The 71,239-nt window shown below is 42.9% G+C and overlaps 3 protein-coding genes and 1 long non-coding RNA gene across 4 annotated transcripts; 2 read left to right on the top strand and 2 right to left on the bottom strand.

The window, feature by feature from the left end:
• Window positions 1-15,535: 15,535 nt before the first annotated feature.
• On the top strand, window positions 15,536-34,686 carry LOC146972832 (synaptotagmin-11-like). The gene is made up of 4 exons (XM_085803187.1): window positions 15,536-15,685; window positions 28,269-29,254; window positions 32,890-33,010; window positions 34,273-34,686. Exons 1-4 carry the CDS (start codon window positions 15,652-15,654, stop codon window positions 34,581-34,583), a joined length of 1,452 nt encoding a protein of 483 aa, XP_085659313.1. The 5' UTR covers window positions 15,536-15,651; the 3' UTR covers window positions 34,584-34,686.
• A 1,813-nt stretch (window positions 34,687-36,499) lies between these two features.
• Window positions 36,500-38,246, top strand: LOC146972831 (uncharacterized). Its single transcript, XR_015037909.1, has 2 exons — window positions 36,500-36,559; window positions 36,765-38,246. It is a non-coding gene; the product is annotated as an uncharacterized LOC146972831 (long non-coding RNA).
• Window positions 38,247-39,957: 1,711 nt separating this feature from the next.
• On the bottom strand, window positions 39,958-43,057 carry LOC146972830 (putative C-type lectin domain family 20 member A). The gene is made up of 5 exons (XM_085803270.1): window positions 43,021-43,057; window positions 42,583-42,939; window positions 40,876-41,217; window positions 40,702-40,799; window positions 39,958-40,065 (listed from the first exon to the last, which is right to left on the bottom strand). The coding sequence occupies exons 1-5, from the start codon at window positions 43,055-43,057 to the stop codon at window positions 39,958-39,960; spliced, it is 942 nt and encodes a 313-aa protein (XP_085659396.1).
• A 15,758-nt stretch (window positions 43,058-58,815) lies between these two features.
• On the bottom strand, window positions 58,816-62,129 carry LOC146972829 (uncharacterized). The gene is made up of 3 exons (XM_085803269.1): window positions 61,598-62,129; window positions 59,444-59,649; window positions 58,816-58,822 (listed from the first exon to the last, which is right to left on the bottom strand). The coding sequence occupies exons 1-3, from the start codon at window positions 62,111-62,113 to the stop codon at window positions 58,816-58,818; spliced, it is 729 nt and encodes a 242-aa protein (XP_085659395.1). The 5' UTR covers window positions 62,114-62,129.
• Window positions 62,130-71,239: the final 9,110 nt, after the last annotated feature.

The raw sequence follows: 71,239 nt of genomic DNA, 5'->3' as shown, positions 1-71,239 counted from the left end.
TGTTTGTAGCGGAAGCTCCCAGTGTCTCGGTTCAGTGCTTTGCCTGTGACCGGTGGAACAATTTCTCATGTCGGGGCTTCAATACCAGAGGGACATTACAGACGAGCAGCATGGAGGTATCTGGATGTTTTTTGGTGTGTCTTTTTGTTACGAAGACAGTTGGTATCCATTGACAACCGTCATATGGACATGCACTGCTACGCCGAGACCCCCTGTAACTCAGAGAAGCCACGGAGGACTCTGAAACTTCTCCCAGCCCTTAGTCCACATGAGGGGGAGTAGTAGATAATGAGTATTGAAATTTGAATTTTGGGTGAACTATCCCTTTAATTATTTATTTATTGATCATGAGACACATCTGGACCGAGGAGCCTCCAGCTGCTGCACATTCACCACAGTGTTGATGTTGTTGTGTTGTTTGTTGTACGAGGGTCTCGGTTGCATCTGAGTAAAGGCAGAATTCACTGCATCATCACAACTGTTTATGTTGCCTTATCACCATGGTAACATGCAGCATCACAGATTATTATTTAACTCTCGCTGTTTATTGGGAAACAACTGAACTGAACTGTAATTCTGACCTTCCACTGTTAAAAAGTCTATGTTCTTAAAGGGATAGTTCAACATTTTAGTCAAAGTGGCCCATTGCTATAATAATCCCTATAGTCACAGCAGTAGGTTTGTTACCTTTAATTGTCGGTGCAAGCTGTTTTTAGAACGGCGGAGCAGAGCCGTGAGCTGCTCAGATTTTGGATTTCTTGGTTTCCCTCCATCAAACTCATCAAATACACAATCCAACAACTCCACAACGCTCTGGTGGACAAGTTGTGAGCTGCACATTCACCACGCTATGAGATAATAACACAACGTTACCACACAGAGTTGTTGGAACGAACCTACTGCTATAACTATATAGGGATTATGACAATGGGACAATTTGCCAAAATGTTGAACTATCCCTTTAACTTACACATTGAGTTGATTGGCTCCCGGCTCTCAGCTTTCTTCTCTATAGCTCCTTCTATATTTCTGAAGTCTGTCTACAGCTCCTGGTGATCTTCAGTGAACATTATTGTTGGTTTTTTGACAATAGGAAGTTGTCGTTAACTTGTTAAAAGTTTGAGCGTGTGGCTTCGCACCTTCGTCACAACTGTCTGTCACCAGACGTCAGGTGGTGTCTTGCCTTATCTGCTGATGTGACAGAGCTAACGATAACTTCCCATTGTGTTCAAAAACAAACCAAAAAAAGAAAGAAGTTAAATCAGTAGATGTAACATAATGAACTGTCTCAACATCTGCTCAGTTTGCTTCTTCCTCTTCAGCAGTGAATCTGTGATCGACACCATTGGATTGGACTTTATTGTCCCAAAGGGAAATTTGTTTTGAGCTCTGAACAAATGCACATAGACAAAACAATACATACGAGACATTCATACAAAGTACCTTCCCCACATTAAAAGGATAGTTCAACATTTTGGCAAATTGGCCCATTGCCATAATCCCTATAGGACGAATCTCCTTGTTGTTTACAACTACTTCCTGGTAGAAAACCAGCATGAGAACAATAGTGACGGACGAGAGTTTCACTATATTTATCTAATTTTTCATGTCACTATATCACCGTTTAGACTAATCTGATGTTTGTAAAGTCTATAAAACCAATGATTGGACAAACATTACTATTTACGTGTGCACATATTTGTAATTAGTCATGGTTATCATAGATTAGCCGGGCTAACGGTTAGCTACCTGTTTAACTTTAATAACTCAGTGACTCAATAAACACTCCATGAAAAAATATTTTCTCCAGCGGATATCTGAGTTCCAACATGACTGAGCTAACTGGAGTAGTTTCATGTTACTAGCTACCGTTAGCTGTCCCTGTCAGCTGAGCCAATGATGCTTTCTAGACACTGTGATTCCCCCAAACTGAATAAATACAACACATAGCAACACAAAACACACATACAGAAATAATGTTTCTTCAATCATTTCAGATTTGTCTAAACAGTGATAGGGCGTGAAAAATATGATATATAGCTAAACTCTGGTTCGTTACTATTGATCTCATTCACATTACAGCTGGTTTTCTACCAGGAAGTAGAATGTAAACAACAAGGAGATTTGGTCTATAGTCATAGCAGTAGGTTCGTTTCCTTTAATTGTCGGTGCAAGTGTCACAGGTTTACTTCTTTTTCTCTGGCACACAGATGAACAGACAGAGACAGGTAAGTTCCAGATAAAGGAAGTTTATTTTTAACAGGGAAAATTGTTCAAACTTCCTAAAAATAATGGACGCTGGTGGCAAGGGGGATAGGGAGTATAAAGTCTTTAAAAGAGTCTTTAAACGTTTACTTCACCTCAATGATTGGGCTCAGGCAGTGGAAGGGAGAGGGGAAGGGGGGGGGGGGGGGGGGGGGTGAGAGGACGTGTAGTGAGGAAGGCGGTGTGGTCCTGGTCCCGACACACAGCGTGGCTGCAGTATTTCTCTGGTTCCGTGGGAGGCAGCGTGTCGTCCTTTACCTCCAACGAGTCGTTGCTATTTGTCTCTCGTTCACAGTCCTTCCATCAGCTTGATCGACGAAGCTCTCTGCCGTCGATCAGCGTCTGTTTCCTCAGCTCCACTAGCCAGCCAGCTCGCCCGCAGTCCTGCCCTCAATGCTTTTCAGCCTGCTGCCTGATTGACTGCATGGCACAGTAATTGGCAACTCGCTGCAGGTGTGATGGGGAGGTCCTTCTGAGCAGTGAAGAGAAACTCAGAACAAAGTGAAATCACACAAAAAAAAAGTGCAAAACAACACACTAGTGAATAATACACACACAAAAAGAGTCTCTTCTTAGCTTTGTGACACTCCCCCCAACTTTACCCGTTGTCGTCCCGACAACTGGCTTCTACTCACGAAATCTGGCAGGCCTAGCCCCCAGATTTGTCCGTGTGGACCTGCGCGGTGGACTGTCTATGTGTGGGCCCAGTTGTTCTGCTGGAATTTGGGCTTCTTGCATCTGTGCTGCTCTAGGCTCCTGCACTGCTGGTCCTGGTGGCTGTAACTGTTCAGCTGGCTGACCCCCTGCAGCCTGGTCTTGTATTGGCATCCACTGAGGCCTAAAAGGAAGCATCCGGGGGGGCCTACTCACCACTGATCTGTCCTGTAGCTGTCCTGTTTCAGGGGGTGGTTCTTCTATGGGGTATGAACAGTGCCTCAGGTTATTGCGATGAATGGTTTTCTCTGGCCCGTCGCGGCCTTCTGGCCGGATCCTATATACAAGGTCATCAGGAGAGAGGGCTGCAATCACCACAAAAGGCTCCCGTACCCATCGGGGCGCCAATTTCCCTTGGGCTCTCCAACGGAAGTTCCTGATGAGGACCCTCTCTCCAGGTAAGAGTGGTAGAGCTTGCTGTCTTTGATTGTGTCGCTGCTGGTCCCTCTTTTGTCTCTTTTGGGCATGTTTTGCAACAGTTTCATATGCCCAGAGCAGGGTTTTGTGGTGGGTTTGTGTCCACCCTCTCGGTGTGGCTCCTTCTGTGGCCGTGCTGGCGCCCATCATCACATCCACCGGGAGACGGGCATGCCTGCCAAACATCACAAAAAAAGGAGACAGGCCAGTAGATTCATGCACAAAGTTATTATAAGCATGTACTAATTCTGGCAGTTTCTGGGGCCATTGTGTCTGTCCCTCCCCCTCTAAGGAACTCAGCATTGTGAGTAGTGTCTGATTGAATCTTTCCACAGAACCATTTCCTTGAGGATGGTAAGGGGTTGTTCGGCTCTTCCGGGCTCCGTACATCTTACACAGTTCTGCCATTACTGAGGACTCAAATGCAGCTCCACGGTCTGAGTGTATCCTCTCTGGGCACCCAAATGGCTGGATGACGTGCTGCCAAAGCATTTTAGCTGTTGTTATAGCAGTTTGGTCCCTGGTTGGCATTGCCCATGCAAACCTTGAGAAAACATCTGTGGCCACTAGGATGTTTGGATATACGTCACCGTCTCTCCCCAGGGACAAATAGTCTATTGCTAGTATTTCCATAGGATAAGAAGTGACAACAGACTTCAACGGGGCCCTCACCTCTGGCTGTGATCTCTGTGACCGGCAGTACTCACATTCAGTTGACCATCTGTGAACGTCTTCCCCCTGCCCGGGCCAGTAGAACCTCCGCCTCAAGAGGGACATGGTTTTGGCTCCTGCCATGTGGCCGGCTGCCTCGTGGTATTCCTTCCACACCAACCTCCTCCATCCTGGGGGTACGACAATCTGTGTACACAGTTCACTTGTTCCACCTTCCTCCATGAACCTCATGAGCAGACCATCATTTATCCTTAGCTGGGACCAGCATTTAGTATAAGGTGTTAATAGTTTTCTGTTTGGCCTTTCAATGTGTTCCAATGGTTTACCTTGTTGTACCAGGGTTATAACATATCTTAAAGTGGGGTCTTCCTGCTGGCGTCCCGTCCATTGCTGGAGTTCACCTGATGTGCCATCCTCTGTATCCACAGCCATGACGTGGCATTTTGGTTCCTGGGGCCTCCGTGACAGGGCGTCTGCATTGTTGTTCTCCTTCCCTGGGCGATATTTCACAACAAAATCATAGTTAGCCAATTGTGCCACCCATCTTTGCTCAGCAGCCCCCAGATTAGCAGTGTTCAAATGGACCAAGGGATTATTATCGGTGAACACGGTGAGCTGTGCCCCCCACAAATAGTCCTTGAATTTCTCGGTTATAGCCCACTTCAGTGCAAGTAGTTCCAATTTGAATGAACTGTAGTTTTTATCATTCCGCTCATTTGGGCTCAGAGTTCGACTTGCGTAGGCTATAACTCTCTCCTTTTCTCCTTGTACCTGGGAGAGTACTGCACCCAACCCCTCAAAGCTAGCATCAGTATATAATTTAAAGGGTAGCTTGTAATCTGCATAGGCAAGAATAGGAGCACTCACCATCATCTTCTTCAGGTCTTCGAAGGCTTTTTGGCAGCTGGGTGTCCATTCAACTGGTTGGCTCTTGGACCCCAGCTGTTTGGTACCATGTGTGAGTGCATGCAAAGGGGCAGCAATCTTGGCAAAAGAAGGAATAAACCTTCTATAATAACCCACAAATCCAAGGAAGGAGCGCACCTGTTTTACAGTGGAGGGCGGTGGCCAATCCTGTACTGCTTTAATCCTGTCAGGGTTTGGAGACACTCCTTGTTGGCCAACCACATGTCCCAGGTAATTCACCTCAGTCTGGAACAAGGTGCATTTCTTAGGCTGCAACTTCAGTCCATGTTCGTGGAGTTTCTGAAACACTCTATCCAAATGGGTTAAGTGCATATCAAAGGATCCAGAGTAAACAATTATATCATCAAGATATATGAGCAGAGAGTCATTTACCTGTGATCCGAGGCAGCGTTGCATCAGCCTCTGAAAGGTCGCAGGGGCATTACAGAGTCCAAATGGCATTCTTTCAAACTCATACAGCCCTAAGGGAGTCGTAAAGGCTGTTTTCTCTCTGTCTGCAGGGGCCATCTTAACCTGCCAGTATCCACTGGCAAGATCAAGAGTAGAGTACCACTCGGCTTGGTTTAGTGTGGTCAGGGCTTCTTCGATGCGGGGGAGGGGATAGGCATCCTTGTGGGTGAGGGCATTGAGACGACGGTAGTCCACGCAGAATCTCCAGGCTCCTGATTTCTTTTTAACCAAGACCACTGGGGCTGCCCATGGGCTACTGCTCTCTCGAACAACTCCTCTTTGCAGCATGCTCTGTAGTAGGGATCGTAGCTCTTGGTAGAGACTAGGAGGTACAGGCCGATATCGTTCTCGGGAGGGAGGTGCATTACCTGTAGGAATCTGATGTAGGACGGCCTCTGTTTGCCCAAAGTCCTCCTCATCCTCGGCAAACACACACCTCCATTTAGCCAGTAGTTGGTTCACTCTGTCCTGTTGTTGCTGTGGGAGGTGGGGACACTGGGGAAGGTCTCCTGCAGTGTTATCCTCTGCCAGCTCCTGCACAGCTCTCACCTTCACCTCCACTTCCCCATCTGTCTGCTCCTGTAACACAAACTCATTAGCATAGATTTGGTCAGGTAAGATGCGACAGACTTTTGCTAGTGATTGACGTTGTGGGATCTCGATAGGGTAAGGGTGAGGATTACACACACGTATGGGGATTTTATTTTTCACCACTTCAACCACTGTATGTGCCACTTGCCATGTTGTCTCCTCATCCATCCTCTTCACCAAAGCGGTATATGTGGCCTTACCAGTATCCCCAGGAACCTGTGTCCACAACACCATCTCAGTCTCTGGTGGCACTGTGACTGGCTGTTGTTTGGTCAGCCGGGCGGTGACTGGTTGGTCTTCTGTGGGGCCCACCACCGTGGCTTTCTGACAACAGGCGAATACTCTGTCCCATTCACAGTGTGAGTGGGAAGGAACAGCAGATTTAAAAACTTGTAATCCAGGGTGTCCCCCACCATTAACAGTCTCCCACACTGTCCCAATTACATTCATCCCCAGCAATCCATGTTCAGGCCCCATACAGTCATCCGATACAATCAATACTCCTCGTTGTGAGATTTCCATACCCCCAACTTTAAAATCCAATACTACATAGCCTACATAAGGAATGCATAGTCCATTTGCTGCTTTCAACTTTAACCAATTAATGGTTTCTTTGCCTTCTGCCTGTTGGTCTTTATAATGTCTTTTAAAAAAGGCTTCACTAAAAAGGGTTACCTGGGATCCAGTATCGAGGAGGCAAGGGATGGTCTTTCCCCCAGCTGTGACCTCGACTGTTGGACATTCTCCGACGAAAGAGGGCTTCGATGGTGCTCCATTTTGTTGTTCTCCGTCCACTCGCCCTACAGTGGCCGGACTTGGGAGTTTAAAGGTGCCTGGACCTGATGGCGCTGAGAGCAGTCTCGACGGAAGTGCCCAGGTTGTCCACAATGCAAGCAAATTGGGCGTCCCTGTTCATCCCAACGGGGGCGTGCAAGTGGGCGCCGAAGGCGGGTCTGTTCGAGGGCTCTTTCTGTCTGGACTGGGGTCTGTCTGCTGTTCTTCAGTTCCTCTTTCAGGGAATTTCCCAGCTCTGTGACTAGTCTTACCAGTTCTGCCTTGGTTTCATCTTTCCATTTGGTGAAGTCATCAGTAGGGGGCATTGTGGTGACTTGACGGGACTGTCCTTCACAATCATCACCCCAGCCTTCTTTCTCCAATTCCTTCGCTTCCTGAAACAACTCAGAACAAGTCATGACAGGATTTCGGCGTACTTGCCTTTGGAGCTCTTTTTTTATTGGTCCGGCCTGTAGGCTGACAAGGATTTGGTCTCTCAAAGTAGCCTCTTGGTTGGCGGATCCATTTGGTTCTGCTGCTCTCCACTGCTGGAAAGCCTCTCTGATACGCAGACTAAAATCGCTCAATGGTTCCCCACTGCCCTGTCTAATGTTAAAAAATTTTGCCCTTAGGTCAGCAGTAGATGGATTCCTGCCATACAATCTGTTAAAAGATTCAAATATTTTATCAGCTGTATTTGTAGCGTCCTCATTGAGTAGCTGAATCTCCCTTTTAGCGTCCCCCTCTATAGCACTAAAAATAAAATCAATTTTCTGTTGTTCTGTGAGATTCTGAGCCCTAAGAAGGGCTTTCATCTGACTGGCCCAGTCTCCATATTCAAGTCCACTGGTCTTGCCATTAAACTTTGGAGCCCAGGGTACCCCCATGAACCAGGGCCACATTGAATTAAAAGCAGCTGGCCCAGGCTCTGCTGCTGCTGGATTTTCATTACTCATGACTGTACACCTATATACCAGAGATCCTGCCGACAACGCCAAAAAGTGTCACAGGTTTACTTCTTTTTCTCTGGCACACAGATGAACAGACAGAGACAGGTAAGTTCCAGACAAAGGAAGTTTATTTTTAACAGGGAAAATTGTTCAAACTTCCTAAAAATAATGGACGCTGGTGGCAAGGGGGATAGGGAGTATAAAGTCTTTAAAAGAGTCTTTAAACGTTTACTTCACCTCAATGATTGGGCTCAGGCAGTGGAAGGGAGAGGGGAAGGGGGGGGGGGGGGGGGGGTGAGAGGACGTGTAGTGAGGAAGGCGGTGTGGTCCTGGTCCCGACACACAGCGTGGCTGCAGTATTTCTCTGGTTCCGTGGGAGGCAGCGTGTCGTCCTTTACCTCCAACGAGCCGTTGCTATTTGTCTCTCGTTCACAGTCCTTCCATCAGCTTGATCGACGAAGCTCTCTGCCGTCGATCAGCGTCTGTTTCCTCAGCTCCACTAGCCAGCCAGCTCGCCCACAGTCCTGCCCTCAATGCTTTTCAGCCTGCTGCCTGATTGACTGCATGGCACAGTAATTGGCAACTCGCTGCAGGTGTGATGGGGAGGTCCTTCTGAGCAGTGAAGAGAAACTCAGAACAAAGTGAAATCACACAAAAAAAAAGTGCAAAACAACACACTAGTGAATAATACACACACAAAAAGAGTCTCTTCTTGGCTTTGTGACACAAGCTATTTTTAGAACGGTGGAGCAGAGCCGTGAGCTGCTCAGAGCTACGCTACGGAGGCTCATTATGGGATTTCTTGGTTTCCCTCATCATCAAACTCATCAAATACACAATCCAACAACTCCACAACGCTCTGGTGGACAAGTTGTGAGCTGCACATTCACCACGCTATGAGATAATAACACAACGTTACCACACAGAGTTGTTTTAGAGGGAAATACAGAGACTGATGATGAAAAACTGTCCCTGAAGGCAACGTGCATCAGCGGTTTTACATGAATTTACCTCGGGAGTGAACCGCTTCCTCTTTTAATTTGGTGAACAGCCTTCACAACTTCCTGTTGTTTTTATTTTTGTGGCACTCTGACACAGTGAACATGTCATCATGGTCGATGACGTCATCACACGCCCTGTGGGATGTGTATCGTTTAGACAACACACCCACAACGTGTCTGAAGCCTCGGAGTCACAGGTCTGAAACCCCGACCGTCAACATGAACACCTGAACACACCATGAACACCTGAACACCTGAACACATCCTAGAACAGTGGATCCCTAAATCGGCACAAATTAGAGCATTGGACAAAAATCTGAAGAAAACACCAGACATGTAGCCTACAAATATTTTCTTTTTTAGTCAATGTAGCCTACATTCATATTAGGGCCAATGGCATGAAGTCTTGGAAATATTGTAGAAAAATTTCTGGGAAGACGTGGTAGGCTACAATTTCTCCAAAAACAGTTAAACATTTCTAGAAGTGGGAGAAATTCTAGAAAAAGGAGTAATATTTAAAAGAAATAAAAATAAAAATAAAATAAATTAAAATTCTAGAAAAAAGTTGTAAAATTTCTCAATTGTTTTTTTTTTTTTTAATTCTACAAAAAGTGGTAAAAAAATAAATAAATTTGTAACCGGAGTCCAGGGTGAACTTTTTTTTATAAAACTCCGGTTTCAGCTTCATGTGTGGACAGGAAAACCACACATTTTTCACAAAGCCCCGCCCCCCTTAGTTACTGTTGCTAGCACGTCAAGCTTCTCGATGCTGACCCATGGATCATCATGCGCTGACCAGCTACTGTGAATATCAATAATCACTAAACATGCAACACTAATACAAAATGGTGGTCACCATATGTAAACATAATGCTGATATGGTGAAAATCGGCTTTTATCTAATTGTAAATTCCCCACTGTTTAGCTTCCTCCCGTCCTGTAGCTACATTTGTTTTCAATGAAGCCTTTCAGAATCAATCAGTGGATCGATGGATTATCGTTACCATGTGTGTATTTGTGTATTTTCGTATCTGTCTTAAACAAGAGATTACGGCGGGGTGTGTTAGTAGCGTGGACTCGTCTCGCGGTGCCGGTCAGTTTGAGCCTCCACAGCTGCTTTCCTGTTAGGAGTGATATCGCCACCTACTGCTTTGGAATGTGCATGACATTGTTTGAGGCGGTTTCATGTGGACGGAAATTTTTTTGGTGTGGATGGATGGGGATTTTTTTTTTTTAAACCGGGGCCCAAAAAGTTTGGTTTCAAAAAATACCTGTGTTCATGTGGACTAGGCCTAAATAAATTAAAGTTAAAATTCTAGAAAAAAGTTGTAAAATTTCTAAAAAAAATTAAAAATTCTAAAAAAAAAACAACAAACAAAATAAATAAATAAAAAAATCTCAAAAAAATAAAAGTTCTAAAAAAAAAGTGGTAAAATTTCATGAAGAATTTGGGGACTTGAACCCTCTCAAACCTTTTCACATCAAGGACCCCTAAAATGATACAAATTAGACCATGGACCCCCTTAGGACAAAATTTTGAAGCAAATTTTTGGAAATATTGTAGAGAAATTAGTACAATTTCTCCAAAAAAGTGGTAAAAAAATTCTCCCCCCAAAAAAAGTTTTAAAAAAGTGGGAAGATTTCGAAAAAGAAAAGAAAAACAGTTAAAAATGTTCTAGAAAAAAATGGCAAAATGTTCTCAAAAACAATACTAGAAAAAATTGGTAAAAAATTCTCAAAAAAAAAAAAGTTTAAAAAGAATTCTAGAAAAGTGGTAAAATGTCTAAAAAAATTAAATTTCAAGAAAAAGTTGGGGGTCCCCGGACCGCACTTTGAAAACCACTGCCCTAGAACAGTGGATTCAAACCTTTTCACATCAAGGACCCCTAAAATGACACAAATTAGACCACGGACCCCCATTGGACAAAATGTTGAAGCAAACACCAGAAGAAATACACAAATATTTGGTCTGAGACTGAAGAACATTACTTTTTTAGTCAATGTATGTTTAAAACTAGGGCCAATGGCGGGAATTTTTGGAAATATTGTAGAGAAATTAGTACAATTTCTCCCAAAAAAGTGGTAAAAAAGTAGTAAGATTTCAAAAAAGAAAAGAAAAAAAAACTGTTAAAAATGTTCTAGAAAAAAATGGCAAAATTTTCTCAAAAACAATACTAGAAAAAATTTGTAAAAAAAAAAAAAGTTTTAAAAAAATTCTAGAAAAGTGGTAAAATGTCTAAAAAATTCTCAAAAAAAATTAAAACTGTTAAAAAAGTCTAGGAAAAAAAGTGGTACCTCACTTTGAGAAACACTGTCCTAGAACACACCTGAACACACCTGTCCATCTCTCAGACACCTCCAGCTCCAGAGAGAATCTCAGAGAGGAGATGGTTTTTAGATCAACCCTTCAAAATAAAAGACTTGTGAAAGGTGAATAACTGTCAGACTGATCATAATGTTTGATTGTCAGACTGATCATCATAATGTTTGATTATTGATTATTGGTGTATTGTTGAGGTGAAGCAGCTGTTTCCCTACATGTAAACACAGTATAACACCTGTTTATTATCTAACAGTGTGATGATGCAGCAGCGGGGGCGGAGCCTCTGCTGCTCCCGCGAGGAGAGGACCACTCTGATGATGATGATGAAGATCACGGAGCGATGTCTCACTCTGCTCTCATTTCCTCACACCATGCACACACCCAGTGGGTTTTCACATCATAAGAGACAAAAGACATAATGATGTGATAAAAGTTGACACTCACTCTGCACTACTACAACAACTTACACAATAACCTTTTCTGTATTCTGTATATCTATCTTTATCTTTATTCTATTCTATTTTATATAAATCCCAATGTGTATATTAGTAGTAGTAGTAGTTTATTCGATCTTTTACACAAAATTGTTAACAGTTGAGCATCAATCAGTCAGTCAACCTTCCATAAAACCATCATTAGTTCAACTAGTTCATAAATAGATAGAAAAGGTGCAGGCTGAAGCTATCTAGCTTATAAATGCTGCCTACTACCCTTTAATTCATTATTCCATTAAATCCATTAGAGCTCTTCATGGTTTCAGAGTCAGTATCCAATAATTAACAAATGAAGCCAAAAAAATGAAAGAAAGAAATAATTAAACAGCATTACAGTTGCAATCAACACCCAATGAATCAATCCTGTTTATAGCTTTCTATCATACTATGTTTTAATCTATTTTTAAATTGTGTTATGTTTTTGCTTTGTATGAGATCCTCTGTCAGGTTACACATGCTTTTTAATGTCGTATTTATTCTCTTAGCTCCTACCTCTCCTCTCTTTCCTTGAACATTTTTTGAATATTATTATTAGGGAGTACATTTTTCTTGGCTTTGTATATTATCTGTGCAGTTTTAATTTTTACTACTGTAAGTCAGCAAACTTTAATACTCTCCATTTGATTTGATAAACAGATTGTTGGTGTGGTGGTTGTATGCTGCATGGTTTACTATCTTTATGGCCCTTTATTGCATAATGTAAATAGGTTGGAAGTTAGTTTTGTAGCTGTTTCCCCAAATCTCTACACAGTATGACAGGCAGGGCCGTTGTATAGGGGAGAAAGGTGATGATAACTCTAGGGGCCCAGCGCCCAGTGGGGCCCATAAAAAACCCCAGTAGTCTAATCTTTGTATGACTGATTTATTCTGCATAAGACCCTGACTAATACTCATAGTACACTGTAAAAACTCAACATCTTTCCAAGAATATTTGTCTTATTTCTTGTCCAAATGTCTCATTTCTAGTCAAAACTAATCTCTTTCCACTTAAAATAAGACTCATTACCTAAAAATTAACTTGTTTTTAGATCATTTTCATTTAAATTCACAACAAATAGAAAAATCTGCCAGTGAAAGTAAGTTTTTTGTGCTTGTAATAAGGAAGAAAAACTTGCTCCACTATCAGATTTTTTCTACTTATTCCAAGTGAAAATCTGCTTGAAAGAAGTAAAAAGTGCCTAAAAACAAGCTACTTTTAATATAATGTGTCTTATTTTAAGTAGAATGAGATTTGTTTTGACTAGAAATGACATTTTGACTAGAAATAAGACAAATATTCTTGCTAAGATACTTGAGTTTTTGCAGTGTAATGCTGCATTAGCATCAAAACAAAGAAGGCTAAATAAAAAACGATAATACATACGTAGTCTAAGAAAAAAAAAGGAAAAGTTAGGGGGAGGGGCCCACTTTAGTATTCTTTAAGGGGGCCCAGAATTCCTAGCAACGGCCCTGATGACAGGTATGGTAATATGAGCGTGTTATATAGCGTTTTTTGATTCAATATATGTCGTGTTTTACCCAGTATGCCTATACTCCTTGCCAGTTTCAACCTCACGTTATTTATTTGGGGTTTCCAACTTAGATTTTGGTCTGTTTTATTCTATTTTATTTTATCTTACTTTATTACAATGTTTTATTTCATCACTACCTTTAACTATTTTTGCTACTTTTGTGCACCTGACACCACATCAGGTTCCTTCTGCTGTAAACTGAGCTTCACTGAATTGAATGTCTTTATTGTCATTGCACAAGTTCAACGAAATTGGGTGCAGTCCTCAAAGTGCAAGTAGGAAAAATATAAAAATAAATAAAACATCTATAATAAATAAATAAATAAAATCAATGCTCTTGGCTATAAAAACATTTTTGATTTCTAAAAGGTTGAAATGATGTAAAATGTAAAAAGTAAACAAAGCCCAAATAAAGACCTAGAATTAGGTATATTAATTATATAAAGAATAAATAAAATATGAGATTAAAAGTCACAGTGACAGATGGAGAGTCAGATTTATTCGGTGGCATTTCACAAACGTGTCTCATTGCCCCCGGTGACGGTGACCTCACTTCACCAGCAGCAATGCATTGTGGGACGCGCTGATGTGCACTGAACACATGAACACACACACACACACACACACACCCAGTACCAGAGTGTGTGTGTGTGTGTGTGTGTGTGTGTGTGTGTGTGTGTACCAGTCTGTGCAGAATGACTCACTCTAGTGGTGGAGAGAGGAACTGCACTGAACCTCTGGGTCTGATTAACGTCAGGCTGCTCTGCTTTTCCCTGTTAAAAGGGAGTTTTTCCTCAGTGGATGTGAGGGTCTAAGGACAGAGGATGTTGTTATTATGGGATGTAATAAGGCCCTTTGAGACAAACTGGTGGTAGAAACCGGCTCTACTAATAAAATTGCCTTGCCTTGCTCTCTGACATAACACCGATTCCTTCTCCCTCTCTACCTCTCTCCCTCCTTTCTATCTCTTTCTCCCCCACCTTCAGGGGTGGAGTGCGGCACCAAAATCTACCCGGGAAAATTCTGACTGCACCGGCCGTTTCCCATGAGGCTTTGCACCATTCTACATTAGTTTAAGAACAAATAAACAAATTAAATTGCTGGTTATTTTATATTTTGTGGTCATGAAAGTTCTGTAACTAAAAAAAAATAATTAGATAAAGATTGGAGGCTAAACAAAAATCATTTAGTAGGCTGGATTGATGAGAGTGTGATTCACTACCGCAACCATGAGTGAGATGTAGAGAGACATGAAGGGGTGGAAATAATGGTTGGACTTTCCATGTAGGTGTAGGGCTTGGAAATTATTATGGGGGCGTGCAGTCTATGTTACTTTCAACTTCTAAGCACCACTCGGCCGCGCGGGCAGCTTGCGGGCCGGCTCGCTTGAGCTTATTGGCCGCCGGCCGACTGGGAAATCTCCCAGTCCTCCCTTCTTTCTTTCTTTCTTTCTTTCTTTCTTTCTTTCTTTCTTTCTTTCTTTCTTTCTTTCTTTCTTTCTTCTGTCTTTTTCTTTCTTTCTGACTACCCCTGTCTCTGTCTTTTTCTTTCTTTCCTTCTACCCCTGTCTCTCTATCTTTTTCTTTCTTTCTTTCTTTCTTTCTTTCTTTCTTTCTTTCTTTCTTTCTTTCTTTCTTTCTTTCTTTCTTTCTTCCTTCTGTCTTTTTCTTTCTTTGTACCTCTGTCTGTCTTTTTCTTTCTTTCTTTCTTTCTTCTGTCTTTTTCTTTCTTTCTACCTCTGTCTGTCTTTTTCTGTCTTTCGTTCTTTCTTTCCTTCTAGCCCTGTCTCTCTATCTTTTTCTTTTGTTCTTTCTTTCTTTCTTTCTTTCTTTCTTTCTACCCCTTTCTCTCTGTCTTTTTCTTTCTTTCTTCTTTCTTTCTTTCTTTCATGCTCTGTGAGGGGGGTTTGCTTCTTACTGTAATTTTAAGTACGGGCAATAAGGAAGTGTAAATAATAAAAGCTGGATGAAAAGTCTTTCTTTCTTTCTTTCCTTCTTTCTTTTCCTCTCTCTCTCCATCCCCCCTCTCTCCCTCTATCTTTCTTTCTCTATTTTTTCTTTCTCTCCCTCTCCCTCTTTCTCCTCTCCTCCTCTCCCCATCTGTCCCCTACCCTCTCTTTCTCAGTCTGTGTGAACTACAGCGGAGTGAGTCCTCCTGCTCCCGCTGCTCCATAGAGGATCTCAGCGCCTCCTCCTCCTCCTCCTCTGCGCAGCCTCCCTGCATCCCTCTCTCCTCCCCTCCTCCTCTCCTCCCTCTCTCCTCTCCTCCCTGACGGACGGAGCATCACTGCGCACCGAGCGGAGCGGAGCGGCGCAGCCAGACACGGAGAGACAGCAGAGATCTAGCGGACAGCGCGGACATATGCAGCAGCGGAATCGAGCCCAGGCCGCCGGGACCAGAATCATCATCATCACCACCTAGGCTAGAGGGTTTCTACTGCTCTATCTATGGATGTGAAGTAACGGAGTAACGGAGCAGCAGCAGCAGCAGCAGCAGCAGCAGTCAGTCGGTGTCCTCAACCTCTCCCGCATCCTCCTCCTCCCCGCGGCCCACAGACACAAAATGGCGGACATGATCGAGCTGGGACCCGCCTACGGTGAGAGACAGGCCCTGTGTGTGTGTGTGTGTCTGTGTGTGTGTGTCTGTGTGTGTGTTGTATTGTGTTGTATTGTGTTGTGTGTGTTGTGTTGTTCAGCGTCGAGCTCGCTGCTCCAATACATGTTTTTTTTTTATTTTTTATTATAGGCTGTTATATTATTATTATAGGCCTGTTATTACAGCATGTGTGTGTGTGTGTGTCTGTGTGTGTGTGCCTCTGTGTGTGTCTGTGTGTGTTGTATTGTGTTGTGTTGTTCAGCGTCGAGCTCGCTGCTTCAATCCGCCTCATACTTGTTTTTATTATAGGCCGGTATATTATTATTATAGGCCTGTTATTACAGCCTGTGTGTGTGTGTGTGTGTGTGTGTGTGTGTGTGTGTGTGTGTGTGTGTGTGTGTGTGTGTGTGTGTGTGCGTGTGTGTGTGGCAGGTGTGTATTTTTTTATCCTTAGCTACATAATGTTTCTGGTTTCCTGTCGATGATCAAACAAACAGATCGATCGATCGATTCGGGATGTGAAGGTTTTTTTTTTTTTTTTAAAGGTGCAGACGGATCGATCAGTGACTGTGACGTCATCCGACCCACACACACACACACACACACACACACACACACACACACACACACAAAGAAATGATGATGATGGTTATTATTGTTATAATGACGTCACTGTCATCGGTCCTTCCCGGTCGGTCGGTCTCGTGCGCCTCTCTCTCTCTCTCTCTCTCTCGTGCATGCATGAGGCCTCATCCGTGCGTGCGTTCGTGCGTGCGCGTGCCAGTCGGGGTGGGTACCGGGTGACGTCATGGTGTCTGTATACCCGGCGCAGAGTGAAAAAGAACTGAGCTGAACCCGCAGAGACACACACACACACACACACACACACACAATAATAATAATAATAATAATAATAATAATTATTATTGGCTCAGATGTTGATCAATAATCTTCTGTTCATACAATAATGGATCAATACCATTGATCAGGAGGGAGATGACCTCATCTATCACCTGTTTTACTTTCTCTATCTATCTATCTATCTATCTATCTATCTATCTATCTATCTATCTATCTATCTATCTGTCTATCTATCTATCTATCTATCTATCTATCTATCTATCTATCTATCTATCTATCTGTCTATCTATCTATCTATCTATCTATCTATCTATCTGTCTATCACCTGTTTTACCTTCTCTATCTATCTATCTATCTATCTATCTATCTATCTATCTATCTATCTATCTATCTATCTATCTATCTATCTATCTATCTATCTATCTATCTATCACCTGTTTTACTTGTTTATGTTCAACACACACACACACACACACACACACACACACACACACACCAAAACAATCGTGTCTCTTGACGATGTGACTTGTTGTCCAGGGCGTCTCCGTGGCAACGCAACACAACGGCAACATGTTGTGACACGTTTTTACCTGGTAACCTGCTGTGGTCCTTTGACCTTTGACCTTTGACCTCTGACATACACATCCAATAAAAACAAACTCCCTCAAACATAATAATGGTCAATAATGTCATCATTTTGACTATTTAGAATGAAATAAATCCAGTAATGTAATAACTTAAATGCTTGAGTAAATATAATATAATAATAATAATGTAATAAGTTATTATGTTATTGGTTTAGTATTAAAAGCAGCTTTGAAGATGTGATAACTGGTGCTGATAATGTAATAATAACACATGTATCACTTTATGTTTCTTTATATCCAGAGTGATACAACCAGGTTGTACTATTCTATCTATTTATTTTAATGTTTATTTAACAGGGACGATACATAGATACAACATGGCCACACAGAGTGAAAAATGCGATGCATACCAGACGTCTACACTGCAAAAACTCAAAATCTTTCCAAGAATATTTGTCTTATTTCTTGTCAAAATGTCTCATTTCTAGTCAAAACTAAACTCTTTCCACTTAAAATAAGACTCATCACTTAAAAATGAACTTGTTTTTAGATCATTTCCACTTGTTTCAAACACATTTGTCACTTGAAATAAGTAGAAAAATCTGCCAGTGAAAGTAAGTTTTTTGTGTTTGTAATAAGAAAGAAAAACTTGCCCCACTAATAGATTATTTTAAGTGAAAATCTGCTTGAAAGAAGGAAAAAGTGTCTAAAAACAAGCTGCTTTTTAAATGTGACGAGTCTTATTTTAAGTAGAATGAGATTTGTTTTGACTAGAAATAAGACAAATATTCTTGGTAAGATATTTGATTTTTTGCAGTGTAGCTGCAGCTAACGGTCAGTCTTTGTCCCTGGTCAGGCTACAGAAGGATAAAAGATACTGAATACCGTTTCAATAAAGTGCAATAATACAAATACAGTGAATAATACAGTGAATAGATATCATGAATAAATAAACACAGCTACAACATTTAGATTAAGAAATTGCACAAATTAAATACATTAAACATGAGTAAAATGCTGTATTGACACTAGTGACTTGAGAGAATTTAATGTTCACATTTCTGCTGCTGCTTGAGCCGATGTTTAGCTTTAGCACTAAACATCTTTCATTCTGTTTCTATTACTACTTCCTCTGTTTCCAAACATTTGTGAGAAACGATGAAGCAAATCTCATTTATCCTGAAGCATGGAGCAGGAGGGGGATTCTCAATTAAAACGATCCCGGATGGCCGCTCCTTTTTCTAAAGTGAAGGAGTCAGGATTTTAAAGGGATAGTATCATTTTTTTAAAGTGGTGTATGATCTCCAAATAGCCCCTAAGTACTTTAATTGCAGTAGAAGACTCTCTGCACTCCTCCCGTTAGCAACGCCAGCCCATAATAGCCCTGCCCAGAGATTTACAACATACAGTGTTGTGAATGGACCCAAAAAAACGGCCTATTTTCACGGCCTAAAAGAGGTTTTACCTGAAAAAAAAATACACTGTTCCATTGTTCACTATAATATAATTTTTTCCAGCCCCTCAAAGTGCAGGAAAAACACAGTTTTTATTTGGACCTAACCAACTCACGTATCCCTCCGCCCAGGGTTAGCGCCCGCCGATCAGCAGTTGGTTAGGTCCAAATAAAAACTGTGTTTTTCCTGAACTTTGAAGGGGTGGAAAAAATTATATTATAGTGAACAATGGAACTGTGTATTTTTTTTCTTTTAGGCCGTGAAAATAGGCCGTTTCTTTGGCTCTGTTCACAACACTGTATGTTGTAAATCTCTGGGCAGGGCTATTATGGGCTGGCGTTGCTAACGGAAGGAGTGCAGAGAGTCTTCTACTGCAATTAAAGTACTTAGGGGCTGTTTGTAGATCATACAACCCCACTTAAAAAAAATGATACTATCCCTTTAAATCTCCTATCAGTGAGGCGGCTTACAGTAACTCAGTTTATCACAACAACCAGTCATTTATTCATTTTGTGATAAAAGCACAACATTCGGTCGATGTGCTGGTGGACATAATGTCGTTTAATGTAGTTTTTTATTGACATTCTGCAACAAATACTATGACATGTACATCCATTTCAAATATATTAGTCACAAAGTATCAGCATGAATGTCCTTTTTCTAGTAATAAAAGAACATAAAAAACAGAACTAAAACATGAACACATATGGTATGGTTACTGCTACATATATACAGTACCTACAGCATATTATCTCAGGTTAAAGCAAGTTAAAGTCCGGCCTGCGTGGTGTTGTATAGTCCGTCCATTTCTTCCAACGTGAAACAAACAGGTCCTTCTTGTAATTTAAATCTGCAGTTAGTTTCTCCATCGTGATGTCCGTCCACATGGTCAGTGTTGGACTCTCCTGTCAAAGACATTTTATTTCTCCTAAGGGCCTTTTTGCCTGCCACTAACACTAAACACATGTTTGTCTCTCTTTGTCCGTCCTTCAGGCATGAGGGTATGAGGGTGGACATGTTTCTAACTAATCTGGATATTGGGCCATTCAAAAAAACAAAAGAAACGCCCTGCAGCCATTTGATTTGTTAAAATACACTGCAAAAACTCAAAATCTTACCAAGAATATTTCTCTCATTTCTAGTCAAAACAAATCTCATTCTACTTAAAATAAGACTCATCACATTAAAAAGTAGCTTGTTTTTAGATACTTTTTACTTCTTTCAAGCAGATTTTCACTTGAAATAAGTTTTAAAAAATCTGATAGTGGAGCAAGTTTTTCTTTCTTATTACGAGCACAAAAAACTTGCTTTCACTGGCAGATTTTTCTACTTATTTCAAGTGAGAATTGGTTTGAAACAAGTGAAAATGATCTAAAAACAAGTTAATTTTTAGGTGATGAGTCTTATTTTAAGTGGAAAGAGATTAGTTTTGACTAGAAATGAGACAAATATTCTCGGAAAGATTTTGAGTTTTTGCAGTGTAAATACAAGTATTCAAATGATTCATTAACCAATTGTAAAATGTAAATGCTCATTAAATCAGAGTTAGAAACGCTCACATGACACATTGTCCTTAAAGATGCTATAGTTTGTATCCAACTAAACTCCTCAGATAAAGTTGAGTCACTTTAATAACCCGACTGGTGTTGAACCTCGATGTGAAGGAGACCAACCAGTCAGCTGCTGGGTTATTAAAGGGGGAAATGATTGACTGAAACTAGGTTTAGAAACTTTATTTGCTTGTGTCAGAAGCTTTGTTCTGGTTGTTTGTGCTGTGCATTGCTATAAGTTATCAATCTATAACCCAAATAAAAAGAGGAGGTCGTAGACTGTGAAGGGAAACTTTGCACTGCACTGCAAAAACTCTATCTTACCAAGAATAATTTGTCTTATTTCTAGTCAAAATGTCATTTATAGTCAAAACAAATCTCATTCTACTTAAAATAAGACTCAACAAATAAAAAGCAGCTTGTTTTTAGACACTTTTTACTTCTTTCAAGCAGATTTTCACTTGGAATAAGTAGAAAAATCTGGTAGTGGAGCAAGTTTTTCTTTCTTATTACAAGCACAAAAAACTTGCTTTCAATGGCAGATTTTTCTACTTATTTCAAGTGAAAATTAGTTTGAAACAAATGAAAATGATCTAAATATCTATCTATCTATCTATCTATCTATCTATCTATCTATCTATCTATCTATCTATCTATCTATCTATCTATCTATCTATCTATCTATCTATCTATCTATCTATCTATCTATCTATCTATCTATCTATCTATCTATCTATCTATCTATCCCTCCACAACCTCAGTGGTTCACTTCTGGTTCACTTCGGTCAGGACAGGCCGCTCCAAAGTTCTGTTTATAAAAGCTTTAAGAATTTAGCTAGAGATGTTATCTACACCAGTAATAATAATACCACACAGAGTTGTTTTAGAGGGAAATTCATGCCAAACCACTGATGCACGTTGCCTTCAGGGACAGTTTTTCATCAACAGTCTCTGTATTTCCCTCTACAACAACTCTGTGTGGTAACGTTGTGTTATTATCTCATAGCGTGGTGAATGTGCAGCTCACAACTTGTCCACCAGAGCGTTGTGGAGTTGTTGGATTGTGTATTTGATGAGTTTGATGGAGGGAAACCAAGAAATCCCATAATGAGCCTCCGTAGCGTAGCTCTGAGCAGCTCACGGCTCTGCTCCGCCGTTCTAAAAACAGCTTGCACCGACAATTAAAGGTAACGAACCTACTGCTATGACTATAGGGGTTATGGTGATGGGCCAGTTTGACTAAATGTTGAACTATTAGGCCTGTAACGATACACGTGTCGAAACCAAAACCGCGACACTCTAAGACGAACCTAAAAACAACAACACAACAACAACAAAAAACTGACAGCGAGTGCGTGTCACGACTTCCTGTATCCGGCCCTTCAAATTAAAAGCCCTATAGTCTTTCATAAACAGTTCAGTCATATTGATTTTGACTTAATTTTGACAAAACACAGCTCCAAATGTTTGTTTTTTCTGCTGCAACCAATCGACCAATGAGATTTTGGTCGGCTAAATTGCATTGTATTATAATTGCTTAACTATTGTAAAGTGCATTGAGTTTGCCCTGTGCATGAAATGCACTTTATAAATAAAATTGAATTGAATAATGTTTTTTTGGTTGACCAGTGCTTGGTCGACTATTTGGGGGCAGCCCTAGCTATAATTGTTAACGTTAGGCTATATTGTTGTTATAATAAATAATCCAGTTTTTGCTCTCAAAATCTCTTCTTTTTTCAAACTTAATAAAATTAGAATTGAATCGAATCGTGTATCGAACCGTGGGTCAGAAATCGAGATACGAATCGAATCGTGACTTTGGTGAATCGTTACAGGCCTATGAACTATCCCTTTAAGCTTCAGATACGGTAGAAAAGGAGTTCATATGTGAAGATTATCTCACTGAACTAAACTGGTGTTTTAGTCACAGAGCTGATTTTCTTTACTGGAATCAGATTCAGTCGTCGATCAATAACTATTGATCTGGTGAACTGATCAGTTTTTGTTTTTCTCACCTCAGAGAAACGTCTTCAGGTGTTTCTTTCAGCCAATCAGAGGAGCCGCTGCTGGATGGATCAATACTAACTATCACTGATCAGAAACTCAGGCAGAGAGAGAGAGAGAGAGGCCTCAGTGTGTGTGTGTGTTGCTAGGCGACCAGCTGCTTTCAGCTCTGTCCAAAAACATGAGGTCATCAGACGGAGCCTGAATGAGAAGCAGCAGCACTGAGGCATTGTGGGAGTTTGGTTATGTTCATGAATAATTAATGAGGCTGTGACAACTGCGATGACGATGATCGATCACCGATAGGACGTATTGATTGATCGGCAGCTGGCACTCACTTGCTCAGAGACTTTCAAAATAAAACGACGCCCGTCTCCTGAAAAGCAAGTTTTCAAAGTAAAAGAACTGTTTTTTCAAAATAAAACGAGTGCAGCAGAGTTCAGTGTTTGTTTGTATATTATACAGATCCCCATTCGCTGCAGCAAAGCCACAGCTATTCTTCTTCCTGGGGTCCAACAGTGTCAAATATACATCCAATAATACAAAAACAGAAACATTATAGGCCTATATAAAAAATAATAATAATTAAAAACAAAGAAAATACAAAAACTAGTGAGCAATACGCCTCACCTAACAAAACAACATCAGAGTGAGCGTTTCCACTTTGTTACCGTGCTTTATCCATTTTTATGTTAGTAAGTCATCACATATTGCATCCATATCTACATATTATATATGTATACATTATTTCACTATCAACTTACACTTCATATCATATTGCATATAGATTCATTCTACAGCATATAGATTCATTCTGCAGTTTACATATTATAATAACCCATATATATCTATATATCTATAAAAATATACAGCATATTATACATATAAATATACCATGTTTTCCTATTTTGCTAAATACTTGTTTATTAATATTTTTGAATTGCTTTATGTTAGTGGTTAGTTTGAATTCCATTCATTCATACCTCTATACAACATAGGGCCGGATTTACTAAAGGTTTGCGTGTATTAAAACGTGTGCAAACGTGATTGCACGCGCAAACACATGTGGAACCTGATCTACTAACCGGACGCACCGAGGATTGCGTCCCTCACACGGGCAGAATAGCACGTGCGATCCATTTAGCGTGTTTGCCTTGATGAATATGTAAATATGGGCGTTTCAGCCAGAACGTGCAGAATACTGGGAGGAGTAGATGCAAATAGATTTATTTAGCGCGTGCAATGTGATTTACCAAACCAGGAAGAGATTGCGGTGGCTGTTTTTGCGTCTTTATTCACCACGTCTGAAAACCATGTACTAACTGATACAACTTTGCCAAAACGTATGCGTTTATTGGTTTGATACCTGTCAGAGCCCCATGATCTTACATCTCTGCATTTCCTCACGTCTGGGTCATTCTGTAACAGTTTTTCAGCTGTGTTAAAAGTCATTTACGCGCCGTTACGCACGACGCATGTCTGTCCTGCAGTGCGCTCCTCTCCTCTCCTCTCCTCTCCTCTCCTCTCCCCTCCTCTCCTCTCCTCTTTCCTCCCCTCTCCTCTCCCCTCCCCTCCCCTCTCCTCTCTCCTCTCCTCTCCTCTCCTCTCCCCTCCTCTCCTCTCCTCTCCTCTCCTCTCCTCTCACCTGGCTGCTCAGCTCCGTCTCTCAGTCCCGGTCCCGGACTGAGACACGTCACCGCTGCCTTCACCCGTCTTTGATCCCTCTGGTCAGTGGTCAGAGCGTTTAGATCCGTGTGTCCCACCTGAGCTCTCTATTAATCCACTCGATCATGGGCGGCACACACACACACACACACACACACATATTACAGGTGTGTGATTGTGGCTGCAGCTGCTGCCTGTTCGTCACTATATGACGTAGCGATTTGTGTTTATTTATCTAAACATGAACACACATGCTGTCTTTGTCTGCATCGGATCAAATGTCATTCTGTCCCTTCGTCCGTCCAGCTCTCTGTCCACTCTCTCCATGGCGGAAACGATTACCACGCGCAAAACCCTCATTTACATATTGCGGTTTGCACGTGTCATTTAGCAGGTTACTCTTAGTAGATCACCTGTTTTGCGCTCACTAACCAAACTCGCAATATTATAGCGGGCACAAACAATATAGCGCCCGCTATCTGGGATCTTAGTAAATCCGGCCCATAGTGTGCTTGATGGCGTTAGATCTGGCTTTAGGTAATGTAAAGTTTCCTACAGCTGCATGTCTGCTGATATATTTATGACTCTCTGCACTAAAGTCAGTAAGGTTTTTAAACAAGATAAAAGGTGCTCTTAGGACAGATATATTTCTAATAACAATAAACAGTGAGTACAATAGTCTGTCTTTGACCAATAACCAGTTAAGTTTCTTGTGCATAGAGATGATATCTGTCCTAGTCACACTTTAGTATAATGTCCCTAATAGCAAAGTTCCTTTGGCTTGGATGTGGCCCAAATAAACAGCAAAGATCTGGCCCACTTACGGAAGTGAATGACGGCCCATATCTGGCCCAAGTATATGAAAGCTATGCTTAACCATAACATAACCAGACCTCTACCAGAACTGTACCAACTACATATGGCTTATAGCTGGGCTTCATAGGGCCTGCCTGTATGGCTGTGTTCAGGTAAAGCCTACTGGCTCTTATGTGGCCCCCATGTGGCTGACAGACCAAAATCCAGATTTTACCCAGAACCTAAACTAATATACACCAAACCTTTCATCTGGCCCACTTTTGGAAGTGAATGATGGGCCACATCTGGCCCTAAGGTATATAAGCCCAAACTGAACCATAACAAAACCAGACTTCTACCAGGAGTAAACTAAATTCAAATAATTATATGGCTCATGGGTCACATACAGAATACGTGTGGCTCAGTTCTGTTGAATCATTGTGGCCCACATGTGGTTGACAGAATAAAACTGGTACTTTTTTTTCATCAGATCTATAACACACCTTCCATCTGCCCCACATTATGAAGAGAATGACAGGTCAATTCTGGCACCAAAATTAAAAAATGATAATTTTAGTGCAATAGCAGTACTGATTAAGTTGTTCGATACCTATATAGATCACTTAAATCACACAAAATCAATATGAGAAATTAAGAAACACACAAGTTTCCCTTTAAAATTGTATTTTTTCATACTTCAAAATTGCCTTCAATGAACTGTACAGAACATGTAGAAATTACATCCATATAAAAACAGAATCAGAAAAAAACTGATCAAATAGGCTGCAGTAATACTGTACAAAAATACAAGAACAGTGTAGAAATATTAGAAATGAAGAAAGTTTAATTTGTGCATCAAAACTGTCTGTCTTAACTGTCAGTTTCAGCTTGTATTTTTTGTCTCTCTTCATACCAAGGCCCAGTTTCCCATCACCTCCACCTCCTTGTCTGAAACAGCTGCAGTCAGGGTTTCGTCTACGGCACCTTGAGAACACAGGACATTTTGAAAGAGTAGTGTTAGGGCTGTCAAACAATTAAAATTTTAACTTGCGATTAATCTCAAAATTTCCTAAGTTAATCGTGATTAATCGCATCGTTTTCTTTTTTGCTTGAAATCACAGCAATATGAATAATAATAATAATAATAATAATAATAATAATAATACATTTTATTTGGAGGCGCCTTTCAGGTCACCCAAGGTCACCTTACAAAAAAGGAGTGAATGGAGTGAATGGATAAGAAACATAAGAAACATAAGAAAAGAAACATCAATGTTTCTTATGCTTTCCATTCATGGTATTTAAAAATCAGCTGTCAGAGAGAGAGAGCAGCCTTGTTTGGTGATAAGAACAAGTTCTCTAGTGTAGTCAACATGCAGGTTTTCTGTAACATTAGACGGCAACGGCTGAGGTTCCAATGTCACAGCGTTAACTTAATCGTGCGTTTTCTTTTTTCGTGTTATTTAAAAAAAATTTAAAATTTAAAATAAAATAAAAAAATAGTGCCGTTAAAATCATTTTTGCGCTAACGCGTTTATAAAAAACATTGTGTGAAGTTCCGGTGAATCAAAATAAAATAAATCAGACATTGGAGTAACTTGAATCAAGCTTTTTCATCCCAGGAGCAGTAGGGTTAGCAAAGCTGCTAAAGCTGCTAACACAGCCATAGCCTGTCTCTTTCCACCATGGGCTTCAAACACACGCTTTATTAAATTAAAACCGAGTTCTGTTCGGCTAACTTGTAGCTTTCTCCTCTACAGATGTAGGTCTAGTGTGTGCCATTAATTATCAGTAGTTCAACAAAAATGTAAAAGGTTTAAAATTCACTTACCCAAAGCAGCAGCCAGTCCAGAAGCTGAGTGAGAGAAAATGAAAATGTCCGGAGGGTGTCGCAGAATAAACTCCACCCATGGCCACTTGTGCCAGTTGCATGCCAACTGTAGCCCAAAAGCTAACATCTATCATCTGGGAGAGTGCCTTATTTCAGAACTGTGCCAGAAGAAAAATTCCCTCCAATTTTGAAGGTATGGCAAAACCAACGTGGTTATGATGTGGACCTCATGTGTTTTGCCATTTTGTCAGTTACATATGGCCAGGTGCTTCTATTACAGAACTGCCCCAGAAGAGATATTCCCTCCAATTTTACCAGTCACATACCACATGCGGCCCAAAAGAATATTCTATTATCTGGGCCAAGTGCCTCAGTTAAATAAGTGTACCAGAAGAATAATTCCCTCCAAATTTGAATATATGGCAATGCGTATGTGGGTATGATTTGGTCCTCATACATTTTGCCATACCACATTTCAACCAGAGGTGCCAGCTAAATGCCACATGTGGCCCAAAAGTCAATGCTATTGGGGGTGGGCAGCTCTATTCTGTATACATTGTAGTTTATTAGATTAGATTAGATTAGAAAACTTTATTTAACATGTCTCCAGTGGCATTCGACCAAACTGCTAACCAAGCTGTTTTCAAGATGTTTGGATTCATAAAAGTTGCATGTCTTCTTAGAATTGATATACCTCTGTGTGTGTGTGTGTGTGTGTGTGTGTGTGTGTCTAACGAGGCCTCAGGAGGACGGTGTGGTGACATCATTGTTTTTACATCTAACTGTTTATAAACATGATGTCATCGTGTTGTGACATTGCTGTTTTCATATGATGACACCATCACGTTTCACACACATTTCAAAAATCAATAACCCTCTTAAATGATAGTTTCCTTTTCTTAATTTAAATAACTGAAGGATACAAGCTGGAAGGCTGTTGTTCTTTACTTGAAAAATGATTTCCATTGTCTTTAGGAACACAATATCTGAACATTTTAATGATCTTAAAAATAGTGGGTTGGTAGTTTCACAATAGGACGAATCTCCTTGTTGTTTACAACTACTTCCGGGTAGAAAACCAGCATGAGAACAATAGTGACGGACGAGAGTTTCGCTATATATATCTACTTTTTCACGTCACTATATCACCGTTTAGACTAATCTGATGTTTGTAAAGTCTATAAAACCAATGATTGGACAAACATTACTATTACTAGTGTGCACATTTTTGTAATTAGTCATAGATTAGCCGGGCTAACGGTTAGCTACCTGTTTAACTTTAATAACTCAGTGACTCAATAAACGCTCCATAAAAAAATATTTTCTCCAGCGGATATCTGAGTTCCAACATGACTGAGCTAACTGGAGTAGTTTCATGTCGTGTCCCACAACGGGAGGGTTTTAACAGCTGACGTCCTGCTGTTAGCTTAGCTACCGTTAGCTTAGCTACCGTTAGCTGTCCCTGTCAGCTGAGCCACTGATGCTTTCTACTGTGATTCCCCCAAACTGAATAAATACAACACATAGCAACACAAAACACACACACAGAAATAGTAATGTTTCTTCAATCATTTCAGATTTGTCTAAACGGTGATAGGGCGTGAAAAATATGATATATAGCTAAACTCTCGTTTGTTACTATTGATCTCATTCACATTACAGCTGGTTTTCTACCAGGAAGTAGAATGTAAACAACAAGGCGATTCGGTCTATAGCATTCTTTGTTTATTATTCTAATAACTCTTTTTTGAAGCTTGATTATAGGGTCAATTACCAAACCAAATGTTAACCTCTGTGTTTCCATGGTAACCCCCCCCCCCTCCCTCTGTCTCAGCAGCCATGTCCCCGGTGCTGGCGGGCTTCCTGGGCGCCGGCGTCCTGGTCCTGGTGGTGGTGGTCCTGGTTCTGCTCTGGTCCTTCTGCCAGCGCCGCTACCTGCGCGTCAGCGGGCGCTACAAGCTCCACGGCGACCGCTACTGCGACGCCGAGGACCCGCCCTACAAGTTCATCCACATGCTGAAGGGCATCAGCATCTACCCAGAATCCCTCAGCGGCAGCAAGAGGATCGTGCGCGGGATCCGGCGGGCCGAGCGCGGCGGCGAGCGTGACGGCGAGCGCGGCCACGGCCACCTCCACGGCACCGCTACGCACGGCGCGGCGGCGGGGGCGGCGGGGCGCGGCATGGTGCTGGTGGACGCCGAGAACAACATCCTGGACATGCCGGGCCAGCTGCAGATGAGTCACCTGGTCCCGCCCGCCAACGCTAACGCTAGCGGCGGCGGCGGCGGCGTGGAGCGAGCGCTGCCGGTCCGCGCCGACTACTGCTGCCTGGACAGCGGCTCGTCCAGCAGCAGCAGCAGCAGCCAGACCAGCAGCAAGACGGCCTCGCCCTTCACGCCGGCGTCCTCCTCCGAGCCCGAGCCCGAGCCCAGCCTGGGCGCCGTCAGCCTCACCGTCGACTACAACTTCCCCAAGAAGGCGCTGGTGGTGACGGTGGTGGGCGCCCGCGGCCTCCCCGCCATGGACGAGCAGGCGGGCAGCTCGGACCCGTACGTGAAGATGACCATCCTGCCGGAGAAGAAGCACCGCGTGAAGACCCGCGTGCTGAGGAAGACCCTGGACCCGCTGTTCGACGAGACCTTCACCTTCTACGGCGTGGCCTACAGCTCGCTGCCCGACCTCACGCTGCACTTCCTGGTGCTGAGCTTCGACCGCTTCGCCCGCGACGACGTCATCGGCGAGGCCGTGGTGCCGCTGAAGGGCGTCGACCCCAGCACGGGACGGGTCCACCTCAGCCAGCAGATCACCAAGAGGAACATGCAGGTGAGGAACGGATTCACCAACATGTTCTTAAGAAAGATCTTAAGAAATGTCTTAACCCTCTAGGCCCCAGAGTTTATTTAGGAAAATATTAAGTTTGGATTTCAAGATTTCACAAGGCTGTAGCTTGTAAGTGGTGAGAGATAAATCTATGGTGTAAATGAGAAAAATATTCATCATGACCTAAAGTTTGTGATGAGTTTGAGTAAATGTACTCATCTGATTTGCATATTGTGACGTCACCGGTTGGCAGCCCCATTGGATTACGTGACTTCCAGTAAAACTGAATGTTGAACATATTTGCACAGAAAAAAAAAAAAATTGACATCTCATCCTCAAAGTAAAGGAACAGGGGTCTGATTGGAGCACATTTACAGTACATTTACAGTTCTTAAGAACAGTAATTTCTTACGAATTTCTTATTTTTGCTACTTAAGAACTTCTTAAAGCCCCAGTATGTAACTTATCTGGCTTTTTATTAGCAAAAATCAAACATGTCTTTCATAAATCCGTATTTCACTGAAGGTGAATCACAGCTGCATACAAATGAAAACTTTCTACCATAGAATGAGTTGTTACAAGTCGTTACAAATACAAATACACCAGAGGCACTGGTGTTGCATTCAGGTGCAGTCAGGCAGACGGCCGTCGGCAAACTAACCGGATGTCATTTTACTCCACCAGAGAAAGACGGTAAAACAATACCACATAACCATGACAACATGTCGTCCACTTGTTTACATAGAGGCTTGTTTATCCTGTTCCATGCAGCGTCTGTTGTCTGTCTGACGTCTGCCCCGTTTCATCTGAATGCAACATCAAGAATACGTTCAGATATGCAACCGCACCGCTAGATGGGGGGAATTCATACGTATTATACCTTTAAAATACGTCACTGCATTGCATTGCACGCAACAACAAACAGCAATATAGTTTGTGTCTTAACCGTCAGTCACTCACTAACCATGGAGAAGAAACTTTTCAAGACAGGAGCTTGAGGTTATGTTGGATGAAATTACAGTTAAAGTCCCCCTCCCGCGACCCTTTTTGGTCATTTTAAAACCAGCAGCTCATTAGCAATGCACCTCTGGAGGGGGGGCGGAGACTGCGCTGCTCTGCACCCGTACAGTAGTAGTAGTAGTAGTAGTATAGTAGTAGTAGTAGGCTATAGTTCCCTCCCCTGGAGCTGTGACACGTCAGCTCCAGTCTCCCTGAAACGGCCAGTTTGCGTCTGCCGTTGGTTCACAGCAATTTGAAGGCAGAAAAACTCAGAAATGCTGTTTTGCACTTCCTTTTCTGCTGATATGTGCTCTAACACAAGTAAAATGCCACAGGAACACGTGAAAAGCACGAAAAACACGTTTTTCATGGGAGGGGGTCTTTAACAGGCTCACAGTTAACAGGCTCTTTGTGTAATTAGTTAAAATATATATTTACTTATGACCTACTAGTCTAAATTTGTCTAAAATTTGTTGAAAAAGGTGATATGGCTTATACTAGGAATTTAAAGACAGGTCAAGGTTGTCTTAAAGTTAAGAAAAAAGTAAAGAACAAATTTGAAAACTTTGATTTCAAGAATAACTTACATTTATTCTTAAGTTTTTTTTTAAAGAAGAAAGTTGAGAAAACTTTTTTGGAGAATATCCAGACCCAGACCCAGACCCAGACCCAGACCCAGACCAAAGTCCTGGTCTCGTGTCAGTGATGCGTCAGTGACATCATCAGCCGGTGGTCTAGATCTAATAAAGGAACAACAGTGTGAGTCTGTTTCCACTGTGACTTCACTCTTTGTGCTGCTGCTGCTGTTGTTGTTGTTGTTGTTGTTGTTGCTGTTGTTGCTGTTGTCGTCCGGGTGAACAGCTGATGCGGCGGTTGCCGCGGCAACAGGTGAGCGTGACCTCAGAGCGGGACAGACCTGCTGTTGTCTGGACCGTCGTTAAACATGTCAGAGACGTTCTGTTGTCGTTGAGCTGAGGTCTCACTCTGACACGGAAAACCTGCTCACACACATCGCTGTCAGGAACTAACGAGGAACTAACGAGTAGTTACTGAGGAACTAACGAGTAGTTACTGAGGAACTAACGAGTAGTTACTGAGGAACTAATGAGGAACTAACTATTAGTTAATGGACAGTTCTTCAGTAATTACTAATCAAATTACTGAGGAACTAATGAGGAACTAACTATTACTGAATCATTAGTTACCCTTTTTGTGACACATCAAAATGAGTAACTATTCCATTTTTGTGTACCTTAGTTCCTCAGTAACTACTCATTAGTTCATTAGTTCCTCAGTACCTACTCATTAGTTCCTCAGTACCTACTCATTAGTTCCTCAGTAACTACTCATAAGTTCCTCAGTAACTACTCATTAGTTCATTAGTTCCTCAGTACCTACTCATTAGTTCCTCAGTACCTACTCATTAGTTCATTAGTTCCTCAGTACCTACTCATTAGTTCCTCAGTAACTACTCATTAGTTCCTCAGTACCTACTCATTAGTTCATTAGTTCCTCAGTACCTACTCATTAGTTCCTCAGTACCTACTCATTAGTTCATTAGTTCATCAGTAACTACTCATTAGTTCATTAGTTCCTCAGTACCTACTCATTAGTTCCTCAGTACCTACTCATTAGTTCATTAGTTCCTCAGTAACTACTCATTAGTTCCTCAGTAACTACTCATTAGTTCTTCATTAGTTCCTCAGTAACTACTCATTAGTTCCTCAGTAACTACTCATTAGTTCTTCATTAGTTCCTCAGTAACTACTCATTAGTTCTTCATTAGTTCATCAGTAACTACTCATTAGTTCCTCAGTAACTACTCATTAGTTCCTCAGTACCTACTCATTAGTTCATTAGTTCCTCAGTAACTACTCATTAGTTCCTCAGTAACTACTCATTAGTTCTTCATTAGTTCCTCAGTACCTACTCATTAGTTCCTCAGTAACTACTCATTAGTTCATTAGTTCCTCAGTAACTACTCATTAGTTCCTCAGTAACTACTCATTAGTTCTTCATTAGTTCCTCAGTAACTACTCATTAGTTCTTCATTAGTTCATCAGTAACTACTCATTAGTTCATCAGTAACTACTCATTAGTTCCTCAGTAACTACTCATTAGTTCCTCAGTAACCACTCATTAGTTCCTAATTAGTTCCTCAGTAACTACTCATTAGTTCCTCGTTAGTTCCTCCATAACTACTAATTTCTTACTCATTAGTTTCTCAGTAACTACTCATTAGTTCTTCATTAGTTCATCAGTAACTACTCATTAGTTCCTCATTAGTTCCTCAGTAACTACTCATTAGTTCCTAAATAGTTCCTCAGTAACTACTCATTAGTTCCTCGTTAGTTCCTCCATAACTACTAATTTCTTACTCATTAGTTCCTCAGTAACTACTCATTAGTTCCTCAGTAACTACTAATTTCTTACTCATTAGTTCCTCAGTAACTACTCATTAGTTCCTCATTAGTTCCTCAGTAACTACTCATTAGTTCCTCAGTAACTACTCATTAGTTCCTCAGTAACTACTCTAATTGTGTGTACCTTATTGTAAAGTGTTAGTGAGATGTGTCCTTAACTCACTGTGACTCTGTGTGTGTGTGTGTGTGTGTGTGTGTGTGTGTGTGTGTGTGCAGTGTGAGAGCCGTGGGGAGCTGCTGGCGTCTCTGTCCTACCAGCCGGTGTCTCACCGTCTCAGCGTGGTCGTCCTGAAGGCTCGACACCTCCCCAAGATGGACATCACCGGCCTGTCAGCGAGTGAGTAGCAGCTGGGCCGAGGGACGCCACCATTACTAGTGTTTTTTTACAATGAATCACAGTTTTAATAGGCCACAAATATTTAATTAATCGTAAAGATTCCTGAACACCGTCGCTTTCCAGAATAGATGATTTTAGAGACAGGCACTGAAGCCAGCCGTTCTGAACAGAAAGAGCTGTGATGTTTGATCCGAAGCAGAACAGACATGACTTTAAGAACCTGGGGACTGTTTTAATTGGTGGAAAAGGGGCAGAATATGTCTCCTTTAAGTGAGTCGTTTCAAAGACTGGGAGCTGGTTAGTTGCTGCTTTTCCCCCATTGGTTGCATGGTGGAGGATATGTCGAATCATTTGGTGGTTTGAGATTAATAAAAGATAATGGAGACAAATTGGTTTGGTCACTTTAATTCATGGATATTAACAAATATACCTTGTTTAAAAGTATGAAGTAGCCACAGAGTGAGAAAATGGGATAGTTCACCCAAAATTGAAATTTCACTCATTATCTCCTCCCCCTCATGTGGACTAAGGGCTGGGAGAAGTTTCAGAGTCCTCCGTGGCTTCTCTGAGTTACAGGGGGTCTCGGCGTAGCAGTGCATGTCCATATGACGGTTGCAAATGGATACCAACTGTCTTCGTAACAAAAAGACACACCAAAAAACATCCAAATGCCTCCATGCTGCTCGTATGTAATGTCCGTCTTGTATTGAAGCCCCGAAATGCGAAATTGTCCCAAAAGAAATTAGATAAGTCTATATTTCAAGCTTGTTTTGTAGCGGAAGCTCCTCTTCCCGGTTCGTCAAATTTGGACGAACTGGGAAGAGGAGCTTTGAGAAGCTTCCTCTACAAACGAGCTTGAAATATAGACTCTAATTTTTTTTGGGACAATTTCGCATTTCGGGGCTTCAATACAAGACGGACATTACATACGAGCAGCATGGAGGTATTTGGATGTTTTTTGGTCTGTCTTTTTGTTATGAAGACAGTTGGTATCCATTTGCAACCGTCATATGGACATGCACTGCTACGCCGAGACCCCCTGTAACTCAGAGAAGCCACGGAGGACTCTGAAACTTCTCCCAGCCCTTAGTCCACATGAGGGGGAGGAGATAATGAGGGAAATTTCAATTTTGGCTGAACTATCCCTTTAATATCGTAATAATTGTTGAAAAATCTAATCAAATCGTGACGTGCCTTAGATGGCACATCTGTACACTCTGTGATCAGGTGACATCACTGACCCCCCCCCCCTCCATCCTCAGACCCCTACGTGAAGGTGAACGTCTTCTACGGACGCAAGCGCATCGCCAAGAAGAAGACCCACGTGAAGAAGTGCACTCTGAACCCGGTCTTCAACGAGTCCTTCATCTACGACATCCCCCCCGAGCTGCTGCCCGAGATCTCCGTGGAGTTCCTGGTGGTCGACTTCGACCGCACCACCAAGAACGAGGTGCTGGGCCACCTGCTGCTCGGCCTGCACAGCCCCGCCCCCTCCGGCGCCGCCCACTGGAGGGAGGTGTGCGAAAACCCCCGTCGGCAGATCTCCAAGTGGCACAACCTGAGCGAGTACTGAGGGGCGGAGCCAAGGACCAGCTGGGACTCCGCCAGTCACCCACTGGGAACAAAGACTCACACATGCACACACACACACACACACACACACACACACACACACACACACTACACTACACACACACTACACACATTACATTACACACACACTGTTGTGTCATAGTTAAACTCTCTCTCTCTCGCTCTCGCACCCCCAATTCCAATCCGCCCCCTAAAGACTCAGGCCCTGAACCCTCTCTGACTGAAGTGACGTCAGCTGTAAGTGACAGAGTGTGAGAGTCTGTGAGGGTCCAGATGCTGTAAACATGAATGGAACAGCACTTACACACTCTCACCACACGTTACCTTGACAACAACACGTTGTTGACTCCGCTCTTGGACCGATAATTTACCGTACTTTCAACACGCACAAGGTGTGTGAGGGAGGCGGATTCAAAACAAAATGTTCCTGGATCAGATCTGATCAAATCATCATCAATAATCACAAACTGCACGTTAATACTGACAGTAAACTTATTCTTTTTTTTCTTTCTTTCTTTCTTTTTTTGTTTTTGCTCCTGTCCATTAACAATAAACAATCTGTCCACGTGTGTTGATTTACTTCTTTTTTTTTTTAACACTCGCGTTCCGACGGCATCCCATGTGTTTGACTTCACAACGCTATGAAATGTGGGTAATTCCCCTACCCAAAGTCAGCATCAGTGCTGACTTACGGTAAGGGGGCAGTAAGGACTTGATGATCTGACCATGGAACAGCCCTCACACACTCACGGACTTCCCGTGAACGCGCCTCTAAGTCAGTGAGTCCGTGAGGGGTCGGATTGGAATTGGGCGTCTCTCTCTGTCTCTGTATCTCTCTCTCTCTACCACTCCTTCATCAGCTCTAACAGAACCTGAGCTTCTTTATTTCAGCCACAGAAGAAGAGCAGAACCTTCAGGTGTCCTCAGACAGGTGTCCTCGGACTGTCCTCGTGTCTCTGGCCACGCGTGTGTGTGTGGACGGAGGGAACGCTCCAAGATTTAAACAGAAAACTAGTTTAAAAAAAAAGAAAGAAAGAAAAACACAAACAAACAAACTCCCGTCTTGCTGTTGTTGTCATGCAGCTCATCGCATGTCTGAAGAAAAAGATGAAGAGCTGACCGATCAGCTGACCAATCAGCTGACTGACTGACTGACAGGAAGTTGTTCAATAACACTGCTATAACTTGACGCTGAATATATCTGATGTAATTACTCAGTAGGACCAATAGGAAACCGCTACAGTTGCTCCTGATGCTCCGCCCACTCCTGGGGGGTGATGATGTCAGCATGCTCCAACATCATCCTCATCATCCACCCTGCAGCACAGAGTCCAACATGCCTGGGCCCAGTCCTGTTCTGGCCCTCGGCCTGGGCCTAATCCAGGTCCTAATCCTGGTCCTAATCCTGGGCCTTGAGTTGGGCCTAATCCTTGGGTAGGGCCTTGAGTTGGGCCTAATTTTTGGGTAGGGCCTAATACTTGGTCTTGAGTTGGGCCTAATCCTGGGTCTTGAGTTGGGCCTAATCCTGGGTCTTGAATTGGGCCTAATCCTTGAGTTGGGCCCAATCCTTGGGTAGGGCCTAATCCTGGGCCTTGAGTTGGGCCTGATCCTGGGTCTTGAGTTGGGCCTAATCCTTGAGTTGGGCCTAATCCTGGGCCTTGAGTTGGGTCTAATCTTTGAATTGGGCCTAATCCTGGGCCTTGAGTTGGGCTTTATCTTTGGGTAGGGCCTAATCCTGGGCCTTGAATTGGGCCTAATCCTTGGGTAGGGCCTTGAGTTGGGCTTTATCCTTGGGTAGGGCCTAATCCTGGGCCTTGAGTTGGGCCTAATCCTTGGGTAGGGCCTAATTCTGGGCCTTGAGTTGGGCCTAATCCTTGGGTAGGGCCTAATCCTGGGCCTTGAGTTTGGCCCAATCCTTGGGTAGGGCCTAATCCTTGAGTTGGGCCTAATCTTTGGGTAGGGCCTAATCCTTGGGTAGGGCCTAATCCTGGGCCTTGAATTGGGCCTAATCCTTGGGTAGGGCCTAATTCTGGGCCTTGAGTTGGGCCTAATCCTTGGGTAGGGCCTAATTCTTGGCCTTGAGTTGGGCCTAATCTTTGGGTAGGGCCTAATCCTGGGCCTTGAGTTGGGCCCAATCCTTGGGTAGGGCCTAATCCTTTAGTTGGGCCTAATCATTGGGTAGGGCCTAATCCTGGGCCTTGAGTTGGGCCTAATCCTTGGGTAGGGCCTAATCCTGGTCCTAATCCTGGGGTTTGGGTTGGGGCTAAACATTGGATTGGGCCTAATCCTTGGGTTGGGCCTAGTCCTGGTCCCGGTCCTGGTTCTGGAGGGGGCGCCCCCTCCCCTCAGTGAAGGCGACTGCAGGTCCTGACACTGAGAGACTGTAAAATACTTGTTTGTAACATGAATGCGTTTCCTCTGATGTTTCATTGACAAAGCGCTGGAGAGCAGCTGTGGTGTCTGAAACTACATTACCCATCAGCCCCGGGGGCTCACTCACCAAACCACTGACTCACTGAAGCAGCTTTGACCTTTGACATATAGCTAAATGATTATCTTAGCCATTTAGCTACTCCTGTTAGCTTCCCTGGGTAAACCCACTGGTTAGTTCTCCAGCCAATCAGAGAGCTTGTTACTCCACTGACAGGGACTGTTCAGCCTGGATAAGCTAAGTGGCTAAACTAATCAATCAGATGATCATTGTTATTATTATAATTATTAGTAATGAGCTCACTTCCTGTTCACTTGATGACGGAGTTAACAAAACTAAACAGATGTTCATAAGTCATCTCCTAACAACAACGACACTGGCTGATGAAGGTGTGAACAGGAAGTCTGTTAACATGATGTCATAATTAAGTTTTTAAAGTGAGTGACTGTGATGTCACTGTGATGTCACTGTGATGTCACTGTGATCTGTGACTTTGAGCAAATGTGATTTTGTGGTCAGATTAAATCCAGATGTTGAGACGATGTAATGAAGTGAAGCTCTGTCATCTCCAGATAAAGAGATAACTGACTCATCAGAAACCACAGCTCCTCCTCCTCCTCCTCCTCCTCCTCTTCTTCTTCCTCCTTCTCCTCCTCCTCCTCCTCTCTCTCTCTCATTTTGTACATTTTCATCATCTTGACCAAATTTCTACTCATTTGCACTGGTTTGACTGGTTTGTACAGGACTCTTCCTCCTCCTCCTCCTCTTCCTTCTTTCTCCTCCTCCTGCTCCTCCTCCTCCTCCTCCTCCTCTTCCTCCTGCAGCCAGCTGGTGGCGCCATCACAGCTGTTTTGATTTGACTTGTTTTCTGGGCTCCACCTTAACTCAGTTTAAAGATAGTCCACCTTAACTCTGCTCAGACTAACACGAATAATAACCTGTGTAGGACTGGACTCCACCTTAAACAGACCCCCAACCCCCCACCCCTGCCCCCCCCCGGCTGTCTTCCCGCTGCCTCCTCGGCCCAGATGTGGACTGACTGTAGATTTGTACAGATGTGAAGATGTTTGCTGGTCTCCTTCCTGTCGTTCGACGTCCTTGGAGCTTTAGTGTGTGTGAGCGCCCCCTGCTGTAGACCTGGATGCTAACCTCTGTGTTGGGTTTGTTAACACTCATTGGACGTGCAAATAAAAAAAAACAAGTTAGCCATGACATCACGGGTCCGTCTCTCTGTCCACACACTCTGTACACTCACCTGTGACCAACTGTGAGCGGCGTGCAGCTGCTTTTAAATATAATCATTTCAAATATAGAAGCTAACACCAAGAGTTTCGCTGTCACGTTGTTTCTAACTACAGATCTATGAGGTGTTTATATGTTTACTACAACATAAATAGTATTAAATATAAATATTTGTGGACCAGAACATCATATCTCACAAATTTAGGAGACAGGACAAACAGGAGAATAGGAAGACAAGACAGTTGACATCATAATGTTCATTTTTCACCAGTTGAGGCTCGAACTTCTGGAGCCAAAGACCGTCATCCATCGCTCTGAGCTAATTGGCAAGTGGCTTCACAAATTGAGTAAGCCATTCACTGTTGTGCAGGCAGATTTGAAACCACTGTAAAAAAATTCAGTTATCAAGACAAAAATCTGAAAATACACATATTGCAACTAGACAGCATGGAGACTCCAATTGTTCACATGAGAGAAAATTTCTAAATGTTGTGAAAAATTTCGTTTTTGAGATCTGAATTCTGAAATTTGCCACACATAATCTACCATGATTCCAAAATGTTGTCCTTTTTTTCATGAACGTTGAAAATGTATTTAGCAAGAATTTGCAGATATAAGTATGTTTATAGTAGTGCTTAAACTCAAAAATGTGCATCAACATTTTTGAGTATAATTTTTGATAAATCAAAAATTTGTGAAACAAGTTTTGTCTAGGACAGTCTGAGAGATGCTCTCTAGCAAGTTTGGTGTCAATTGAGGAAAAATTGTAGGAGGAGATAGGTTTAAGAAATTTTATGGTTTAAAAACAAAACAAAACAGTGATAGACTTCATCATTTTTAATAAGTTTAAATGTACAAAAGTGTTTCAATATTGAGGCTACAGTTTAATGAAAATGTCCTTGGAGTTGAGTAAATCTAGCATAGCATGGGGTCGAACATTTCTGTAAAGTTTGGTGAGTTTTCACCCATGGGAAGTATGATTTCCTCGGAAGAAGAAGAAGAAGAATTCCTAGGAATACAATAGTGTCCTGGCAACTTAGCAGCCCGGACCCTAATAATGAAACAATCAACACATTATTGCTTATTGAAAGTCAAGATAATGATGACATAAGGATTTTGGTGAACTTTATTTTAAATATTAAATTTCAGTTCAACTCTGTTGTGATGTGATGTAGAAGTTGTATTATTATCATCACAGAGAGGTAGTGTGTTCATCAGGAGGAGTTCCGTTGTAATGTGTTATACAATATTCATAAAGCCATGGTCAGACCTGGACACCATGTTTATTAGGATCTATCAAACAAAATGTTAAAACCAGCCAGAGTGTAAAGTGTCATTCTCTGTAATTAAAGAGTGTTCCTCTGTCCTAACCTTAAACTAAGATGGGCCAGTAGGTGGCGGTACTGCGCTTTTAATATTCTGATCTATGTAACCTACAATGAAATAAATGCAATCAAATACATCAAATGTTTTTATAACTCAAACACTGAATCTTACACTAAGACAGAACAGAGTGAAGATAGAAACAGGAACATGCACAAATACAGATAAAGCCGTCTACTAAATAAATATGATGGATCAATGTGTAGAGAAGAAAACTTAAAGTCCATAGATCCATAGATTAATCAGCTAATGAAAACCAGTGAAATAAAGATCAATCACTGGCGTCCCAACTAATCAGTCACACAGACGTGGCCTCCTCTCTGTGGAACATCTCCCCGTCCGGCTGCTTCTTCCACCAGAGCTTCACCTCCTCCGTCACCCCCTGGTCCTCCAGCTTCTGCTGCAGCTGAAACACAGAGGGACACCAGCTCATTACCAATCTCTCTGATTGATTATTGACTGCAAATGAGCAGAAGTAAGGTGAATGTTTGTGTTAATATAAGTCTTAAATAGTTCTATCTTACGACAGCAATCACTTCTATAGAGTGTTTGGTCTGAAACACGGGTCTGTCAGTCACTCTGCTCTGCTCTGAGCCCAGGAGAAAACTTTCCTTGTATCCTACAACCTTTATCCAATGAGGAGAGAGAACGGCATAAAGGGGCGGTCCTCTCTGTGTGTGCAGCCAAGGGATGCGCGTGAATGTGGTGACGTAGGGACGAGGGCGGGGACTGCTAACTCCATCGGCTGAAAAGGAAGTTAACCAAAACCACCGGATCGCTTACTTCTGCTTTAAGAAGAAGTTTTGAAATGAGCTGAATTTCAAAGTGGTTCCTCGACAGACTGGACAACTGAGACCAGGAAGACTGGATCTGGAACCACAGGCTTTTACTGGGGGTTCACAAAGTGAACTCCTTTCCCAGAGGACAAAGTCTGCAGGACTCGGACCCTGGTGGACCCTGAGGTCCAGATCTCCTACTCCCTGGTCCTGCTTTGTCACAGACTCTTGACCTTCTACCCCAGACGCCCCCCTCCTCCTCTGACCTGCTGCAGGATGGACTGCTGCACCTTCGGGTCTCTCAGGTCTGCAGATCCTCCGTTCACCCGAACCTTCACTGACCTCAGCACAGACTGTCGCACATCTGCAGAGGACACAGACCCTGGTGAGACAGGTGAGACAGGTGAGTCTGGAGGCCACAGCACTGACGGAGGACTCACCATGATGGCAGACAAAGTGATGTGTCCCGGGGCACAGTCGACTTCCCCACTGAGCTGGTGACAAATACACCTCTATCGTCCCACAGAGGTCTTGTCCCATCCCCCTCCGGTCCATCCAGATCCTGAAGGGACTGTTGCTCCCGTCCGACCAGATCCAGGCGTGTCTTTCTAGACCTATCCAGGCCATGCTGGTGTTTGGGTTGCTCTGCAGCAGACCAGAGATCTCATCAGTGTCCTCCTGACTCTTAACGGTGCTCAGGTCAGTGTAATTGTCGCGGCAGTAACTCTGAGCATCGTAGAAGTTCATAGGCTGAAGGTGCAGGATGTGACGGTTCACTGCAGCTGAGAGAGAGAAGGACACGTCACTTAGATACTTCATTGTCATTGTCATAATAACACAGTTATAAATAACAACGAGATATCGTTTAGAAGCTTAATACTGATGCAGAACTTGTGCATATTACATTACATTAACGTCCATGTGCACGGCTCCTATCAGATGTAAATACTCGGCATTCTTGACGTGTGTATTGATTTTCATGAGGAATTCAAATGTAATTTCATGGCGAGAGATCAACGTTCGCTGCGCTGCCACTCGGACGCCCCATGGAACTTCACAGCGGTCGCTTCACCAACTTGTTAGACATGTTTTAGAACAGAAACGAAGTTGAGAAGTCGGGTCAACTGTGTTGGAGTGGTACATGTAAGAGTAAAAAAAGGTAATTTCCTGTTTCCACCAGGGGGCGCTATGAGTAAAGTGGAATATTAAAATATTGGGACATTCAGGACAGAGCCCTTAAAATCTCCAGAAAGTCTGACACTGTTTTTGATCAAGTACTTGGGCGTTACCAGCTGTTTTTTGGCAAGTCATCAAAAATAGCGGCACCACAGCAGCCACGCATTTCCAAAAACTCAAGAAATCCCTAGGAGGAGTTTGTTCAAATATGAAAAGAGGAAATTGCCAAAATTGACTGTAAAAAGCAAAATGGCCGACTTCCTGTGTGTTTCAGACTATAGCGATTTTTTTGCGCGCCTGGACTAGTTCAGTATGCCCACCAATTTTCATCCACCTGTGACCGATGTTGTCTGGCCTGCCCTAAACTTGATAATCGTTTCGCCAAGTGGTCATTGACCTCTTTGCGAAAGGTCAATGACCTTTGCTTTAAAATATTTGTTAAAACTAAAACACTAACAATTTAGATTAAGTGGAATGAACATATTGAGTAACAATATCCAGGAGAAGTTGACCTGAGACTTTGTCAATCCAAGTCCAAATGATCCTGAAATTTTGGTATCAATGTGGCAAGGTGAAGAGGGCCCGGGCGGGGATTGAACGCACACCTCCCGGGTAAGAGTCACGCGCGCTTGCCAGTCACCCAAAGGGACATCCCTTTGGCCAAGTAGCCAGGGCACATGATCAATTGGAGGCATAGTGACAGGAACCTCAACTGTCACATCAAGTTGATCCAGATATCTGCCTTAACTTTTAAAATACCCCAATCCAGCCCTTTATGTGGATTCAAGGGAGGATCGGATTACCAGAGCTGAATCCTGATCTTGACGATCAGGATTCTCTGGATCTGCATTGAAATACCCAGTTCTCAGATCAGATCTAGATTTAATGCAATCCAACCAGGATAATCCTGTCAGATCACTTTTGAAATACTGGGCCCATGTGACCAGACCTCAGCTCTGTTAGAAACTCACCGCCGTAGCAGGAGAAGGAACGCAGAGTATCACAGTCCTGCAAAGACCAGTTTCCAGTCCTGGACATGCTGACACAGTTCCCTGTGTCTGAGCTTTGGTACCATCCAGAGTCCACCACGGCCTCCTCTCCACTACCAGACCATTTCCAGGGGACTTGATGGAGTCCGATCCAGAAGTACCCTCTCTCCCCGACCTTCTGTTTGACCTCAGCGTTGCTGGCTAAGTCCTCGATGGTGGCGAAGTCCGTGTAGTGTTGTCTGCAGTGATTCTGAGCATCGGTCCACGAGGCACGTATAGGGACATAATGAAACTCTCTGCTGATAAATTCAGGCAGTGGACGACACAACGACACAAAACCTGAGAGAACACACAGAGGGGCTGAGCATCAAGACCAGACAGTGGAGCAATTAACACCTGTGATGAAGGGATGTTACAAACCTGACAGCAGCAGGAGGACGAGTCCTGTCCTCTTCATGGTTGAAACTATCAAACAGAGACAACATCACAGAACCAAAGTGTCACAATCAGGGCAAGAATTTGTGCTTGTGCCCTTGAAAAAAATCTGCCCTATAGCCACAGTGGCCTTGATGCCCCGCCTGCAATGCCCCAGTTGATTTTGCGGTTTTCTCCTCTGCCTCTTTACAGTTTGATTGATTGATTGATTGATTGATTGATTGATATCTTTATTTCGATCATGTAAACGACAGTGTAAAAAAAATAAAAAAAATAAGATAAAATAATAATATAATAAGTGAACAGAAAAAAAAAAAATGTATACACAACATCTCATAAGCAACGCAGTTTACATGAGCGAAAAGGAGTAGGAAGAAGTATAAACTTATCTAATCCTACCCCTATCATTTTAACTATATGTTCTAATTAAACATTTTACACATTACACATTTTAATCCAAATAGTAAGTAAGCAAACACCTTGTGTGAATTATTCAATGTACCTCTGGAGAATCATTTCTTTATGTCTCTTTTTAAACATGATTATACTCGAAATGTTTTTGATTTCAGTACTCAGATTATTCCACAGTTTTACTCCACAAATGGTGATACAGAAACTTTTCTTTGCTGTGCGAGCTCTACCAACCTTTAGATTTGATTTCTCTCTTAAATCATAACCTTGCTCTCTTTCGTGAAACATTCTCTGAATGTTTCTTGGTAGCAGATAGTTCCTTGCTTTATATAATACTTGGACTGTTTTATGCTCCACCAAATCAAACAATTTTAGAGTTTTAGATTTCCAAAATAAGTCATTGGTGTGTGCCCCATAATCAACCCTGTGAATAATTCTCATTGCTCTTTTTTGCAGTATGAAAAGTGGCTGAAGTGCAGTTTTGTATGTGTTTCCCCATGTCTCCGTACAGTACTCTAAATAAGGAAGAATCAGTGAATTGTACAGAATATAGAGTGATTTATGATCTAGGACATGCTTTGCTTTTACCAAAACTGAAATGCTGCGAGACAGTTTAGATTTGACATGTTTAATGTGAGGTTTCCAGAAAATTTTGTCATCTATTATCACTCCCAGGAATTTATTTTCATTTACTCTTTCAATATTTACACCATCTATTTGTACCTGTATTTGATTGTGTATTTTACAGTTTCCAAATAACATGATTTTTGTTTTGTTCAGATTTAGTGATAATTTATTCTTGTCAAACCATTTTTTAATTTTACTTAACTCTGAAGTGATGACATCCAAAAGTTGCTGCAAATTTTCACCAGAACAAAAAATGTTTGTGTCATCTGCAAATAAAATACATTTAACTAGACTAGACACATTACAGATGTCATTAATATATAGGACAAAGAGTTTGGGTCCCAACACTGACCCCTGGGGGACACCACATGCAATATCCAGACATTCTGACGAACAGTCTCCCATCTTCACATATTGCTGCCTGTTTCTCAAATAACTTCCCACCCAATTCAAGGCAACCCCCCTGATCCCATATTGCTCCAATTTATAAATCAATCTATTGTGGTTAATTGTATCAAATGCTTTTTTTAGATCAATGAATACTCCTGCTGCATATTGCTTTTTATCTATGGAATCTGTTATAGTTTCTATAAGTTCTGTTAAAGCAAGTGATGTTGAATGGTTTGATCTGAAACCATATTGACTGTTACTAAGTAAGTTGTGTTTTTCTAAAAAACTGTCCAATCGATTATTAAAAAGTTTTTCTAGTATTTTTGAGAATTGAGGAAGAAGAGAAACAGGCCTGTAATTTGTGAAGTGGTGACGATCCCCAGTTTTATACAGCGGTGTTACTTTTGCTAGTTTCATTTTATGAGGAAATTGCCCGGTTTGGAATGATAAATTGAAGATATGAGTGAGTGGTTTAGAAATCCCAGCAATAACCCTTTTTACTGTTTTCATGTCTATGTCATGACAGTCAGATGACATCTTGTTTTTACATTTATTAACAGTTTCTATAATTTCTTTTTCTTCTATTGCTCTGAGAAACATAGAAGAAGGATTCCTTTCTATGACCTCCTCATTGGTACTTCCAGTCATTGGTGGATCGGGGATTTTTTCTGCCAATTTCGGTCCAACACTTACAAAGAAATGATTGAACTTATTAACCACAGTCAACACGGTTTTGACACCTGTGTCTTTTAAGAAAAAAAAAAGCATCTTTTGATGACATTCTGGCAACATCAAATGAGACGATGCGTACATCACCAGCGGTGGGTTTGTTTCGAGCCAGGAATGAAGCACTCAGATGGACTATAACGATAGTTTGACAGTGATCTATCAGTGGCCAACCAAGAGACTTCATCGATCAAATGCACCCCCCCCCCACCCCCACCCCTGTGTGTCCATGTCCACGAGGCTGTGACGTTTAGTCCGAGACTGAAGAGAAGGAAGAAGTCGCGGGGTCTGAGGGTCCGAGGAAGTGGTCATCTGTGTGTTGTGGAGAATCACAGAGCAGTTTATCTGTGATCTATCTGTCGACCCTTAGGAAAGCCACTCGTGATCGTTTAGTTATGCTTGCTGAGGTCCGTGGTTGAGCATGTGTGCTTTGTTTATCCCTGTATTGATTAAAACCAGACGCGGCTCGACTCGCTAGCATTCATTTTCGGGCCGGAACCCCCACATCCGATTGGGTTGGTCCTGGCCCGTTACATTTTGAATAAAGTGCATCAGATTAACACTAATGACAATGACAACAATGACACCTGAGCTACAGGTCTGTTATATGAGGTCATCAAACCAGAGATGGACAGAGTACTCGACCCCAGTACTTGAGTCAGAGTACAAATACTACTGGTCAAAATTTACTCCGTTACAAGTAAAAGTAGCTCAGTCGACATGTTACTCCAGTAAGAGTAAAAAAGTACTTGCTTTTAAAGGTACTTAAGTATCCAAAAGTACATGCTTAAAAGTAAGAGTAAGAGTAAATGTCTTATTCTCCACATCAATGAATGACTCTAATTGTTTGTAAATGAATGTAAGGAGCTTTTAACTTGTGTCCAATAGGATTTTAGAAAAAGACCTGAAAGTAACCAGTACTTTTCAGCCTTCCTACAAATTAACTCCAGTAAAAGTACAAATATTTGTCTTGGAAATGTATTCAAGTAAGAGTAATAAGTACTAAAGAAATCTAATACTCAAGTAAAGTACAAATCCGCTGGATATGTACTTAAGTGCAGTACTTAAGTAAATTTACTCGCAGAAATGATGAGGTCACTACCGACATCAAGTTGAGAAGTGTAACTTACCTCAGCCAGTCAGTGAGTGCTGAGCAGGATGATCACCTGGTTGTCTTATATTGCCCCCCCTCCACACACACACACACACACACACACACACACACACACACACACACACACACACACACACACACACACACACACACTCTGCTCCACTGAGAACACGACAGTTCCACTTCAGGTGAGGCGTGTTCTTCATCAGAGCTACTTTGTTTGAGAGGAAGATGGTGATTCATTCAAATCCTGACATCCGATATTAATGTAAATCAGCAGGTCACAGTGAAGTCACACAAACCAGGTGAAAATAATTCCATGAATGTGTGTGTTTGGTTCCTGTAACATTCTTTTCATGAACTAAGAGGTTGGTCTGCAGCCCACTATCTTTGCGTTTCCACCGACCCAAAGTCCTATGCAAATCACTATTACGTAAAGGCAAGGCAAGGCAATTTTATTTGTATAGCCCGTTTTTACAACCAGTTTGTCTCAAAGGGCTTTACATTGAAGTAAATGAAGCCTGGGTGCTACCAAGCAGCCGATGGAGTACACGGCACAAACAACATGCTGGAAAGGCTGGAAGCAAAAATTGATGACTTGCCTGTGCTGATGACCTTATAATCACTGGGTTGGCTACTAAACACGGCCACCCCAGAAAATACTTGGCTCTCCATTGATGAAACTGATTTAAGAAAAAAAAAAAAATGAAACATTGACTGATATAAATTCCACTGATATGGTAATTGTTAAAGAAGTTATTGGCCAAATTATAAGCCCTCTGATATGCAATCTGTCTTTCTGAAAAGGTGTTTTTCCAAATAATATGAAAACAGCAAAGGTTATTCCAGTATTCAAACATGGACATAAGCATTGCATTGATAACCATAGACCAATTCTCAAAAATATTAGAGAAATTATTTGCTAAACAAAATGACAAATGTAAAACACTGAGTGGGTATGGCTGTGTGGTGGTGGTGTGGCTTGTCTTGGTGTGAAGAGTTACTTGGAAAATAGACAGCAAATTAACCATACTATGGCTATACTTAACCATACTTTATATTAATGATATTTGTAACATTACCGAACTATTAAAATTAGTATTTTTTGCGGAAGATACAAATATGTACTGTTCTCGGAAACATTTGAACTCTTTCGCGACCATTGACGAGTAAACTCGTCACAGCCTGCCAAACGTTCACGACCATTGACGAGTAAACTCGTCAAAACCGTTTTTTTTTTACAGATTACGATAATAGACACTCTGAGGTACCCTGTGTGTGAATATGGTTCCTCTGATATGTAAAACTGTTTTAAACTAAAATCAAAACATAATGTTTTTTATAAACTGTGTGATCTTGGTTTTGTTTGAGTAATCGTTCTCCTTGAATGCTGCTCTGGGGACAGCGTGCAGCGCTGTGCGGCTGTCGGCTACAGTGTTGCCACTTTCTCGCTGAATCTGGCGACTTTCCAAACCCTCTTGGTGACTTTTGACAAAAGCGACCGACGACAAATCTGGCGAGTTTTTCCGGTGCTGTTACAAACGTTTCTGGTTTGGAGACTCTGATCTGAAAGCCCCGTTATCACAGCTGTTTTCACAGTGCAGTGGAGCGGGGGCTGAGCAGCGGGGGCTGTGAGCCAGCCGCCCCCGCCCCAGAGCACCCACCGCCGGCCAGTCACACAGCAGTGTCACGGAGCTGCTGCGCTGCAGCCAGAGACCCACACCGCTGCACCGCTGCACCGCTGCTCTCCACGCTGCCACACCCCCCAGATTTACCTACAAATATACTTATTTAGCCATAGAAATGATTTGGGAGACGCCACACTGCAGAGTACCGGTAAAATGAGCAGATTGCCATTTGACACAAAAGTGCGTTTTTCTCTGAAACTAGAGCGGGAGCTCCGTTTTTGGAGAAACCCAGCTCTCTTCTTCTCCTTCGTACTCATGAACGAAACAGCGTTTTTTCGTGGAGCACGTTGGAAAGTCACTCTTCAACCACGTGAAAACCGTTTGTTTCTAGGTGATGTACAGAGTTCGGTTCGACGTGAGATAAAAGGTAAACAAATAGCCAAAAACATGTGGTCCTGAGCGGATGTGCTGAGGAATTAGTGTGGTCGCGAAAGAGTTAAGGAACTCTATTGAAAGGGGATTAGAAATCCTTAAAAATTGGTGTGATGTCAATTGACAAAAATCTGGTTTTTGGAAACTGAAAAGAAATTGATTGGGATATTACACTAAAAATATGTGATGCTGAAATTGTAAGAGTTATTGATACAAAAATCTTTGGAGTTGTTATTGATCATAAATTTGCAATATAGAAATCCCGTATAAGTCCAGAAATATATTAAATTATAAGGCTCCACATATATTTTATTGTTCACACATACTTCCTTATATATCATGCTGTGTCGGAGTATGGGGGTTGACATATAAAACAACAGTAGATGCTATAGTCCTCCCACAAAAATGAACCATACATATTATTAATATGGCTGGTTACTATGAACATACTAATCCATCGTTTATGAAATCCCATGTTATGAAATGTAATGACTTGGTTTAGTATAAAATAATGCAAATACTGTATGTAGAGCAAACTTAAAGTTACTCTCTGTCTGCGTACAAAGGTTTTTCTCAACACATGAGTCCCCTCTCCCTTCCCCCTCAGGCTGCACTTGAAAATAAGAATTTTGTTCTTAATTTGCTTGCCTGGTTAAATAAAGGTTAAATAAAAAAAATAAAAAATATGATTTGCGAGATGTTTGTAAATTTGTTGTACTAAAAGCTAGAAAAGAGACATAAAGAGATGTATCTGTATGTTGTTGGAGTCTCACATGGATTTATGAATGTGAAGCTCGTTTTTTTTAAGTAGTAGCAGTAAACCTTTATATAACCAGGCAAGAATTGCTAAGAAAACATTCTTATTAAGGCAATGGCCTGGTAGGAGGTGAAATACTCTGTGCTAACGACTAGGCTACTGTTAGCTCTGTGCTAACGGCTAGGCTACTGTTAGCTCTGTGCTAACGGCTAGGCTACTGTTAGCTCTGTGCTAACGGCTAGGCTACTGTTAGCTCTGTGCTAACGCAGGGTTGCCAACTTTTGGTCCTGGGCTGGAGTGAGATTCTGTTGGCGGGGGGGGGGGGGCTGTCTATAATAATAATAATAATAATAGTAATGTTTAATGTAGATTTTCTCTCTGTCTCTCTCTCTCTCACACACACACACACACACACACACACACACACACACACACACACACACACACACATTATACCTGCAAACTGAGTAGAAGTGGATTAGGTGACAAAATATATCCCGTCTAGGGGGGTCTGGGGGCACCCCCCCAGGAAAAAATTGTGATTTTAACATGTATTTGAAGCATTCTGGTGTACTCTGAGAAGAAAATAAAGGGAAAACACAATATTTGCGATAAGAGGGAAAAAAGCAGATCGGTGGTTCCTATCATTGTATGGCTGGAGTGTATGAAACTGGTCTAATGGGGAGCTGTGGCTTTTGGCCTGGACCAGCCTATTGAGCCTATTAATATATGAAAGGACAGAACAGACATGTCCTGTGATTTTCAGTCTTCTACTACAGCCTGATGATACAAGTCTGAAATGTGTGTTTCTCTTCTGTAATAAACATTCTACATACCCATTCAGAGTTTGCAGGTATGGCACACGTGCATGCATGCGCACGCACGTACACACACACACACACACACACACACACACACACACGCACGCACGCACACACACACACACACACACCTGTTGCTGCGCTGTCTCTCTCTCCTCTGCTCTCTGGACTGAGCTGCCTGGCTGTACTTTTGTGCTACCCAGTCTGCATCTTGATTTTATAGTTTTCAACGGACTGGCCCAACCAGCCCGACCGCAGGCGTCAGTTCGAGCCGCGTTCAGTCTGAAAACATAACTCGGTCAGGTCAGGTTGTGTCTCGGGCTTCGCTCTCTCCCTCTTTCTTTTGGCCATCGGATTCGGACCAAGTCGGGTCCAGGCTTCAGCACCCGCGGGTCGGGCCGGGTTAGATTTTAACTTAGTCCGTGATTGTAGACTGTAGAGATGCCAGTTGCCTCTGCGCACCGCCGCTGTTGGTGGAGGGGTGGTGGGGGTAGCGGATCGACAACTCCCCGTCCTACTGTGCTGTGATCTACAGTCTATGGCTGTGATCACAGGCTTGAGCAGCCGTCCAATCGACACGCGGATAAGCATCACGTACACCAATCAGAGAGCCTATTGATGAGTGCCAAAGCTTGCTTTTTAATTTTTTATTTTTTTTTCCAAATCGCTTGATTTTGGCGTGAGAATTGTTTGAGTGGCGTGAGAGCGTGAGACAGGACCTAAAAGCGTGTGACACACGCCAGATGCGTGAGAGTTGGCAACCCTGGCTAACGGCTAGGCTACTGTTAGCTCTGGGAGTTCTCAGCGGTCCGGACCCGGTTGAACTCCGGACCGGCGCGGCTCGACTCGGCTCGGTCTGGATTTATTTTCGGCCTGAACCAGCGCATCAGGTGGCGCTGGTCCGGCCGCCAGCCTGGCTCGTTGAGAACTGTAATCTGTAACAATCACTTCCCCTGCGTCTCCAGTAGCAGTAGGCTAACAACAGTTTATTATAAAACTCATCAGTCATCATCACTGAGTCCGTTTATATGGTTTAAAACTCCGGTGTTGTGTTTGTTTGTGTTGTTCCCGTTTCACTCGCGTTCCTGTTCTGTTTACCGTTGCCATGCCAACGCATGCAGCAGGGAGGGAGGGGGCTCGTGGAGGTGCAGCAGGAGGGAGAGGTGGGTGGGACTTGTGAGGGAGGTGGAGCTGTTGATTTTCAAATGTTTGTGCTGTGCTGAGTGAAATGCCAGATCGGTAAGTATTGCTTTAATTTGTTGACATTGCTTTAAAGGACAGACATTTCTGCCTGTGCCTTTTCAGTCACTACCTCTTGTGTCTGTTTTATGTCTCTTATGGCTGTATATGTCTTTGTGTGTCTGTCTGTGTGTGTGTGTGTGTCTGTGTCTCTGCGTGTCTCTCGCTCTGTGTCCGTGTCTCTCTCTCTGTGTGTCTGTGTAGAATTTGCACAATCTGCAAATCAAGTGCAAATCAAGTTAAACTAACCTGAAATTGCACCTGTGTAAACAAAGCCAGACCTCCTCAGGCTTTTGTTTTGGGGAAGCATTTGAAATCCTGTAAGATTCCAGATTGTTTTTAGTACTTGAGTGCATTAAAGAGTGTGTATGGGCCTTTGTGCCATACATTTGTCAATCAATTTGCTTTGAACTTTGAGTGGTAAGTATCTGTAGCTGCACACACACACCAAATTTTAAATTATTTACATATTTACGAAGTAAGAATTATACAAAAATACAAATCAAAAAACACAAAAAATTTTAGGGATGCAGGTGGGTTGAATTACTACAACTTGAATTTTGAATTTTAAATACTAGAAATTAGTGCTGGTAATGGTAATGGTATGGGCAGTTAACAACATTAACGTGCTGCATTAACGCGAGACTCTAATCGCGCAATAAGAAAATTATCGCCGTTAATCTGTTCTCAAAGTTGGGTCTGGGAGCTCATCAACATGCACCTTGTGCAAAGCAGGTTGCGGAGCTGTGCACCACGGACGTGCATGGAAAAAACAAGAGTTGCACTGAATTTCCCTCTGCTGTATTTTTTATTTCAATTAAATTACAGGTAGATTCATCAGATCATTGTAAAACATTAATTTATTGACGTAACGTGGTGATTTCTGTACAGAGCCCCGAGGCTGCGCTGCTTTTCTGTCCAGTAAGTTTCACTTTTCATTCAAAGTTGTTATGTTTCATCAATGAGACCAACATTTATCTCCTAAAAAGAATTAAACCAGCCGGCGGTAAACCTCTAAAAACCTGCGGGTAAGTTACTCGGCTCGTTTTCTTCCCACTGGATGCCGACAGCGACACAGGCTGACTGTCACGTCAGCTGACCGTCATCAGTTCATGTAGCATCTGACCAGGCTGGGACTGGTCCAACTATCTGGTGTGGAGACCCAGGTATTTAACCTCTTGTGTGGGCAGTGTAATGGTAAATTTGACTATTCCTTTGTTTTAATCACTTGAGACGTCCCCACCCCCTGCTTTCCTCCCAAGGTATCAGAACTCCTTTGCTTGTTACCCATTTGTGTATTCTAATGTGTAGACCTCTTAACATGTAACCCTGCAGGATGCCCCAGGTGTGAAAATACCCCCTCGGGGGTCGGTGCCAATACCTGCAACAGACAAAAGACTATTGAAAACACACTGTCTGAGTATTGGACCGGCCCCTGCAGCAGACAAAGAGGTGTGGCATACCTGAGGGGGCGTTCCTCAGGTATAAGTGTTTTTGGTCTTTGGTCTTCCCAAAAAGGAGAATATCTAAAGGGAGGAGGAGAACAGATCCCCGATGTACGAGGTTGCCATGATGATGAATGTATGCGGAAGGACGCTGTACCACTGGTCCTGCTGCATACCTGACGTGGTGCTGCACACCTGTCACTCAGCAGCATACCTGACGCTCCTATTTTTTTAATTGCAATAGTTCCACAGCCAACGTAGTGCTACATTCAGCCGAGCCTGAGACCAAAATACAATACATAACACTCAGTACATTTTTTTTTTTTTAAAGAATATTTTTCGGCTTTTTGCCTTTACCCGACAGCACATAGTGAGATAGACAGGAAAGGGGGAGGCAGAGAGAGGGGGACACGCAGGAAAGGTCTGCCCAACGCGGGACCCGAACCGGGGTGCCACCGCGCCACGCACAGCCCAGACACTCAGTACATTTACATGACACTTGAGAAAACCTAATTATTGCCTTATCCGACTATAACTGGACAACTGAGTTCATGTAAACGCGTTAGTCCAACTAATATCGGAGTTCCCCAACTCCGATTCAGACAACCAGATAATGCAATTGGAATTGGACTTTCTCCAGCATGTATACGCATTAATCAGAGTTGATTAACTCCCCCCCCTCCCCGCACTGGTGTAAGACCCCAGATTAGAAACATCCAAGAAAGCCGGTGGCTTGATGTGTCTCTGTTATCTACAACAGCAAATGAGTCCATCAGTGTGAAGATACACTATTTCTAAGTCGTCTAATTCTAGACCTCTGGAAGGCATGGTCGGGTCGGACCACTGACAAAACGATACCAATAGATATATTACTACGCACGCTGCAGATAGCTGCTAAAAAAAAAGTTTTCAAAGCTAGTCCCGTCTTCTTTCAGACGTTTCCAAAACAAATCTAGACGTGCCGGCCAGACAAACGTCTTCACAACAGTGGCAAATGCAGTCTTCATTCTGGCAAAACACCACCGCTTTCGTCCACAGGGGCCGCCAAAATCAACAATAAATGAAAAGTATGTACAGGGGCTTTAAGTCTGTCTGTCTTATTGTATGTATTGTATATCAATGAATCAATGAATCAATGAATCAATCAATGAATCAATATCCTTTATTTAATAAGGTAAAAAACTCATTGAGATTAAAAACCTCTTTTCCAAGAGTGACCTGGCCAAGATGGCAGCACACAAGCAGATTAGTAACACAACACTTAAGTACTAGTAATATGTACTGACGGAGTGATTGCTGTAATTTCGCTGTACTTGTACAGTGACAATAAAGGCTGATTCTGATTCAATAATGTAACAACGTGCCAATAATGTAATAAAACATTTGAGCCAATAACGTAATAACTTTTTGCCAGTAATGTAATAAGTTATTACGTTATTGGCCTAGTATTAAAAACCCTTTGAAAATGTAATAACTGGTGCAGATAATGTAATAATACAAAAGGAAATAAAATACTTTTTTTTGCAGTTTTTGTGTAGTTTGCTAATCAAAAATAGGTAGGGACAGAGTCATCATATTTATTCATCCAAGATATGTACTAGCTTTTATCTCTCTCTCTCTCTCTCTCTCTCTCTCTTCATGCTTGATGATATGTTTGCAAACAGAAGAAGTAAGCATTGTGGGCTATCAACAACCTCCAAAAGCAAGGCAAGGCAGTTTTATTTGTATAGCTCATTTTTACCAACAGTTTGTTTCAAAGGGCTTTACATCCCATCATAACAACATCCTCTGTCCTTAGACCCTCACATCCACTGAGGAAAAACTCCATGGAAAACCCTTTTAACAGGGAAAACCAGGAGAAAGCTCAGGGTGAGCAACAGAGGAGGGATCATCACCCAGGACGGACAGACGTGCAATAGATGTTGTTACAGACAAGAAAACAGTTTACAACAGAGAATGTGAGAAACATGGAAATGTTAACAACAGCTGAAGAAGGAAGCTTCTGGTAGGTAAGGGAGGCAGGGAGAGCAGACCAGCTTAATGGGAGGACTGGATGGCAGACTGGTCCATGGGAAGGGAGGGCAGGCCGGTTTAACAGCAGGGGGAGAGGAGAGGAGAGGAGAGGAGAGGAGAGGAGAGGGCTCCATGTAGCCAGATGTGTCCCACAGCAGACTAAGCCTATAGCAGCCAAGCTATAAAATGGTTCAGAGCTACCTGAAGAGTGGGGAGAGATGCCCACTTGTTTATATCTGATATGATCAGCCACTGGCTCCATCTAGTGGGCGAATTAAGAATTTGCGTTAATGCTTAAACTCAGCTGAGCACTAAACAATTCATTAATTGGGATGTCCCAATCACATTTTTTTGCCCCCGAGTCATTTGATTTTGAGTATCTGCCAATACCGAGTCCCGATCCGATAATTTGGCAATGCAGTAAACATTTTATACTATAGATTAACTGTATCATCCCACTATGTTTCTGTTCTTTGTACTCTACAAGGTATGTAACAATATCACAATCTCACTATATCACAATACCCCCCTCCCTCTCCCCTGACTCCTCCTCATTTGTCCTTAAACAGGCTACATGTTCAAAAATCTGAATTAATGAGTTCAAAGAAAGGTAAAAGTTTCAATTTAAGATAATAGATTTGAAGTTCACACACTGGTTATAGGAAGTTACATAAGATGTTACTGGTGGGTTGAGGCTGATTTTCATTCATTTGCTTATTATTGGAAAGTGGGGTGAAACAGCAGCTGAACAAGAAGTCACAATGAGTCACCTATTTTAGATTCAGTGAGCTCAGGTAAGTAAGTAAGTAAGTAAGTTTAATTTATATAGCACTTTTCATAGATAAAATCACAAAGTGCTTTACAACAAGGGTAAAATGCAATAAAATACAGTACAGAGATCACAACAAAAAATACATAACAGCACAATTTCAGGAAAACTTTACAGAGGCCCCACAACGTGAACATCAGTTGAAAGCCTGTCTAAAAAGATAGGTTTTAAGTTCTTTCTTTTTTTTTTTTTATAAATCTTTTTATTCGGTTTTTTGTTCACATACAACAATTCACACATACAGTGTATGCAATAAATCTTGTAAGAAAATTAGCAGTTAGTAGTCTTACACAATGTATGTTGAAAGCAACAACAAACGTAAGCTGAGCCAGAACTGCTCCTATGAACTATTATTAACCCTATCCCCTTCCCACCCACTGTTTGATAAAGGAAAAGAAAGAAAGACACATACAGAAAAAAAAGAAGAAAAAACATTGTTGAAATCATATATTGAAATAAATAAAATTCAAAATAAATAATTAAAAATAAAGGGGGAAAAAATAAAGGGGGAAAAAATAAAAGAGGTTGGGGGGGGGGGGCATCTAGTCACTGTCTGGGTGAATAATAGTTCTATCTAAGTACTCCAAGAAGGGCTGCCAGGTTTTGTTAAAGGCATTATCAGATCCCGCCAGTGAAAATCTAACCTTCTCAAGCTTGATATGAGTTAGGACCTCTCTAAGCCAGCTATTGTGTGAAGGTGGAAGAACATGTTTCCATTTAAACAAAATAAGACGCCTGGCCAATAGAGTTGTAAAGGCCAATACCCGGCGCTTTGACGCAGGGAGTTGAGGTGTAGTGAGTGGAGGGGAGCCAAACAGGACCGTGCAAGGCTCAGGGTTAAGGTCTATATCAAGCACTGATGAGAGTGTATCAAAAATTTGGCGCCAAAAGCCAGTGAGTTTCAGGCAGGACCAAAACATGTGTGTGTGATTAGCAGGTGACTGCTTACATCTATTACAACTGTCACTGGTATCTGGATAAATCTTCGCCAGTCGGACGTTTGTGTAATGTACTCTAAAAAGAACTTTACATTGTAATAAACTGTGCCTGGCACATATAGAGGATGTATGAACTAGTTTAAGGATTTGGTCCCACTGATTATCTGAAATTGGAGTTCCCAGCTCCCCCTCCCAGGTCTGTTTCAGACGAGTCGTTGGGTCAGGGTTAAGGGAGTCAATAGCATTGTAGATCACGGAGATGGAACGCTTTTGTGCAGGATCGATGGTGAGCAGGGAGTCAATCAGAGACCCGGGTGGGTGGTTAGGGAAGTGAGGGTAGTTGGTTTTAACAAAGTGCCTGGCCTGAAGAAACCGGAAAAAATGAGATTGAGGTAATTCAAATCTAGCTGCAAGCTCTGTAAAATTAGTAAATATGTTATCTTTGTAAAGGTGCTTGACATGTAATAAACCTTTGTTACGCCACAAAGTGAAGGTGGGGTCTGACAGGGAGGGTGGGAATAAATGGTTTTTAACAACCGGTGCTAAAGTTGAGGGTTCATTCAAGCCGTAGTGTTTGCGAAATTGGATCCAAATTTTTAGTGAGTTGGTAACAACAGGGTTCTGTGAAATGTTATGAATCTTGAGGGGGAGTCGCGCAGTAAGGAGGGACTGTAAAGAAAACTTTGAGGACCGTAGCTCTAACTGAACCCAAGAGGGGCCTATGTCAGCTCCTCTGTCAATCCAATTAATGATTTTGTTAATATTACATGCCCAATAGTATTGGATAGGATTGGGTAGTGCAAGACCGCCCAGCTTTTTGGGGAGTTGTAAAACAGCTTTTCTAATACGGGGGGGCTTATTCAACCACAGAAAAGATGATATTGTCTGATCTAGCTGCTGAAAAAAGGATCGTCTGATGAAAATTGGAATATGTTGGAACAAGTAGAGAAATTTAGGTAGAATCACCATCTTTACCAGATTAACTCTGCCAGATAGGGAGAGAGGGAGGGAGGACCAGCGAGCCAGATCAAGCTTGCACTTATCAATGAGAGGGCGAAAATTTTTGTTGAAAAGGTCATTAAAAGAAGCAGTGATGAATATGCCTAAATATCGAAACCCCTCTGTAACGACTCTGAATGGAAAAGAAGACTGTGGCATCTTCTTAGACAGGGGATTGATAGGAAGAAGTTCACTTTTGTTAAAATTCAATTTGTAACCAGAATATTTGCCGAATTGGGTTAGAATGTCTGTAATAACAGGGATGGACGACGCAGGGTTTGACACATATAATAATAAATCGTCTGCGTACAGGGACAGCTTATGGGTGACATCATTCCTGGTGATGCCCTCGACTCTCCCCTCCTCCCGGAGCCAGATGGCCAGTGGTTCGATAGCTAGAGCAAACAGGAGGGGGGAGAGGGGGCATCCCTGTCTGGTACCCCGACGGAGGGCGAAAGGGGGCGACCTCACTCCGTTTGTAAGGATATGGGCGGTTGGAGATTCATAAAGCAGTCTAATCCATGCAATAAAGTCAGAGCTAAAACCAAATTTAGACAGGACATAATACAAATACTCCCACTCAACCCTGTCAAACGCTTTCTCAGCGTCTAAAGAAATTACCACCTCAGGTAAGACAGGGTTGGGGGAGCCAATGATGTTGAGAAGTCTCCTAGTGTTAGATGAAGAGTTCCTTCCAGCCATGAACCCAGTCTGGTCTGTGGAAATTAGGGCTGGTAGGGCTTGTTGCAAACGAGAGGCCAGGACCTTGGCGAGAATCTTTTGGTCCACATTTAAAAGTGAAATGGGCCTATAGTTGCTACATTCAAGGGGGTCTTTGTCTTTTTTTAATAAAAGAGAAATGTTAGCTTCCGATAGGGTTGGTGGCAATCTACCGCTATTAAAGGATTCATTATAAACATTAACCAAATGTGGGGTTATTAGGATTGAATATGCTTTGTAGAATTCTACCACGAACCCGTCTGGGCCCGGGGATTTTCCATTTTGTAGCTGCCCAATCGCCTCCTGTACCTCAGCCGCTGTGATTGGTGCGCCTAGTTTGTCAGACAGACTGCTATCGACTTTAGGATATGAGAATATTTAAGTTCTTTCTTAAAACCTTCAGTGGACTCTATACTGCGCAAGGTCGATGGTAGAGCATTCCAAAGGCGAGGGGCACAGGCCTGGAAAGAGCAGTCACCTCGTGTTTTAAAACGGGTGCGGGGGACCATCAAGGGTTCAGCACCTGCTAGCAGCTGGAGCTAGCGCTGCTCCTGCAGTTGTGTGCCAGGCCACAACTCCTCAACAACTCCCTTAGCCTTCTCAAAAGTATCAAATGGTCTAATTTTCCAGAGTTTGAGCTTTTCTTGATGGCAGTATGTCAGGTTCTTTCCCAGTTTGTCATCGGAAAACTTCAGCACCTGAAAAATACAACAGACCAGATCAAGATGATTAAGAGACAATTTTAGCAGACATGCTAACTAGTATAGCTGAGTGAAACCAAACAGAGATAAACATCAGAAGAAAGGTTGGTAACCCCACAACAGGATGTTTCAAGACATTTGGCATTAAGCATTTTAGCAGTTTGTAATATGGTTGAAGCTGAGTCATCCAACGACTGTTTCTGTCCTCAAAATGTTTCTGTCAGCAAGAGACTGTCAGGGTTGTGTTGTCAATGAAGCTAAATCAAGATAAAGAGGCTTTGACGGTGGCTCTAAGAAATGTTCAGTGAGGTGTTCAATAGAGCATTTAAATCTGATCAGTTAACGTTAATAATCAGTTAACGAGCGTCTTCGTCACGGAGTGTATGGAAGCCTGTGAGGGTGCGTATTGAGACGGAGGAAACGTGAATAAAAATTGATTTTTGAAGATTATGAATTGATCCAGAATCGTAGAGGATAAGAATCGCTATTCTTACATGAATCAACCTTTCCCCCACCCCTACTGGTTGTAAATCTGTGTGGTTCTTGGTGGAGAACCACTGACTGACAAAGTCCAGGTTGTTCTCAACAGAAACAGCAGTGGAGTTCCCTGTGTCTTACCTGTGTGTCCAACACATGGCCTGAGACCTCCAGATGAAGCGTCCCTCTTTGTAACAGCAGACGGCCTCTGGGTCGACTTTACTCAGGTCAGTATAGTTGTTGTACTTCTGAACATCTGGACTGTGGACCAGCACCACATACATCACTTCCTGTTTGTACAGGACCATCTTGTACACCCTCATGACAGGATCAGTTCCAGAGCAGAACTGGAGACAACAACAGAGTTTTAGTGGATAACCATCACTAAGTTAGACTTGGAACAGGGTCTGATCCCAGATAATAAATCCCTGATGTTTAATCAGTCAGCTACACAGAAAGTAATATACTGATTCTATCAGAACTCAGATTTGATCATGGATTCAGCTTTCCTCAATTTCCATATCCTCAATGAAGCAATCTAATGTGAAAGTCCCTGAAATCAATATCTGATATGTGATATATCATAACACAATGACAAAGATCATTGAGTCTTAGGGTGCTTTCACACCTGCAGTTGTTCCGATTCAGCAACTAAACCGATACAACTGTTGTGTTCTTTTTTCTGGGCCGTTTGTGTTCACATTGCATGATTCTAAAGCGGTACAGTGGTTTGCACTGTGGAACAGCACCATAGCAACGGCCCTAACAACACCCCATCAGCTGATCAGCAACAATGGCAACAATGAACCGCGGGCTGACTTGCAGTAGTGAGGAGGTTACATTTCTTATTAATATTTGGGCAGACGAGTATTTAGTTGAAGTTTGATTAAAAATAATGCCCAAGCTGACTGGTTTATGGCTGGGGCGAGACCTTGAAGTGTGCTTATAATGTGCTATAGCTAAAAATGTAGTCTAATAGGCTACATTATCATTATTATTATTATTAGCCTATGGGCCGGATTTACTAAGATCCCAGATAGCGGGTGCTATATTGTTTGCGCCCGCTATAATATTGCGAGTTTGGTTAGTGCACGCAAAACAGGTGATCTACTAAGAGTAACCCGCTAAATGAAAACACGTGCAAACCGCAATATGTAAATGAGGGTTTTGCGCGTGGTAATCGTTTCCGCCATGGAGAGAGTGGACAGAGAGCTGGACGGACGAAGGGACAGAATGACATTTGATCCGATGCATAATGACAGCATGTGTGTTCATCTCTCTCGCGCTCTGTTTAGATAAATAAACACAAATCGCTACAGGGCCCAACTCGTCATATAGTGACGAACAGGCAGCAGCTGCAGCGACAATCACACACCTATAATATGTGTGTGCCGCCCATGATCCAGTGGATTAATAGAGAGCTCAGGTGGGACACACGGATCTAAACGCTCTGACCACTGACCAGAGGGATCAAAGACGGGTGAAGGCAGCGGTGACGTGTCTCAGTCCGGGACCGGGACTGAGAGACGGAGCTGAGCAGCCAGGTACTGGAGAGGAGAGGAGAGGAGAGGAGAGGAGCGCACTGCAGGACAGACGTGCCCCGTGCGTAACGGCGCGTAAATGACTTTTAACACGGCCGAAATGTGAATGAATGACAGAGAGCGTGTCACTGCCCGTGAGAGAGAGACAGAGAGAGAGAGTGACAGGGAGAGGGGTGGTCAGGTTGTGTTGGTCAAGCTGTGTTTTCAGTTTCAGGTGTCATAGTTATGTCAGATGATTGTCCTCTAACACACCCTACAGTTTGACTTTTTTTTCTAGTAAACGGGCAGCGTAGCACGACTAGTCAGTAGGGGTTGTTTGCGGAGCTCTGCCCGGTGCTGATCGCCCGCGGCGGATGCTTCTCCAGGACAATGCGCCGCGACTGACTCTGGGTCAGCTTGGAAAGGCTGGTGGACTCATGGCTTGAGTTTGCGTCTTCGTTTTCTTTTTGCCACCGGCTTTCCTGTTTTGTGTACATAATTAAAATCTCACTACAAACGAACTGCTCCAGGGCTCGGATGGAAACAGGCCGAGACCAAGCAATCTCGCATTGAGCGTGATTGCTCTGCTCACATCTGACCAACCGAACCGATCTATGACGTAAAACGCTCCCTGTTTCGGAACAAATGGTCAGGTGTGAAAGTGCCCTTATTTTGAAAAAGTGTTGCTAAGAAACCACTGACCTCCCTGAAAATAAAACCCAGAACTTTAATAAGTTCCTGTCCAGACCTATCAACAGATGGACTGAGGTGTTACCTGCTGGCTGTATTCCTTCAGCACCTCCTCCACAGGGAAGGTGAAGCGGTATGGGCCAAACATGGAGGTCTTCAGGAAGGCTGGAGAGCTGGTGAACTTCCCCAGGAAGCTGTGCTGGTTCTGGGCCTGGGCCTCGGTCCGGTCTGGGTAGGTCTTCTCCAGGAGCCTCCTCTCAGCTGATGTTACATCTTCAGGCTTCACTGCCAGAGTCCACCACTGTAGGAAGTCTGTACCCCCATGTCTGCCCGGATCCTTGAAGCCTCCATCTTTCTTTATTCCTCTTAACCCAACCTCATTAGTGTTGTGTTGCAGATGAGACACATGAAACTCTGGTCGGGGATACTCTGGAACGTTTCTAAAGATGTATTCCATTATCTTTTCTACTCTATCTTCTTCTTTCTTTTTCAAATTTTCCTTATTGAACTCTTCAGCTGCTGCCTTCAGATCCTCCAGCTTCAGGTGACCGTTCTTCACATAATATTCATCAACTTTTCTCCAGTTTCTTCTGTGCTCCATGTCCAGATGATGTTGACTAAACACGAGTGTGTCTTCACCGTTCTCTGACCCTGGGAGAACTGCTATCAGATCTCTGACAACAACAGATTTATAATAAACCCACACCCATCACCGGAACAACATTGCTGCATCATACTGTACAACAGGTTAGTCAGGTTCGGCCTCCGGCTTCCTTTTTTTTTTAACCTTTGTTGTGTGTGCACAAAATCTGGTCGGCTCTTTTCCCATTACGTTCAATATAGATGCGCGTCATGTGCGCTCACAACCCAAGGCAACGCACCTGCGTCTCTTTTCTGTTAAGATAAACCTCTTCCTCATCCTACTGAGAGCTACTGCATGTTAAAATGTATATAAGTTTTGGGGTTTATTGTCACAAAAAAGGCAATTTTTTTCAGCTTTCTCAACCTTATCAGGCTGAGGAGAGAGACAATGATGATACTGTCTTGGAGGGGGAGTTGGTGGTGGACACAGCAAGGCAAGGCAAGGCAATTTTATTTGTATAGCCCGTTTTTACCACCAGTTTGTCTCAAAGGGCTTTACATGGCATCATAACAACATCCTCTGTCCTTAGACCCTCACATCCACTGAGGAAAAACTCCATAGAAAACCCTTTTAACAGGGAAAACCAGGAGAAACCTCAGGGTGAGCAACAGAGAAGGGATCCCTCACCCAGGACGGACAGACGTTCAATAGATGTTGTTACAGACAAGAAAACAGTTTATAGTTTATGACACAGAATGTGGGAAACATGGAAATGTTAGCAAGAGTCGATGAAGGCAGCTTCTGGTAGGGGGGGGCAGGGAGGGTTAGGGTTAGAGGAGAGGGCTCTGTGTAACCAGATGTGTCCCCAGCAGTCTAGGCCTATAGCAGCGTAGCTATAAAATGGTTCAGAGCTACCTGAACCAGCCCTAACTAAAAGCCCTGTCATAAAGGAAGGTCTTAAGTCTAGACTTAAATGTAGTTAGAGTGTCTGCCTCTTTGACCCATGGAGAGAGCTGGTTCCACAGTAAAGGAGCCCGGTAACTGAAGGCTCTACCTCCCAGTCTGTTTTTAGAGATAGTGGGAGTCACTAACAGACCTGCGTTCTGGGAGCGGAGTGCTCTGGTAGGACACTCTCTTCCTAACTCCTGTCAAAATCCTCGCTGCCGCATTCTGGACCAGCTGGAGACTCTTTAGAGAGTTTTTCGGACATCCCGACAGGAGAGAGTTAGGTGTTTAGGTCCAAACACGATGACCTCAGTTTTATCTGAATTCAGTAGCAAGAAGTTAGAGGACATCTAGGATCTAATGTCTTTCAGACAGTCTTGCAGATTGATGAGGCGGCTTCTGTCATCTGGCTCCATGGACAAGTAGAGTTTCGTATCATCCGCATAACAGTGAAAATTGATTGAGTGCTTCCGGATGATGTCACCTAATGGGAGCATGTAAAGAATGAAGAGGATTGGCCCTAAGACTGAACCCTGTGGTACACCATACGTAACTCTGCTGTACTCTGAATGGTCGTTATTAACATTAACAAATTGAAACCTGTCAGATAAGTATGACTTAAACCATTTTAGGGCAGTTCCTTTAATCCCAATTTCATGGTCCAGTCTCTGCAGCAGGATGCTGTGGTCGATGGTGTCAAATGCAGCACTGAGGTCCAAAAGTACAAGTACAGAGTCGAGACCTCTGTCTGAAGCTATAAGAAGATCATTAGAGACTTTGACAAGTGCTGTTTCAGTGCTATGGTGTTCTCTGAATCCAGATTGGAAAGCTTCAAAGAGCTCGTTGCTGTGCAGATGTTCATGTAGCTGCTCCAGGACAACCTTTTCGAGGATCTTAGAGATGTAAGGAAGGTTGGATATAGGCCTATAGTTGGCAAGGACATCTGGGTCAAGAGAAGGTTTTTTAAGTAAAGGGTTAATGACAGCCACCTTAAAGGCCTGTGGCACGTAGCCTGTGACTAGAGAAAGATTGATTTAGTTCAGAAAAGAAATGTTAACTAATGGGAAGACATCCTTAAGTAGTCTTGTCGGGACTGGATCCAGCAGACATGTGGGTGACTTGGAAGAAGTAATTGCAGAAGTTAAGTCTGACAGGTCGATGGGAGAGAAGCTGTCCAAGTGTGCACCAAGTCTTGGAGGTGCTTCTATGGGTACCGTAATCTGTGCTCCATTACTGGCAATCTTTGTTCTAATATTAACAATCTTTTCGGTAAAGAAAGTTAGGAAATCATTACTGCGGAGAGTTGGAGGGATGGATGGCTCAACGACACTATGGTTCTTGGTCAGCCTGGCCACAGTGTTGAAAAGGAACCTGGGGTTGTTTTTATTCTTTTCTATTAAAGATGAATAGTAATTGCTTCTAGCATTACAGAGTTCTTTTTTATATATTACGTAATAAACTATCCTTCCAGGCTTGACGGTCTTCCTCATGTTGGCTGGAATGTGTTTTCCTTTACAGCTGTCTGATCAGACTAGCGCCACCCGCGGTTAGGGAGACTTAATGCATCTCGCGCAAGTGCAGAACGTACAGGCTGCTGTGTAGTCTGCAGTAGTCGAGGCGGTGTGTTTCACTGCTTCCTTTCTCCCGACTGTGACCGATGAGAGGCGACAGACTCTTTGGAAAAAAGGCCGTCGGGGGTCGGGTTGCCTTAAAGCCCCCCTCCCGCGACCCTTTTTAGTTATTTTAAAACATTCTCTGTGGTCTTTCAATTGTGATTATGAAGTTTTTAGCCAAAATCACAAAACCTGTGCCATGCCTCAGGGCTCTTCTTCCGCACAGCACCAGCAGCTTATTACCAATGCACCTCTGGAGGGTGGGCGGAGACTGCGCTGCTCTGCACCCCAGCCCGCCCAGCCACCGCCCAGCCACCCCCTCGCACACCCCCCCCCCCCCCAACCCCCACGCTCGCTGACAGCTGGACACTGTACAATTACCGATTCAGCGCGTTTTACCCCCATCAGTGGCCGACTGGCACCAAAAAGAGGCCCTGACATTTTTGACAGAGAGGCCACACATCACACACACACACACACACACACACACACACACACACACATGCACGCACATATCAGTGATCATAATGATGATGAGAAAAGAAAATGCATTGTTCAAACTGCACACTGGGATTCAATCCCAGACTGGAATAAAGTTCTTGCTAACAATGCAAGCTGCTCTAGGTGAGCTATACCAGATATAGCTTGATAGCTACACCGAGCTGTCAAGCCTTTCACTTCTGAGCCAGATGCAGAGCGGGGCAGGAGCTTGTAGCACTAGTTCCCTCCTCTGGGGTTGTGACACGTCAGCTCCAGTCTCCCTGAAACTGCCAGTTTGCGTCTGCCATTGGTTCACAGCAATTTGAAGGCAGAAAAACTCAGAAATGCAATTTTGCACTTTTCTGCTGATATGTCCTCTAACACAAGAAAAATGCCACAGGAACATGTGAAAAGCACGAAAAACACGACGCAATGGACAACGTCAACCTGGTCTCCTCAACAATACACTCCGGTTTTTCTTCTTGTGTGTGCCTGGAGTATTTATCTGTCTATTTTTATATTGTGTATTTGTTTTTTTATGTTAAGCTTGCGCTTCCAAAAAGAGAGCAGGACTCAGTTGTTCAGACAGACCCGTCGAGGTTCAATTTATTGGTTACACAGGTGAGAGGGGGTTAGTGGGGGAGGCCAGGCTCCGTGTGGCCAGGAGCGGTGTGGTCCGAGGGCAGGTAGGGCTGGGCACGGCAGCAGGGTAGCAGGACGGAGGTACAGGGACTGGAAAAGAAGACAACACAAAAATCAGGTAGGTATATATGCAAAACTTAGAGTTCAAATTCAACACTAAGGGGCCAAGAGACGAGTTACCACTACACGGTCAACCACGAACTGGCGAGGAACAGCACAAAGGGACTGACTCATATCCTGCAGACAGGGGAGGAGGCGTGATGAGCCTGATGCAGTGCAGGTGTATTTGCAGGTGGAGACACACCCATGCCCAGCCCACACAGACAAACACAGACACAGAGGGGAGGGGGGAAACTGAGAGAAAGCCTACACCTCCTAACAGTACCCCCCCCCCCTCAATGGGAGCCTCCTGGCAACCCTCCAGGCTTGTCAGGATGCTCCCGATGGTACGCCGCCACCATATCAGGATCCAGGATGAAAGACCGAGGCACCCAGAGGTGTTCCTCCGGCCCATACCCCTCCCAATCAACAAGGTACTGCAGGCCGCGTCCTCTTCGCCACACATCCACCACACGCTGGACAGTGAAAGCCGGGTGGTCATCAATGACCCGGGGGGGAGGAGGGGGATCGGAAAGAGGGCACAACTGGCTGGAAGAAACTGGTTTAACTTGTGAAACATGGAACATGGGATGAATCTTCATGTTTCCCGGAAATTTAAGTCGGACTGCAGTGGGATTATTGTAATGACCTTTTTGACAGCAAAGGGACCAATGTAGCGAGGGGAAAGCTTACGTGACTCGGTGAGTAGGGAGATGTTCCTGCTGGACAGCCAGACCTTCTGCCCGAGCTGGTAGGGAGGGGCTGGGTTCCGATGCCTGTTGGCCGATGATTGGGTGGCTTCCTGGGTGCTCTCCAGGGCACGGCGGGTGTCCTGCCAAGTCCTCCTACAGTGCGTGATGAAGGCCTGGACAGAGGGTACCGTCAAATCAGATCCATGGGAGGTCAGGAGAGGAGGCTGGTATCCCAGGGAGGCTTCAAATGGCGAGAGGCCTGTGGACGAACTGGTGAGTGTGTTGTAGGCATATTCGACCCATATCAAATGTGATGACCATGTTGTGGGATCCTTTTCTGTGACACAGCGCAGGGAGGTCTTCAGCACCTGGTTAGTCCTCTCTGCTTGACCGTTCGACTGTGGATGATAACCAGAAGGCAAACTGACACTAACTCCCAAGGATCGACAAAAAGCTTGCCACACCTGGGAGACAAACTGAGGTCCGCGATCAGACACGATGTCTAAGGGAATCCCGTGGATCCTAACAACATGGTCCAGTAGTAACTGGGCGGTCTCCATAGCTGTATGAAATTTGGGCAGAGGAACAAAGTGTGCAGCCTTTGAAAAGCGGTCAACAACTGTAAGAATGGTGGTGTTACCTTGGGATGGTGGTAATCCGGTGACAAAGTACATACTCCCGAGTATCTTTCTCCATCGTAGGCCACCAGAAATATCTCCGCAATAGGGACAGGGTACGGTTGGCACCGGGATGGCATGCAAACTTTGAGACATGCGCCCATTGGAGGACCTGGGAACGGACAGAATCAGGGACAAATAACCAATTGGGTAGACCATTACCTGGGTCGGGTTGGCGCCCTTGTGCATCCTTGACAGTCTTTTCAATTCCCCAGATCAAAGTAGCAATCACCCATCCCTGAGGGAGGATAGTCTCCGGGGTGTCAGTGGCATAGTTACAAACTAGACACATATGCACTCAGGTACGGAATAGACAACACGTTCTCACTCCCAGTGCGTCAACAGTCTGACGAACGGTCACTGTTCCTCTTCGTCACATGCCTGACTGATTAGGTATCCGTTTTTCGTCAGGTTTTGACGCGCTCGGCTTTCAGTTGATTCCTTTTCTGACTCAGAGTCTGTCAGACTTACAGCGTGAGAGACCCTCTTAGCCAGAAAAGCCGAAATAGACAAAACACATTTCCAAAAGTCGTACAGTTCTAATTTTTTAATACATGGTTCGGGGGCCCAAGAGGAACGTGTAGATGTGTGTTTGGTCCTGATCGAGCCATTACTTTTCGAGAGGCAGGGCTTCAAACAGCCGCATTCCTCTGTATCCTTGAGGCCGCCGTTTCCATAGAAACCGACCAAATCACTTGAAACTTGGCCTGTGGACTCATGGTGAGGCCCTTATCCATCACCCCGAGACCCAACTCTGTGGGAGCATGGGAAAGCCAAGTGGCCCCCCGGGTCCCCTAGAGCAACGGGACCAAAATATTCTGATAGAGGACTCTCTGATACAACATATTTATATTTCATGATGATAACTTAAAGCGTGTATGTTTTGTTGAGAAAAAGCAGGAATGGCTGGATTCACTTTGATGTTTGACCCCTGTGACCTTTGACACTTACCAATTGGCTTTATGCACAGCTCCCCTACTTCCTGATCGTACACCAGCTCCTTTAGCTAAAAATTCAGCCTGATGGGCCAAAGCATCTGGAAGCTATTAAAGAATTGCTGTTGAAACATTTCTCCTTTAATATAAGGTCAGAGAAAGGAGCATTGCTTTTTGGCTATCTACTAGACATTCTGGACCACATATTAAAAGCTCATCTTCCTGCATCAAAGTCTTGGTATTTTATTCAAGGAAACGGGGTCAAAAAGGTCACAGATCAGCGACCTTTGACACTTGTGAAGGTCGCACGGGTTTGAAATTGCACATGGTGGATGGCCTTAGGCCCCGGACAAATGCATGAAACTTTCAGCCTTATAACCCCAAGGATGTAGACGTTATTAGACAAAAGGCTTCTAAATCCAGGCTTTGAAGGCCGAGAAACGAGCCTGGACGGTCAGCTGTGACCCTTCTGGACGTCCGACAGGTCTGAAATTCTACAGAAACTTTGTCCCTAGTGCTCTGAACAACCTATCAAAATGAATTGAATTCATAATAATGTTTTTTCAGATAAAATATAAAAGTTCACTCATTGAATTAAAAATTACATTAAATGTGATGTGATGTGGACCAGAAAGATGCTGGTGAAAATTATGAAAAAAAAAAAAAGTCAAGCCAACTTTCATGCACTTTATTGTTGAATTTTAACAATATAGCACCGTTTTTTTATTCAATGTTGAAAACAAAAAAGATGTTAAGACCTTTTAGTTATTAAGAAAATAATGCTCAATTTGTTTTATTTTTTCATTTGCTGGTAACAGCAAGCTCAACCAATCAGACACGTCGCTGATAAATATGAGGATTATGGGTAATGTAGTGCTTCTCTGTGATATGACATTGGAAACAAAGCGTGTTTTCTTAAAATACAGTTGATATTACACAGGGCTTTTGGACTCAGCAGAAGCACATAATATTGTTACACAGTCTTCCTTGGATGGTTACAGCGTTATGGCTAATAATCAGATGTTTCTTCAGAATATTGATTAATCTAAACAGAGTTTAATTTTTAATTTTTTTATTTATTGATTGATTATTCTGCACCAACACCATGATCACTAAATAAATAAATAAATAAATAAATAACATCCTTGCCGAAAGCTACGTCAGACACAGCAGCATAAGGTTCAATAAAGCTTTAAGGAAAAGTAAAAAAAAAAAAAGTTTTCCTCTGCTCACAGCGTCTTTCAGTGCCGCAGCCGGGTCAGCTGGATCACTTGCTCTGAGCGTCACATATCCCCGCGAAGGGGATTGCATTGGAATCAACTGAAAGCCGAGCGCGTCAAAACCTGACGAAAAACGGATACCTAATCAGTCAGGCATGTGGCGAGGAGGGACAGTGACCGTTCGTCAGACTGTTGACGCACTGGGAGTGAGAACGTGTTGTCTATTCCGTACCTGAGTGCATATGTGTCTAGTTTGTAACTATGTGAAGTGAAACCTGGAACGTGCTCCAACACCCTGAACAGGTCTGTTCAGTTAGACCAGACACACCAGAAGTCTGATGTATACTGCACTCATAATACTAGAAATTGCTGTTAACTCTGTTACACACTCATCACACAGGCCACACATGCTCTCCCTGTGTGATGGCCTGGGTGGTAGACAGTCTGAGGACAGAGATCTTTCAGGTTGAAGTTTATAATAATGAAATGCACAGACTGTGCTAGGCCTGTGCTGTAAGTCTTGACTCGGGTATAGCGAACGGGCTAAAATTTATGCAGGACGCTGTACCACTGGTCTTGCTGCATACCTGACGTGGTACAGCATACCTGGCGCTCTTATTTTTTTAACCGGGATAGTTCCAACATTGTGCTACATTCAGCCGAGCCTGAGACCAACATACAACACGTAACAGCGTGGCGTTGTTGCCTTCTCTTTTCACCGACAGCCCCATCTCCCCTTGTTTGCATGACAAATAACACTAGAGCATAATCGCAGCAGTAACAAAATTGGGTTTGATCATATTGCAATATAATTACAAATGCAATTAATCATTGAGCCCTTTGTGCAAGTGACACTTCACTCATCTTTTGTTGTAATGTTTACAGTTCTTTTTTTTCTCATGTCGTGCCCCCCCAGTTTGAAAAACACTGGTTTAGATCTTCACCTCATCGCTCCATGCTTCTGAAATACTCCCAGTCATCACAGTCCTGGTAAACAGGTTGTTTTGTCCTTTTGTTCTCTATTTTGTCATTAGTTAACAAGTTTGTTACCCTGTCAGGTTGTTTGTTAGCTTTTGGTCTTTTCCTGTTCCTGCTGCTTCACAATAAAAGCCTTTCAGCATCGATGACAGGAAACTTTAATTGATCAGATTATTGATCAACTCCATTAATCCTCCTGCTGTTGGAGCAAATACAACAGGTGTGAACATGTTCAGGGTGGAGGAAGTAGCTGCTGCACCCTGATAAAGACAGAGGACAGTCCTCCATCCCTCTATCCCTCCACCCCTCCGTCCTCAGCTGCAGCAGGGATTTCCTCACACACCTGAACAGATCCTCCACTCTTCCTCTGTTTTTTATATGTGCATTACTGCATTTGTATCTGTGTTTTTGAACAGATGTAGTGATACATGAGAATTTTACTTCTGTTAAATATCAAACAACTATAAGTAGTGCAAGCAGTAGATAACAGAGCAGGAAACTGTCTCTGTGTGTATGCAAATTTTCCACTATTCTTTCTTTCTTTCTTTCTTTCTTTCTTTCTTTCTTTGCATTTGTGATTGACAGAGCTGTGTCTTTGGAAGTATTCTGCTCTGGGCCATGTTTGTCCTAATGGCACCTTAGTAGCACACCCTCTTTTGTACTTACAGTAAATGAGAGGTTAATAATACAAATATTTCCTCTTCTCCATCACTGGTGGAAATCCCCCAGACACAGTCACAATCACAAAAGACATCACCTGATCATTCACCCTCAGTCAGGATGGAATTGTTGGAATTTTCTTTCGGGGATGAATAAAGTTCATCTACTCTACTCAACAGTTAATGTAGAGAAGTTAATGTGTA

Source organism: Trachurus japonicus, chromosome 16 (assembly GCF_045865225.1).
Source record: "Trachurus japonicus isolate A0001 chromosome 16, Traja_1.0".
Taxonomy (NCBI): domain Eukaryota; kingdom Metazoa; phylum Chordata; class Actinopteri; order Carangiformes; family Carangidae; genus Trachurus; species Trachurus japonicus.
Note: the sequence above shows the minus strand (reverse complement) of the source record. Positions and strands in the feature narration are given on the sequence as shown.

Excerpts from the sequence above, each read along its gene's own strand:
- LOC146972832 (XM_085803187.1), top strand. The coding sequence starts at position 15,652 with ATGGCGGACATGATCGAGCTGGGACCCGCCTACG. Across the intron at positions 15,686-28,268 it reads CGAGCTGGGACCCGCCTACG|CCATGTCCCCGGTGCTGGCG; the intron begins GTGAGAGACAGG and ends CTGTCTCAGCAG. Across the intron at positions 29,255-32,889 it reads TCACCAAGAGGAACATGCAG|TGTGAGAGCCGTGGGGAGCT; the intron begins GTGAGGAACGGA and ends GTGTGTGTGCAG.
- LOC146972830 (XM_085803270.1), bottom strand. The coding sequence starts at position 43,057 with ATGAAGAGGACAGGACTCGTCCTCCTGCTGCTGTCAG. Across the intron at positions 42,940-43,020 it reads CGTCCTCCTGCTGCTGTCAG|GTTTTGTGTCGTTGTGTCGT; the intron begins GTTTGTAACATC and ends GTGTTCTCTCAG. Across the intron at positions 41,218-42,582 it reads TTCCTTCTCCTGCTACGGCG|CTGCAGTGAACCGTCACATC; the intron begins GTGAGTTTCTAA and ends TCTCTCTCTCAG.
- LOC146972829 (XM_085803269.1), bottom strand. The coding sequence starts at position 62,113 with ATGGAGCACAGAAGAAACTGGAGAAAAGTTGATGAATATTATGTGAAG. Across the intron at positions 59,650-61,597 it reads TGAAGGAATACAGCCAGCAG|TTCTGCTCTGGAACTGATCC; the intron begins GTAACACCTCAG and ends TGTTGTCTCCAG.